Genomic DNA, 72,089 nt, shown 5'->3' on the forward strand with positions numbered 1-72,089 from the left:
GGGAAGGTAGCTATGAATTAGGTACCAACTCAAATGCAAATTCTTACTACCTGGCCCCACAGCCACTTGTATTGTAAGGTTCTTCAGAAGTAAATTTCCTTAGTCTGGGTTTATTGTTTCAGAATCTACCTGTATTGTAAGGTTCTTCAGATGTAAATTTCCTTAGTCTGGGCTTATTGTTTATTGTTTCAGAATCTACCAGCCCTGAAAGGAAATGACTAAAAAGCAAAAAAGAACCTGTGGCTAGAGTTCCTGGGATGCTTTTTCTACTGTAATAACATACATGGTTAGAGCAAAGTGTAGCAGAATATTTTGGCTACAAGATGTATTCTTACATATCTATAGTTGCTTGGTTATACTATGTCCCACCAACTAGGAAGAAAGAGGGTTTTCAGAATTGCCAAGTGAGATTTTCAGCTTCTGATTATACCAAGAGTGCCGCTTTTCCCAGGAGACATTTCTCGCCTCTGTCTGTAAAATATCATTTTTACAGGCTTCACTGGGCAACCATGGCACACTTCAAAGATGACCTTTGCTAAAGAGTTCAGGGGTTAGGGTTAGGCTTAGGGGTTAGGGTTAGGGGTTAGGGCTAGGGGTTAGGGTTAGGGGTTAGGGTTATGGTAGCTAGCATGCAAGCACAAGCATGTTCTCTTCCCCCATTGAGCTAACACTGGCATTGCCTTCACAGCAAAGGGATAGTTGCTGAACCTGTAAACACTCAGAATATCTACCAGGGCATAACATACACATGCTGAGACTTCTGTGTGTGATGCCTTAGCACTGAGACATCTGGAGGGCTATTGTGGAGTATTCCAATTTGACCTATCCATAACCAGAGCAAAAGGACACCAATGCCACCACTTCCTCAAGGCTTCATTTTGAAAAAAAAAATATTCACAGGGTATGTTGTGTGCTTAGAACTACTAAAGGGTGCATTAATTGATTTCTTCTGCCAAGTGATTCTATGGTCACTGTAGCTGTGACTCTAACTTGTAAAGTTACATCTCTGGAGTTGGTTGGTTTGGCATACAGAATATAAGAGCAGTAACGCCACAGGCTCTTCCACAAAGATTTCTGTGACCTGGAGACATAGAAGTAGGAGCACCTCAGAGAGCACCTCCCAAGAGTCTACAGGGTGAAAATGAGCCTGCGGTGCAGATCAGGGTAGTGGTTCTGGCAATATCATGTGCCATCTGTTGAGCAAAGCTGCACACAATGTACAAAACATGCACAGATGCCTGAGAGACTGTGAGATTGCCAAAACCTTTGTGAACCTATGGCCTGGGCAAGCACTCCTTACTGGTTTCCCCAGTTCTCTTGTTATAAATAAGTATGTCTGTTTATATATGTCCAATCATTTTATCTTAGAAGCTGGAGTGGTTTGAATGTTTGGCCCCCATAGCCTCATGTGTTTGAATTCTTGGCCCACAGGAAATGATTCTATTAGAAGGTGTGGCCTTGTTGGGCAAAGTGTGTCACTGTGGGGGTGAGCTTTGAGGTCCTATGCTCAAGCTCTGCACAGTGTGGAAGAGGGAGTCTTTCTTCCTGGTTGCCTTTAGATGAAGATGTAGAACTCTCAGCCTCTCCAGTGCCATGCCCGCCTGGACGCTGCCATACTTCCCACCATGATGATGATTGACTGAACCTCTGAAACTGCTAGCCAGCCCCAATTAAATGCCCTTTATAAGAGTTGCCTTGGTCACAGTGTCTCTTCACAGCAATAAAACCCTAACTAACACAGGATCATCATATACAACTCTTCTTTAAAAAATTGCAAGATGTCACAGTTGGGTTTGTTGTAGGTATCAGGGAAGATATGGTCTTACATGTTTCAAGAGTGCTGGGCAGATGTTTGAGGCTGCTGGGGATGAAATACAATTTTTCCATTGTATGATCATCGTGAACCTTTAGGTACTATTGTATAGAGGCACTTACAGATGCTTAATTTCCTCCAAAGTTCAGATTCATGTGCTTAAAGCCTTATCCCATGATGCTGTTTGGTTTGGAGGTGTTAGGTCTACTGAGACAGAGTTCCAGGAGGTGGGAGGAGGTCATTGGGTCCTTACAAGTGGAGGAGCCTCTAAGGAATGGTGTCTTGTGGGAGGTCCTTAGGGGGACCTTAACTGTGGTGATGCTGTGGCACTTCTGCCGCCATCCTCTGCTCATTTTCTTCCTGGCCATTTGGTTGTCTATGCTACATTTTCTATGCCACAAATGTCCATCACTATTTTCTATGCTACCCTAGACTGTGACCTGCAGTACCAATCCTTCACAGACTAGAAATGAGGAACAGCAATTCTCTCCTCATTGTATCTGATGTGCTTTCTTTTAGTGACCAAAAGCTGTCAGACATGGTAACGAACAGCAATAAATATCTGTGTCTTCCACATTCTCCAAAGCAACTAACATCTCTGATGTTCCTTACATAAGACCTCCTGGTGTTGCTTCTGAAACTGGCCTTCACCCACTATGTATCCTTGTTGTCCTAGTGGAGACTATAAACTTATTATTCTTATTATTTGATTCTACCCCTGGTTCTGATAAGAGTTCTTACTCAAAGCCAATATGAGTCTTTAGAAATAGAAAACTAGACAGAGAAAATGAGAGTTGCTTGTACTAGAACCTGTGAGGCATGAACCTATGATCAGTTTGTGACTGTGCCTCACTGTGCAGGTGTACCTATTTGAATTGCAAAAATGAAGTTAATAGAAAGACACTGTAAAGCTGAGGGTTGTATCAGAGTCCTGGAAGCACCTAGATATATGGTCACCTGTCTCTCACATCCAGTAATGTGACCTGACTTTTCTAGGGATGGGAACAAACGAAATCTTGGGTGTTGGAATTTAATTTTCATTATTTGTAACTCCCAAATATTGCAAAGATTTAAAAATAATCATCATTGTACCTTACCTTTTGCATGTCAAGGGAATGCAATGTCTAAATTTTATATTTGAAATGCCTATCTTGAATTTAGTGCAATGACTTACATACTTGTGTGACAACTTTTATGTATCTATGTAACAGTTTAGTTCTTAAATTTGGAGGGACATATATACATAGGATGCAAACATATATATATTTGCATATGTATAACACATATGTATGGGACACACATGTAGGGAATAATAACACAGACACATAAAACAATATATAGGCATGTATATATGTATACAAACATATACATATATGTTGAGAGAGAGAGAGATCACTAGCATATTTTATTATATTCCAATGTTCTGAATTTAGATACAGTATTTTAAGGCAGATTTTAAAGCACCCAGAAGATGTTCTCCTTTTTCATAAGGTCAGCAGAAAACTCACAAGTGAGTTAGAGCCTGTAGGTACAGTAAGACCGCTGATTATTGTTCTGCACATAAAGAGTAATAGTTTACCAAGTTGTAGGTAAAATATTTCCTCCTCTTTTCATAAGGCTGCCGGTATGAAGAAGTGTTTGGCTGTGAGTTTAGCACAGGAAGCAATGGCCAGTTTTTCATAGCCAGGGAACACCAGGCTGCTGATTACAAACACAGTGCTTTAAGGAGTGTCCCCTTACTTCATTTGATCCCAATACCTCAGCCTTTAGAAATGAATAGCCACGAGGCTGCACGTTAGGCCAGTGGCTCTTGAGTTTTCTTCCTCTTTCCATTTGGTAGTTCATCCTCTTATTTCATTTAAAAATAGCAAGCAACAGATGTGTGTTTTGTGCCAAAACAGCCACATTGTTCATGTGTTTATTCCTCTGTGCTCTCTTAGACTGCTTTCATATCTTCCAAATAATTCATTATCGCCATGATAAAATTAAATTTCCTTAGGAGAGTGTAAATGGAATATACAAGGTAGTCCCTGGACAAAACACCCAAACTTAATACTTTTAGAAAAAAAAATTGAGCCTAAAAAGTCTAAATTTATGATGACTTTGCAATTTGAAACTTAAGTCAACATATTCCTATTTTGCTTCTGGCCCCAAAAAACCAAACCAAACAAGACAAAAACAAAAACAAAACAAAAAACAAAACAAAACAAAGAACCATGAAAGTGATTGGCTACCAATATATAAATGATTTTAGATCCAGTATAGTAGCAGGACCAATTTTGTTATTTGATGGAAGAAATGCCTGTCTGTAATGGATACACCTCTGTGTTAAGAAGAGGCAACCCTCTCTCTCGGGCCAGTTGGTTGCTGCAAGTTGCTTTGCGATACTTGTGCCTACTTATCAAAACTTTGGTAGGATAAACTATGCAATTCCTGCTTAATGTTGGCTTCTTGAACAATGTTAGGAAGGAAAACACCCTGGAGTACGGTAAATGTAACATGCTCATTTTTATTCATTGAACATGTCTGTGATGTTTGGTTGGTTAGTGGACTAGTCAGATTGGTTGCATGATGGGTTTGACCTTGTCTTAGGACACATACTATGCTGCTGTTTTTTTAGGGTCTAAACTGTCTTATCAGGTGAAATGAACTTACCCTTGCATGGTCACAAACAAGAGGGAACAAACTAGAGAGGTGAGTGAAGTCACTCACTCTACTGTTCTGCTCAGGAAAGAAAATTTCAGCCACACCCGTGATTTCTTTAACTCCAGCAGTTGGAACCTAGAAGTCAAACTGCACAGTGAGAAGCTTAGCATAGCTGTCCTCTGAGAGGCTTCTCCAAGCCGCTGACCAAAACAGATGCAGAGACCCAGAGTCAAACATTAGACTGAGCTTCGGAATTCTTGTGGAAGAGTTGGGGGAAGGACTGAGAAACCAGAGGGGACAGGGACTCCACAAAAAGACCAACAGGTGTCAACTAACCTGGATGCTTCGGGAGTCCCAGAGACTGAATCATCAAACAAAGAGCATGCATGGGCTGGACCAAGGCCCCTGCATACATATAGCAGATGTGCAGCTTGGTCTTCATGAGGGTCCCCTAACAACTGATGCAGGGACTGTCCCTGATTCTGTTGCCTGCCTGTCCTGTTCTCCTAACTGGGCTGCCTTGTCTGGTTTCAGTGGGTGAGGATGTGCCTAGTCCTATAGTGACTTGAAGTGCCAGGGCAGGTTGGTGCCCAGGGGAGGACCTCCCCATTCTCAGAGGTGAAGGGGATAAGGAGAGGGACCATTTGAGGGGGGGGGGGACTAGCAGGAGGAGGACTGCTATTGGGATGTAAAGAATAAATAATTAAATTAATGGAAAAACAAAGCATTCAATAAAAAGTAAAATAATACTAATTTAACTGTTATAGGCAGTGGGAGAAGAGCCCACTCACAGATACAGGGAGTATGTAATAACTTATAGCTTTCCTGTGCTGCTGGCACCCACTTATCTACTCCTGAGATAAAGAGGACTATGGCAGAATGCACTCAGCAGACAAAAGAAATCAATTCACGAATGTAATGAAGCCAACAGAAAGAAAGCAAAGCAATTGAGGGTTCCAGGAGAGAGAGAGAGAGTTTCTTAGGTCTTTGGGTCCAAGTAATCAAGAAAAAAGGAGCTTAGCTGCAGTAGTTAACCCAGACTGAACTGTATGGTCAATAGAAAATGCAGTAAGCAAAGAGGAAAGTCATGTACTTACTTGTTAAGTTTTACATGAAAAGCAGTATATATTCTTAACACAAACAAGGACACAATCACATCTAGACTCCTAAAATCCTTTACCCCTGAATAATGAACTCTGAGAAAACCTAGAACCAAACTTGCCTGTATGCTTAGACAGTTCTATGTCCTGACTAAATATCACTCCTCATAACCACTGTCATCAACAATTCTAATCACAACTGTTTTAGGTTTTGTTGTTGTTTATGGTTTATGATCAGAACGCCAACAGTTTCTAGGTAACTATATATATACATAAATACATATATATATACACACATATCTACATACACATATATACATAAACAGACACACACATATATATGACTTGTCCATTATATATATTATAATTATATATAATATATAATATAAATGATATATAATATATATTATAAATATGATAACTCATGGGTAAAGAAAAGAGGTTACTTTTAAAGAAGTGTTAGCAGCTTTAGACAGGTAAGAAAATCACTTTTGGTAAATGTTATTTATTGACTAATGGATTTTTTTTTATTTTCTATATTCTTTGTTTACATTCCAAATGCCTTCCCCTTTCCCGGTTCCCCCCTCCCCATAAGTCCCATAAGCCCTCTTCCCTCTGCCCATTCCCCCTTCCCATTTCTCTGTCCTGGTACTCCCCTACAATGCTGGATCAAGTTTTTCCAGGACCAGGGCCCTGGCCTTTCTTCTTCTTGGGAATCATTTGATATGTTAATTGTGTCTTGAGTATTCAGAGCTTCTGGGCTAATTAATATCAGTGACTACATTCCATGTGTATTCTTTTGTGATTGGGTTACCTCACTTAGGATGATATTTTCCAGTTCCAACTATTTGCCTAAAGACTAATGGATTGTTTTGCATGCCTTCTATAAGTAAAACAAATCCCTCCCCCACAGTTCATTGCTTTATTGAAAGACGAGAGTAGGAACCTGAGATTTAAGGAGAATTTCACAAATAACTGGCTTCACTCTGTGTGTGTCTACCAGAGAGACTGGATTGCCAGGACAATTCCTTAATCACAGAGACCATTGCCTTCCTGGAGGACGAGGAAACATTGACAGTTACTCTGCAAATGCACCCAGCTGTGTCACTTAGGGAGGGAAGCAGACTTTGCTGTGGGATGGAGAGCCACCTGCAGGCTTCCCCTTTGGAAGTGGCTTCTCCTTTCATGCCTTCTCCTTCCCTCATTCTGTCTGACCATGGAAGCCTGGATTGAGTCTGTGCGCCTGACATTGTTATCTCTCATGGGGCTTCAGCACCCTCACATTAAAGTCTTTATTGTAACAATGACTTCATCTCACCACTTGGTTCTTATTCAGTTTTGACAGCGGTATGGAGAAATGAAACCCATCCTTCCGGCTACCCCATGGATTTGTCTACTATGTAAGTGTTGCTTAATAACCAGAGCATCCTTAACAAAGACTATTTACTCCTACTCTGAAGCAATCCATCACTGAGGACTGCATCTCTCAGAGTAAATGGGACAGCGGCCCTTTGGTTACAATGGTGGTTCAATAAAAGATTCAACTAAGGCAGAACAAAGGCATGGAGGCCTTTGAAGGAGCAAAGAGTGAACATAATTGAGTAGATTATTATTAAAAAATTCAGTGTTGAGGGTCCTGGCCTCAAATCAATAAATGCAATTGTTTATGGAGTGATAATTCACTTTCAAATTGCAGTTTCCTTTTCCTGTTTTATTTGATCTTTAAACAAGAGGCAGAATATTAAGATATATATTGGCAGGAAAAAATTAGTTTTCTTACAAAGTAAATGGTATAGAAATAGTAAAGAAGGGAGTGCTTTATTTAGGGGTAATTACACACTAACTCAAGAAATATATAGATTATAAATGTAATAAATATATCTGGTAGAGATTATATGATAATAAAATGTCAAATACAAAGAGTTGGGGAATGATAAGTGCTCATGTAGACTATGTGGCATGTGACTGGGGTGGTCACCAAACTGGTGTCAGATATAAGCTAAAGGTATTTCTTCTGTTCTCTCCATTGACTGAGTTTCTGTCTCAATATCCGAATCAACTGGAGCTGGCAGGAGAATCCAGGAAGCACTAAACCAAGATGGGACTAGAATCAAATAAAGCTTCCACAATGTAGAAAAATAGTTTATTTGCAAGGATCTGAGTAGCTTGGAGAGTAAAGCGTCTATCAATATGCCTAAAAGCAACAGGAGACCGCGATTGACATCTTTGAGTATATGCTGCATTTATCCTTCATAAAGTACAGACAGGTCATGGGAATCAATGCATGGAATGAAAGTGGAGAGGGCGTTTTCAGAACTTATGAGTAGTTAAGGACATTGTAGTGAAGATACTCAAAGGGTAGGTTCTAATGGGAAGTGGAGGTAAATAACCTCGTGAGTTACAAGTGCCTCCGAGGAGTGGGCTGGGTAGTGTGTTAGAGGATTGCACAGATGTTATGTTATTAAAACCAAGGTATGACGAACAGAATGGCCTAACACAAATTAAAACATAGATATTGAAATGTAAAACGAGGCATCTGAAAATCATACAGCTAATGAAGTCATTCACTTCAGCAGGGATTAGTCAGAAAGGTGCAAAGCTATTTATACACAAAGGTATTTATTATTGATGAAAATGGGAATAGTAGAATAGGGTTGCTAAAACTGCTCAGTGCTGGCCTATCTATATTCTCCACATGGGGAAAAAAACAAACTGTAAACTTTGGTATGACCTAGGGTGTAAATTGAGCTGTCTCTACTTATCATTTGTACTTTATACAAGTACAAATGTGTTAGAATGAGTGATGTTGTCTGAACAAAAATGGGCCCTGCAGGCTCATACATTTGAATGCTTTCAAGGGAGAGGAACCCCTTGAAAGGATTAGAAGTATTAGGAGGTGTGGCCTCACTGGGAAAAGTGTGTCATTGGGACAGAACTTTGAGACATTAAAAACCCATTCCAGGACCAGACATAATCTCTCCCCTTTCCCTCTCCCCCTTCCCCTCTTCCTCTCTGTCTCCCTCCCCTTCCCCTCCCCCTTCTCTCTGTCTCTCTACCTGGTTCTAAAGTATGGCTCCAGCACCATGTATACTGGCATACTTCTTGTCATAATGGTCTAAATATCTAAAACTATAAGCAAGCTCCCGATTAATCCTTTCTTTTACAAGAGTTACCTCAGTCATGGTGTCTCTTCATAGTAATAAAAACAGTTTCTAAGACAATCATCTTTTGCAGAATTATCAAACATATCATTGAAAAGTAAATGCTAAGTCAAAGGAAGTTAAATATTCCTAGGGAATCAATTTGATCTTTAAATATTATGCTACTAGACTCACTCAGCATTGCAGATAGAACCCAGAAAAATTTAGGAGCAAAGGTACTTCTGTTTATCTATAAATATTTTAAGTGTTTCTATTTTTAATAATCTATTGCGAGCATGAAGACACAATTAACATTTAATTGCTGCCTAATATAGAATATGTGCTTTCTACATAAAATGCTCTGACATTGTTTACGAGTTTTTAAAGTTTAGAACATTGAAGGGCACCACTTACTCACTGTCCTTGAGTGCTTAGGTATCTTCAAAAAAATTTCCCATTTTTTAAGATAATTTAAAATTTTGAAGCTAGATCAGTCGTTTAAAGGCAAGATGCACATCTATTTATCATTTATTCTCTTCAATTTTCCACTAAGAACATGTACATTTACTTTAATATCTTCTTCATGACATCATAAAGTAAGAAAAGCATGTTTGCCTGAAGAATACCAAGCAGAGTAGAGTCACAGCACAGGATTTATTGCCTTTAATGAATGCACTGATGACCCTAATAGAATCACATCATCGTGGATTTAATGCATCTTGTGAGTCTCAACGAAGATACCTTACACCCAGAAGAGCACTTGGTTTACCTAAAGCATAGAAAAAGATATTAAAAACAAAACAAAACCCAAAAATGTCTTTTGAAAAGACATCTGTATAAGGATCAAAAAGGGTGATTGCTTAAACTTTTTGAATTTCTATCTCCGTTTAAAAAATATGGTGCTTTTTCAAATCAAGTGTATAGAAATTTAGTAAATACATGGCCATACGAAGTCGAAGATAAAGGGAGTAATATTTACCATCACACCTAATAACTACTTAAGGGTTTAAATGCTAGATAAAAGAATGGACATTTGCTTGAAATTTTCTTTTTGCTCAGAACTTTGTAAAACACTCAAGATAACCAAGTATCAGACATGGTTGTTTAATTCGGTTTATTGGTGTGAGAAACAGGTGCTAAGAGATGGTGCAGTGGGTGAATCACTTGCCATACACCTATTAGAACTGGGACGCTGATAGATAGCCATATCCTCTGGGAAAGCTGGGTGGGTGTGGTGGTCACTTGTAATCCAGAGTGAGGGGCTTGTAGATGGAGAACCAGGGGACGCTGGCTACTTATACCAGCTGGATAGGCAAGTTTGAGGCTCATCTAAAGACCCCACTTCATTATATAAAGTGGAAAGTGATTATGGAAAACGCCTAATGTAAACATCAATCTTTCACACCTACATATATGCACACATATGCACATGAATCCCATATACACATCATCCCCACACGTATACAACAGCAGCCAAAAGCAACCAAACAAAAATTTTCCAATAAATCTCAATGAATCTTACCTTTCATATCTTCTAAATTCAAGTCAAGGCCAGTCTGCTAAAGTGGCTATTTTGATGAAAAGAAGATTGCAAATTTTCACTTGGGAGAAAATTACAGGTATTTTCTTTATTCTTTGAGACGTAGTTTTCTAAATCTTTAGGAAAAGCATCATTGGTGAATAAATTTTTTTGCAGGGCAAATTAAAGTGGACCTTGGAAAATGGGATTCTACTTCCTGTTTTGAGCGTTGCAAGAGATTTTCCTCTGCCTCATGTCAAGCTCTTGAGACTAAACTACCAACCAAATAGTACACATGGAGGGTCCCATGGCTCCAGCGACATATGGAGCAGAAGATGGCCATTTCAGACATCAATGAGAAGAGAAGCCATTGGTCCTGTAAAGGCTCAATTCCCCAGAATAGGGGAATGCAAGTCAGGAAATTGGGCGGGTAGGGGCGGTGGTGGTGAGGAAGGGGCTGGGGGATGGGATGGGGTTTTCAGTGGGGTAACATGGAAAGAGGTTAACATTTGAAATGTAAATAAAGCAAATATCTAAAGCCATTCTGAAGCCTATAAGAAGCATACAGATAGAGGCTGAGTTTGTTTTTAATCCATCAGTCCTCAACTGCTGTTTCTGACTCTGCTATTCTCTTCCACAAATTGCGGAGAAAAATCACCATTAGCCCTTTCCAGAATCATCTCTTTTCTCTGCATGCAAGTGTGGGAAAACTTTGCTAATTAAGGCTAAAGTCTACTATTGACTGGATAGCCTTCTCGGGCTCGGGAGTAATGGGAGATTCCCTTCCTTAGCAGAGTTTCTATTTCTCAGAACTTTGTCTGGGGAGTTCTAAGCCCCCCCATACTGGCCTCTACCTGAGGAATGTCACCTAGCCTCAGTTTATAGGAGCGATTTCCTTTCTTCTGACACAACCTGTTCAGCCAGAACCTGAGATTCCTGAAATGCTTCTTTATGCTAATGCGGCATTCCAGGTACCCCAAAGCCCCCAGCAAATGATTTCTGCCCATCCTGGATGTCCCTGCCATTGGTCCCCCAAAACTTTTATTTATTTATTTATTTATTTACATTTATTTACATTTATTTACATTTCAAGTGTTATACCTTTACCCAGTTTCCCCTCCCAGAAAACCCCTGTCCCATCCCCCTATCCCCCTGCTTCTATAGGGTGTTCCTTCACCCACCTACTTACCCACTCCCACCTCCCCGCCCTCAATTCCCCTACACTAGGGCATCTATCAAACCTTCATAGGACCAAGGACCTCTCCTCCCATCCCCCAAAACTTTATAAGCCTTCAATCACCCTAAGTAAAGTTGATCTGCCAACGGACTGCAGGTCCAGTGTAGTTTACTCACAGAGCTTCTGAACCTCCTGTTAGATGTCTCTGCTCCTGCGGCCCTTGTGAACTGTATGAGATGATGATCCACGAGATTCAAGTTTTCCTACTGGATCCGACTCTCAGGTTATATGTCAGTAAACCTGCAATGTAAACAAGGGTCTGCAAACTCAGGAAAGCATGGTCACTGGATGGCCTTGAGGGGGTCACCCCAAAGCACAAAAGGAGAATTCACCGAGGAAGATAATGGAAGCTGGAAGGGATAGCTTATTATTCTCTCACGAGAGCCAGAGTGGAAACGAACCCGGCTCAGGCATAAAGTACATACTTTAGTTCAACTTTCTGGGATATACAGAATAATAGAATCCATATGTAAGAGGATTTGTTTAGGGGGAATTTCATACCGATATTTGCAAGACGAAAGTTTCTGCTGCACAGGTCCGTTCTTGGGGTCTTTACTTTGTGGAGAACTCAACATTACCTTTTATTTTTCCCAAGCTATCTATAGAGTCAGTCTTACTGGTAAACATACATCATGATTCTAGAACTGCTCAAGACCAAACATGCCATTGGCAACGAAGTTTTGGTGTTTATATGTGTGCTGTTTTTGATAGGAACCTCATTTTATTATGATTTCATTTTCAAAGTTGGATATTCTTATCCCCGTAGCCGGGGCACATGAGATTACTTTCAAATTCTCAATGTACTTTGAATACTTTAGAGAGAATTTCCCCCATGATGTCTGGACCAGGATGGATTCTTGGAAGAGTCTCTAGCCTTGAATTTTGATCTCAAAACTATTTAATAGCATAAACCTATACTTTCTGTATTGTTATTTCCATAAATGAACATAGAGATAGTAAAACTTTCTGCTGCCATGTGCAGTTATGAAGACCGTGTGACAGCATTATCAAAGACCTTGACACCCTTGCCAATTACCTACTGAAGGATGTAGAAGAGCTGATGAATGCAGTTTCAAACAACTGATTTACAATCACCAGTCATTCACTAATGTTTGATGGCTCAGAACCGGTGGATAAATATAAAAGCTAAAGAAAACTATCTCAACAATTTCATGTAAGAAACATTCTTTCTCTCTAACTGATAATACTCAGAAAAGGCATGATTTCTAATGCAGATATATTTCTGGAGACCTTTGAATGCAAATAAAAACTGCACTGTTGCTGAGGTAACAGTGACAATTCACTGTGTATTTCACTGGATTCAATATTAGCATGGGAACAGGGTTAGTTAAATGTATGTCTGTATTTTCATAATGATCTAATGGAAGAGAGATAGCTCAACTTGATTGTACTGTGTCCAGGACTGGATACACAGGAGAAAGTGAATTGAATGCCAGCATTTATATCTTTCTGTTTTCTGACCACGGAGTCAACATGACCAGCTGCTTCCTGTTGCTGCCATGTACCCTCAATTTGTGAACCAAACTAAATTCTTCCTTATATTGCTTCATAGGTATCATGTCACCGCAAGGAGAAAAGTCACTCACTCTAGAAAAGAAATCAATGATCTAACTTTGCTTGCTAACACATTTGAGATGACCTGGTGTCCACATACTCCTCCTCCTCCTCCTCCTCCTCCTCCTCATCATCATCATCATCATCATCATCATCAATAGTTCCTGAAGATAGATCACTATTGTTTGAGGAGAATAGGTTAAATAATATTAAAGTTATAAACTTAATTTTGTATCATCTTTAAATATCACATCTTCTACATTGCCACCTGAACTCTAAATCAGAGAAGATAATGGCATACAGGGAGACAATATAATTGTAAACAATCTCTCTTCTCATACCCTACTCGCCATGAGAATAACACCTCTGAAATCCATAGCCAGGACTTGCTTGTGACTCAGTGTCCTTGCTGACCTCACCAATCAGGATTCTAGAATTTAAATTTATTTTCCAGTACTGTGCTTCAGAAGGCCCAGCTACCTATTATCCACCCAAAGGAAGAAGCACAAAGAAAAAACAACTTCTTTATTAAGAAGTTTCATATGAAACACTGTATGTATGAATGTGCCTCATTGTGTATATGGAATAGAAAAAGATATTCTCAGAAGTCCATCATGAAATTATGTCAGTTAATTTGCAATCAAATACAAGTTGCAGATTTTTCTCCATTGTTTTATTATATTCCTATCATCTCCAGGTCTGAAGCAGACTGAGATATTTCCACTCCTTCAGAGCAGTGGGTTCACAAACAGATTTCTGTCTTACTAATGGAGCACAAAACATGTCAATACATTTAAATAATACAGATGATGAATATCTGGTTGATAATAACATTTCATATCCTAAAATAATAGTGTATACTTAAGGAAGAAAGGTTATTTTGACTAAATGTTTTAATAAAGAAGATAGAACTGATATAGATTTCTTTTGGCTTTGGTTCATGTGGTAATTAAAAACTGTATACCTAAAATTTGCTTTTATGTTTGAGAAATTGATGGAGACCTGCTGAGCAAAAATGATTGGAAATACTGCAGTGGAAAGCTCTCTCTCTCTCTCTCTCTCTCTCTCTCTCTCTCTCTCTCTCTCTCCCTCTCTCTGTCTCTGTCTCTCTGTCTCTCTGATTCTCTGTCTCTTTCTTACACACACACACTTTTAGAACTTGGGGGTTACAAAACAGGCTGCATGAGTTCTGGTTTTATAACTTACTGTGTCTATGACTTGTACGAGTTACCTCATCTGTTTCTGTCACAGTTTCCTTACATGACAAATGGGATTTTTTAAAAAAATAAACAATACAAAAGATAATACATAAATATGAAATATCTTGGAAATTCTGAACCATTTTGTACCACTCAAGAAATGTTATCCATTTTTATGTATGTATTCCATTTTCATAGCAAACCAGAAATGCTTCTAGGAAGCAAAAAATTTAGTCACTAGTCTTAGCATGACTACATTTATACAGGACTGGCTTTTCTCAAAGTTCTATGAACTCATTTTGGAGGATGAAATATTTATAATTCTTATTCCAATCACTGTCAGCCTTCTGGCAGTATCCATTCTGACAGAGGCAGAATTGGGTTATGCATTTTTGATATGTTGTGATACCATACAGAATGAACTCAGTTCCTGTGGACCATTTCCATGAGCATATACTTCCGTGACTATGATTTCATTATTTCCTAATGTACTTTCGCTTTGAGGAGATTTCCTATCTAGGGTACCTGATCTTTGATGAGCTGAGAAGTGGGACCAGTAGGGGGACTAAAAGCTTGGTAGGGGCCAAGTCGGTGGCGATACCATCACTCAAGGATTTATTTTTCATTCAAGCACCATTGAGGAGTTAATTAAATGCTTCACATAATGCAGAGCACACATCAATTTCAGGCTTTGTACAAGTGTACACACACACACACACATACACACAACACACAAATAACACTCATACACATACACACATAAAAATAAACACACAAATAAACACACTAGGCAGCACAGACTTTGTAATAATCCTGTAGAGAAAGTCTTACCGCATTAAAATATTGTTTAAAAAAGACAATTTACAGTGTCTTCTTCCTATGCCTTCCCTCTGTTTAAATGGTGGGCATTATTTTATGGGCATAACAGACAACTGATGAAGTAGAATAAACATATCAAATAGGGCCAACTTTAAAGGCGAGTTACCTTTCAGTAGCCCACCTTAAAATATGCAATGAAGAACCGCCTTTCTAATTCATTAAACCATGCCCACAAATTCCATTATTAATTTTTACAAATTCCTAGCAATAATAATTGTGGCCTAGAACAGTATACAAGAGCATAGTTGTTGGTTTGTGTGGAGATCTGTATCACAAAACCTTTGATACCAAAAGAGCAAGCTGGGTACCCACAAGATACAAGGGCAGACATTTTTTTGGAATTGATTTGTCACAAAAGTTAAGGTCTTCCACATCAAAAGTAGAAAGAAGGTAATTTCACAAGACATGCTATGAGGTACACTAGGATCTACAACCGATGGAGGAAGAGCTTGAAGAAGGAATGCCAACAAATGCTGGTTGACAGGAGCCTGATATAGCTGGCTCCTGAGAGGACCTGCCAGTACCTGACAAATACAGAGGGGGGATGCTTTTAGCCAACCATTGGACTGAGCATAGGGTACCCAATGGAGGAGCTAGAGAAAGAACCCAAGGAGCTGAAGGGGTTTGCAGCCCCATAGAAGGAACAACAATATGAACCAGCCAGTATCCCCAGAGCTCTCAGGGACTAAATCACCGGCCAAAGAGTACATATGGAGGGACCCATGGCTTCAGCCACATGTTAGCAGAGGATGGCCTGGTCAGACGTCAATGAAAGAAGAGGCTCTTGGACCTGTGAAGGATTGATGCGATGCCCCAGTGTAGGGGAATGCCAGGTCAGGAAAGTGGGAGTGGGTGGGTTAAGGAGCAGGGGGAGGGGAGATGGGATAGGGGGGTTTTCAGAGGGGAAAAGTGGAAAGGGGATAACAGTTGAAATGTAAATAAAGACAAAAAGAAAGACAATTCTAGAAAAGGTGGGAAAACAGTGTCCACCATTTACCTTTAGTGTCTACATTGTTTTCCTTTGTCATATAGATCCTTGCCCTTAAATTGAGTTTATCTACATGCTAGCCATGCACACAGGAGGTAGACATCACCTCTATCCTTTCAGCAATCGTATAGTGAGACGGGAGATCCCTGACCATGCAGTAGAGTAACTTTAGAAGGTCAATTATTGCTGTCATTATAATAAAGCACCACTCCTGCAGTCACCCTGAAGGAGAAAACAGCTTGAACAGATGCCATTACTCTGTCCTTAAAGGTTATTTCAAGTTCCCCTAGGACCATTTGAAGTGTCAATTAAGACAAGGGATGTCTGTGTTGGGAGCTAAGGGACCTACAAGCAAGTTTTCTTAATGAGAACCCAAGTCTCTTTAGTTTCAGACAAGTTACTGGGGCTTCAGCAAACACAGGCACATTCAGTAATAATGATGATGATTTTAGATTAATTATTTTCTGCTTCCTTTCCCTTCCTTCTTGCTGCTCCAGTCCACTCACATAGGAATCAAGACTAGAGTTAGGGAGGCTTTATTTCCTAGGCAGGATGAAAAAGAAAGCTAAAGAGAAATGAAAATTAAGGCTAAAAAAACCAAAGCATAGACTATAACCAAAGGGAATCAATTATTATTTCCATAGATAAGCTATGAAAGATTTCTACTTAGGTCATATAAGATTTACATTAAAATAGATGTTTTCTTTTCAACATTCTAATTAGTTATTTGAGAAATTCATACAATGTAGTGTGATTGCAATTTTTTCCCAACTCTTCCCACATATTTTCCCCATACACTCAACCTCACATCCTTTCCCCAAAGGTTTGAGCCCAATGAGTCCAATTTTGCCAACTACATTCGTGTGTGTGTGTGTGTGTGTGTGTGTGTGTGTGTTTATCCACTGAGGTATAATCAACCTACAAACCCTTAAAAAACTGATTCTCTCTCTTGTACTAGCTATCAAATTGTCAAGAGCTCCTCAGTTAGGGTTGGAAATTTTCACTCAATTCCTATGTGGCATAAGCTTTTGTAGGTATTTTGCACCCCCTAACAATTGCTGTGAGCTCATATATGCAACTGTTCCGCCATGTCTGGAAAATTCTGTTTCTTTGTGGTCATCCACTGCCTATGGCTCTTTTAGCAAGGAGACGAGTATGATACAAATGTCTCACTTAAAGTTGAACATTCTACGCTCTTGGATTCTCTGCATTTTGACCAGTTGTAGGCATCTGTGTTAACTGCCATCTACTGCTAAAAGAAGTGTTTGTTTGTCTGTTTGTTTGTTTTTTATGAGGATTGGGAGATGAGCCAATGTACAGGTATAATGACAAGTCTTTAGGAGCCATTTAAAAACTTTTCATTTAGTAGAAAAATAATGTAGGTTCTCCTCTAGGCCTATGGCCTGTCTAACCACAGGTGATTGGCTCTGCCAGATATGGGTTCATCGTGTGAAGTAGGCATCAAATCCAGTCACTATGTAATTACCACACTAACATTAATATTACTATTGCACCAATGGACATATCTTGGCAGCCATTATAGTAGCTTGTATTATTTATAGCTATGTAACACTGATGGTTACCTCTTTCCTTCTGTAGGATGGGTACCATTTCTTAGCACTGTAAAAGCTAGCTAGAAGTGATGAAACTTCCAAGTTAGTACAGACAAGTTCTGGAAGGAAACTAAGAGCATTGGAAATAGCCTATGATGCTTGAGATCTCACTGGCCAATGACTTCCATTGAGGTAACTCATTCTCAGTACTGGACTTTTTACTTGCCAGCCAGCTATGTCTAGAAGGGGCATTGCTGTCCAACTATAGAATAATTCTATTAATATACATACATACATATATATATATATATATATATATATATATATACACTTATGTGTGTATATGTGTGTACATAGTATAGTGAATGTATATGTATATATTACATATTTTAGGAAGCTTCTATAGTAGTAGGTTTCTATATGACTTTTTTGAAAAATCTAGAATGTCTGCTATTCCTTCCTGGATGTCCTCCTCTGTCCTGTCTGTCTATCCCTCATATCATTTAATGATTCTTATTCCATTATCCTCTTTTATACCACTAATAGATTCTATCTCCCCATCCCTGAAAGCACCCCTCCCTCATCCGTGATCTCTTGATAATTTCCCAATCCCTATGTGTATTCAAAATGAAAGGCATATATCTGAACATATAAGCTAACATACAGAAATTAAAAAATTTCTGAAACTTTTTGAAAACTAACATACAGAAATTAAAAAAAGCAAGATTTGTCTTCCTGAGTCTAAGTTTCCTCAGAATGGTTGTTTCTAACTCTATCCAAATGGATTTTGTAATTCCACTCTTCTTAATAGCTGAACAATATTCCATTTAAAAAATTTATCCATTTCAATATTTATGTATCAGTCTTTGAAAATACAGTACCTATTGCCTCATGATGCAAAGATTAGTTTGCTCTTTACAACTACAAATTTGAGTAAGGACTCTGAAAGCCAACCCAAATGCTCATGATTGAAGTAGTTTATCAAATGGTATTACCTCATATTTGGTCTTTCTCATACATCTTTATTGGAATGAAGGCATTCGACATTTATTATGGTATGTGCTCTGTTATTTGGATTTTATTGATTTAAAGTTAATAGATGTACGAGTCCAATACTTTTCAGGACATTGGATTACACAAATCATATTAGAAATCCCCTCTTATTTTTTCTGCCAGCTTTTAGCTTATGATCTCTCAAAATAAGAGAGCTCAACCTTCTGTATTGAAGCAGTTGTCTGGCAGAGGGGTGACTTATCTCACACTTGGCATCCTGGGAAACCATCAAAAGAAAAGAGAAAATGCCTTTTGAATGGTCTTAAAATAATGCTGTAAAATCTTCCAGGCTTCACCCAATGACAGGCTTCCTCCCTTCACTCTCCCAGGTTTAGAACATCAGCAGTCCTCCTGCATTGGCCTCTCTCTGTGTTGTTTAATGTGACTATTTAATTCATACAATGTTACTCATACACTTGAATCTCTCTAACACTTTTTGTTTTCTTTTCGGACAAAATTGAAACCCTTTTACTGTCAGTTTTTTCCAAAGGCCTGGCAAATCAAGGCTGTAGTGATAACGGAGGCATGCCCTAGTGGAGCGAGTCTTTTTCATTTGGAAGTTATCTTAGTCCTTAGTCTTTCTTTCTGTTTGCGGACCTTTGCCGTACCTTAAAAGCCACTGCTCTATAAATGCATAAACATGATTGAATCCCCTCCACTAACAGGAGCTATAAACTCATAAAAAAGAGATACAGTTCAGAGAAGGGAACAAAAGAGCATCCATATCATCCACTCAATGTCTTTTGTTGCTTTCTGAGTGTTCCCAATTCATCACTCAGAGAGTATGCCTCTCATTGTAAAAACGCATATATAGTAGCCATATCATAAATACCCAGAGTTGATGATTGGAGGTAGATTGCCATCCCCAGTCTCCATCAATATAAGAAGTAAACCTCAGTCATCCTTTTAATTCCTTTGTAGCTTTAGACTCTCTATAAGAATTCCCCCTACCATGAGGAAATGTCCCTAAAACATCTTTTTTTTTTAAATATTTTTATTTTCTATATTCTTTGTTTACATTCCAAATGATTTCTTCTTTCCCAGATCCCCCCTCCCCATATGTCCCATAAACCTTTCTTCTCTCCATCCATTCTCCAATCACCTCCCTCCTTTTTCTCTGTCCTTATATTCCCCTCCAATGCTAGATCAATCCTTTCCAGGATCAGGACCCTCTCCATACTTCTTCATGGGAGTCATTTGTTATGCGATTTGTGCCTTGGGTATTCAGAGCTTCTGAGCTAATTAATATCCACTTATCAGTGATTGCATTCCATGTGTATTCTTTTGTGATTGTGTTACCTCACTTAGGATGTTATTTTCCAGATCAAACAATTTGCCTAAAAATTTTGTGAATTTATTGTTTCTAATTGCTGAGTAGTATTCCATTGTGTAAATATACCACATTTTCTGTATCCATTCCTCCTTTGAGGGACATCTGGGTTTTTTCTAGCTTCTGGCTATTATAAATAAGGCTGCTATGAACATAATGTAGCATGTGTCTTTATTGCACGCCGGGGAATCCTTTGGGTATATGCTCAGGAGAGGTATAGCAGGGTCCTCCGGAAGTGTCATGTCCAGTTTTCTGAGGAACCACCAGACTGATTTCCAAAGTGGTTGTACCATCTTACAGCCCCACCAGCAGTGGAGGAGTGTTCCTCTTTCTCCACATCCTCACCAACACCTGCTGTCTCCTGAGTTTTTGACCTTAGCCATTCTGACTGGTGTGAGGTGAAATCTCAGGGTTGTTTTGATTTGCATTTCCCTAATGACTATTGATGTTGAGCACTTCTTAAGGTGCCTCTGGGCCATCCGAATTTCTTCAGGTGAAAATTCTTTGTTAAGATCTGTACCAGTCATAAGTCTAAGGAGACGGTTGTACTACATGTATCAACCAGTGTATTTATCCAGTCAAAGCCCTTAAAGGAAATTGGTTACATAGAGTATTAAGAGCATATGAAAAGGCTCAAACAGAGAAAGTCACTGGAAAGTGATTCATCTCTCTTTTCAGTTTTTAAAATCTAGAAACTCTTGCCTATTGAGTTAATAATCACAAAATGTTCAGGAACCTATCCTAAAATTTCAGAAGGAAAACTCATGTGTTAGACACTTTAAGAAGAGAACTGAGGGAGTTTTATCCCAAATACTTTATGGATACAATATGAATATTGTATGGATCTCAACTTTCATGTTTTCTAGTTGTACTCTTAAGATAGAATTGGTTAAGGCATAGATATTTATAAGGGGAGCCTCCAGTATATGTTGTTTGTGAAGTTTCCCTCACAATTTTTTGAACAGTTCTGCAGTAAACACATCTTAGTGGATTTAGTGTGAGTAGTTTTCTGTCCTTGGCATCAACCTTTCTCCCCCAAAAATAGTCATCCTAAAAGTTAGTCAGGAACAAGTCAGTGACCTCATTTCTTCTTATTCTACACATCGAGAAACACTCCAAATATCAGTGAAAGTCAGTGATTGATTGTCAAATAGTTCTCATGCACTACTTATTCCTGGAAATGGCATGTGTCATCAAGATAAAAGGCAAAATTTTTTCTGTGACTCTATAAGAATGATAAAAAGCCATCAACATGGAGGGTAAAAGTACTTGCTGCTATGTCCTACAACTTGTGTTCAACCTCTGAAATTCACATGGTAGAAAAAAAGAACAGACTCCCACAAGTTTTCCTCTGATGGCTCCCTACACTGAAGATGAAACACAAGCGTACATGTGCACACATATGCACACACTCACATGTATGCTTACACACACATGCACAATCATACACACGTAGTGAATGTAGTAATTTTAAAGAAAAGAATAATAGAGTTATCAAACAGCCAAAAGGAAATACATTGAATCAGATGCTGAGGGCTTTGAATGTCTACCCACAATTCTAAACTGAGTGTTGTAAAAAATTATACCCACTTTGTCATTGCCATATCCTTTATCCATTTTCAGACATTGAAGATATTCTCATTTAAGAATCAAAACATTCAATGCATGATGGAAAGTTGGTAGATGTCATAGTTTTGATGAGCATTAAAAGAAAATAGCATGGGAAACTAGGTGGGAAAGTACAAGTAAATAAGTGATAAGGAGAAAGCAAATAGGATAATTTATTATAAAATTAAAATTATTTCATAGTAAAAATTAATATAATAGCATTATAATATCAATTCTATGTTTAGTAGGTAGCATTTTAAAATAAGGAATAAAAACACTTTAAGAGTTTTCTATTTTAAAATATTTGTGAAAATAGTGGTACATCTGTCAAAAATAGCATGATTAAAGTGAAACACTGTTAAAAACACAGTACAATGTAACAACTTAGAAAACAATGTACAGTCTGACAAACTAGAAGCCAGAAAAACAATGTATAATGTGACGACTTAGAAGACTCAGAAGTAAGTTGCTAACATAATCAATCATTCCTTCTTTGAGTCAAAAAAAAAAAAAAGGTAAATGGTATCCACCAAAAGGAAATTACATATGTAATAGGAAACAGTATAAGTCAAGGAAACTGATTTAAAAATTAATCCTACATTCAGTACCTAACTTAATTTGTATATATATTGTGGAAATTTGTTTCCTCAGAGATTCAAATATTTTAAATACATTATAACCTTAGCTATAGTTCATTCTTCCTGTGCTATAAAATTATTTTATGAATATATGTTATAAGCCAATATTTAATTGCACTATGTTTTAATTTTGGTTGCTAGTGTCACTTGATAGTTGTCTTAGGGTTTCTCTTGCTGTGATAAAATACCATGATCAAAAGTCATTTGGGAAGGAAAGGGTTTATCTCAGTCTAAAACTTTCAAGTTACACACCATCATTGGAGGAAGTCAGAGCAGGAACTCAAGGCAGGAACCTGGAAGCAGGAACTGATGCAGAGGCCTCAGAACAATGCTCATCACTGACTTGCTTTTCATGGCTTCTCAGCCAACCTTCATATAGCTCCCAACACCACATCACCAGGGTTGGCAGTGTACGAAGTAGTTAAGCTCTTCCACATTAATCATCAGTAATGATGAGGCAGTTTTTAAGTGAGAGTCCCTCTCCCAGAATGACTTTTGATTGTCTCAAGTCGATATAAAACTAGCTAGCCAGCAAAATAGCTCTCAGCGGATTGGAACAAACTTTTTTCTTTCTTTGTTTCTTTCTTTGTTTCTTTCTTTGTTTCTTTCTTTGTTTCTTTGTTTCTTTGTTTCTTTCTTTGTTTCTTTGTTTCTTTGTTTCTTTGTTTCTTTCTTTCCTTCCTTCCTTCCTTCCTTCCTTCCTTCCTTCCTTCCTTCCTTCCTTCCTTTCTTCTTTCTTTCTTTCTTTCTTTCTTTCTTTCTTTCTTTCTTTCTTTCTTTCTTTCTTTCTTTCTTTCTTTCTTTCTCTCTTTCTCTCTTTCAGGAAAAGATTTTTTTTTCCTTATTATACACCTTTAGATTGTGATCAAGATCACCAGATCATTCTTTTGTGACAGGTTCGTGAGAGAATGGACCAGATGATGAGAAAATAAAGAAGATAGGAAATTTTGGGATCATGAGGTCTTACACATGCTAATGGTTCATGCCAAAAGTGTTTATTGGGAAGTGCAACATATCACATACAGTATGTAGAGAACAAAAGAGGGTGACATACCTAGCAGAAATCTATCCCTCAATAGCACAAAGTCAGCCAAGAGCTAATCAAACTGTTAGACAAAGAGAACACTAGATATTTCAAGTGGGCCACAGATGGAGCAGACAATGGGTCTCTTTGGGGGGGAAAGTCAGGCCACCATGAACAGAAATCTAAACTTCTCTGAGGCCCTAGCCCCAGACCAAGACTGGACTTTGCCAAGTCTTCCCATGAAAAAGGACAAAGACTTAGCATTACCTTTGTCATTTTCATAAGAAATCCCTTTATCAGCCTAGATCCTGACAGAAAGAGGCAATGATTAAAAATATTGGCAGGGCAGTGGTGGTGCATACCTTTAATTCCAGCATTTGGGAGGCAGAGGCAGATTTCAGAGTTCGAGGCCAGACTGCTCTACAAACTGAGTTCCAGGACATCCAGGGGCTATACAGAGAAACCCTGTCTCAAGAAAAAAAAAAAAGACATATTCTGTGTAGTTTAATTTGTTATAAAGTTAAAGTACCCATTTTAAAGTGACTGTAGCTTCCAAGCAGTTGAAATAAGTTAAACATAAAAATTACATGCCTCTTTTCTAGAAATTATTAAAGACATAATGTATTTGAAAAAATATCATCACCAAGATGCTGGTGTGGACAGGCAAGGTGCAGAAGGTTTCTTTTAGAAATTCTTAAGGCCATTTTATGGTATTATTCACTTCTCTCCACAAGTCTCAAAACACTGCTGCTCCTTCTATGATTTTATCATGAATGATGCATAATTCAACATTCAATCCATTGATAAAGGTTTATTTCAATGATTATTAAAGTAGCTTTCTGGGAGCCGTGTGCCTCAATAGTTTATGTTTTGATATCTCAAGAGTGCTCTGCACTCTAGATGGTTTAAGCACCTTTCATGTAAAGCACACATAGGTGGATTCCACTTTGGTTTACTATAATGAAATATTGGCATTAATATTAAAGTTGAAACTATTAGCTACTTTTCATTGCTATGATGAACCATACTTTTTAGTTTTGTTTTTTGATTTATTATAGAGTTAAACAAGCCATTTTGAAACAATTATAGCTTCCAAGCAGTTGTAGATATGTAGCCATATATATATATATATATATATATAATATTGTATGTATATATGTATGTATATATATATTATATTGTATGTGTATATGTATATACAATTAAAGAATTCTTTGTAGACATTGCCAGTTTGCTTCAAGCTTGACACACAAGGCAGCAAGCATCATGTGTGGTAAGCCAAGCCCCAGCCACATGTGTACACTGATTTATTTTCTGTCACTGGTCCCGAGTATCAAGGTCAAGTAACCATGGACTGAAACTTAGGAAGCCAGAAGTGAAAATTACAACCTTTCCTCTAAACCGATATTCTCTGGTACTGTGCTGAACATAGTAGAGGTAATCTATTAATGCTCTCATTGGCAGCTACCAATAAAATGTTGATGTTTTAATACAAGGAAAACACATTTTAAACACTTGCTTATCTGAGAGCACACAGCAGGACAATGGCAAGCCCAGGAATGAAAGTTCTGTCAGACATCTGCCAAGTCTAAGCCTTCACGATTTGACAGCAGCACAAGGTTTCTGACTGTCCGCTTCTCCTCTGAACAGTGGTATAGAATTAAAAAAGAAAAGAAAAAAAGAAAACCACATCATGGCAGTGTGCCATATAAGAGTTCAATGGAAAAGCTGAACATTTTTTTTTTAAAGTAAGACTTTAAAAAAATACCAGGATGAAAGAAACAATTGTTAAACTTATTGCACACTGTCAGACCTTTGAGAAACATGTTGTATGAGAGATGGAGTTTGCGTGGCTCCTCTAACAAGCATGGGGTGTAAAAGTTTGCAACTTCTTAGAGCCAAGAACTTGACTTGTCAGTTCCCGGAGATATTGCTAGTCCTTTATATTTTTAATGCCATCGTAATTTCTTCTCTCTCTCTCTCTCTCTCTCTCTCTCTCTCTCTCTCCCTCTCTCCTACTTCTCTTTCTCTCTCTTCAGAAAATTATCTGATCCAAAAGAAAAAGAAAGGAAAATAAAAAGGAAAACTGAAGCAACTCTTTTTCTAATTTCTTTATTCCAATAGTACTTTTATTTCCAAGTATAAAGGATGGATGGCACCATTGGAAGACAACCTTCAGTCTCATCCAGTATCAGATCAGGTACATCACATAAAATGATGTTTTCATGAATGTGTAGAAGGAATGATTGTAGCAGCTATAACTGAAGCACCTTTTTTATCTTTAAGATTATAACTGTAATATTTTACTCTTTCCTTTCCTTCTTCCAAGACCTCCCACATACTCCTTCCTACCCTCTATCAAATTCATGGTCTCATTTTTATTATTTTGCCACTATTTTGCCAGGAATATATATATATATATATTCCTAAATATAACCTGCTCAGTCTATATAATGATCCTTGTTATGCATATTTCCAGGGCTGATCATTTGTCAATGGAAAACCAACTAGTGTGTTCTTTCCTGGGGAAGACTACTTCTCCTACTTGACACCAAATAGACATGCCAAAGTAAATAGGTAAACTCATGACTCTCCAATCCTGCACAAAGAACTATAGATGTCTTTTGAGAATAATTCCAGCTATGTTGGGCAGACCTGGAAGCATGCCCTTTGACCTGATGAAATACAGCATCATGTGTTGCTTCACACACATATCTGGCTTGCTGTCTGTGCAGACTCTGTGTATGCTCATGTTATTACTGCCTGGTCATTCATACTGCCTGGTCAACTGTCTGTTGTATATGTGGATACCTTCCATAGACATAGCTCCCCCTCTTCTTTGATAGGCTACATCTCCAGAACCTCCTATTTGCTCCTCAAATTTTGATCCAATAGGAAGACCAACCACCAAAAATCGTGATGTTACTGGAAAACCTGTTGAATAAAAGTAGCTTTATTCTTTAATTTTAACAGCATCGCTACGCTTGAATGTCAAATCTAGTCCACAGATAGGTTTATATTTTAAGTATAATCATCTCTTTTGTACATATCTGTAACCTTGAGACAAATTTACTTTTGTGTCAGGAGCCATAATGGGACAAGCTAATATACTAGCAGGTGATTATCTTGAAATGCCTGCCTTGGATTATTATATAATCTGCGACAGGTGTCACATACAGCAAGGCTGTGGGGGACTAATTTTAGGAAAGATTCTAGCTATTTATATGCTTTTCCTGTTATTATCATACATTTATAATAATCAATAAGTAATAGCATACCCCTTTGGAGCAGATTTCTGAAGATCCATGAAGATGTACTGTCTTATAGTAATGCTATGTAGACAAATAGATGACTTAAGTTTTAATGACGATCCTATAAGAATTCCTAAAATTATATTTATGATTATTAAGCTCTTTTATAATGGGGCTGCTACTAGGTCCTTTTCTATAGTCAAACTGCACTGAGAACTCTGCAGTCTCCCAAGTGTCACAAGTTAATTGCTCTTAGACGGCAACCAGACTTTCTCCTACTCAGAGCACATACCAAGAGGTTGTAAAACAATTAACCAAAGGTCATAAAAAGGGAACTAACAATTTATTATAGGTGTTAGGACAGAACATAAAATATTGACTGGGTTTATCTATATAAAACTTCACTTATAACTTAGTTATGGTTTTAAACTTTCTATGAACCTGTAGAGAAGACAAATGATAGCTAGATAATTAGTCCTAATGGATATGCATGTAAACATTCTCTGTTGTAAACTTCTGTTTCAATTTATGACTTGGTATTTTGTGTGAACTTATGATGAACTTTGTAACATGTGATCATGTATCCTGAAAGATGTTAAAGGGCTGAGGACAAGAGAAGTCAGACCAGAAGAACTGAGTGAGAGAAACAGAGCTGAGAGAAGAACTGAACTGAGAAGAAGTTTTTAGTCAGAAGAGATCAAGATTAGAAGGAGAATGCAGAGTGGAATAACTTAGAAACTATAGGTAACATAAAATAACTAAGAGAACAAATGTGCAGGAGGCAGAGGGAAAGAGGAAAAAAGAAGATGTTGCAGAGAGCAGAAGGAGCAGGTAGGCTTCTTACCATGGGACAGGACAGGTCCCATGGTAAGGACAAGGCAGGCTTAGTCTTATTAAGAGAAACAAAGCCTTTTTCTTACAAACATGGATTTAACTCATTTAGCATTGAAAGGGTGGAAGCTTTTTCTTTTTCGATGCAATAAATATTGGAGTCCATCTTTCATCCAGAATGAGTTCTTTCTGCACCTGTGCTTGGTCTTTTGCTCCATATTCATATGTAAGTATTGATGTGTGTGTAAGTATGTAATCGTGAGAATGTATGCATGTGTGTATGTATGATATTGTGAGAATGCATGTAAGCAGGGCCCAGTTGACTGCATGAAAATATGTATGAAACTGTATGAATTTATGTGAGATTATGCACATTCACTTATGTAGAAGTTTTTCTTTCTGGAAGTGTTATTCTCTTCTCCTGATTCAATAGAAATTTATTGCTCCTAACTTCCCTCTAGACTGACAAGCAAGAGGCATCTGGACAATAGGGAAAAGGCCCTAGCAACAAATCCTTTTACTTAATCTCCTGCTGTTTTAGGGTGAGGTGTTAAATTCCTGAGATTGCAGTCTCTGGCTTCAGAGGAAAGAAGGCAAGTCAGCTACATTAGCCTATTGACTTAGATTTACATAAGTAAACTTTTTCTTATACAACAACCCTAAATTTTCCATAAGACAAAGTCTTGTCTTCCCCCCTCTGCTGCCTCAAGAAGAACCAAGAAGAAAAGAACATCTCTGCTGGGGTTGGCTCCTGGCACTTTTGTTAATTTTTAAGTAACTATTTGACAATGTGATTAAATATGCAAATTAGACGTCCTGCTAAATTCTAGATATACCAACATAGAAATAGGCTGGTAGAGAAGAAGGGAGTGGGCTGGACCCTCAGTGTCTTTAAGTTTGAATGCTCTTACTTCTGAGTTTTTCTTCTACAGTGTCTCCAACCAAATGCTGATGAAACCCTACTGTGAATAGGTCTTCCTCTGGCTGGCAGCTGCTGTTTTCTGAGAGATTTGGTGGATGTTGGGTACTTTGGGGCCATGGATCCTTTCTTGGTGCTGTCTATGGAAAGTTGAAAGAAATCAATCCTTTAAAACATTGCCACAGCAATCTGCATCCATGCCCAGGTCTACAGGACCTCTGTGGGGGTGACTCTTCATACTCTTCCTTACAGGCAATCTCATTCACACCCAAGATTTCCATGAGACCGCTCCTGTTCATTTTCATTCCACTGTACCCCACTTCTTCATTGTCTTTTCCTCAAAATCGAATTTAGCAATTGTTAATGCGCATGCAAGTTCGACTATTGAGATTTTCATCCCCTCGTTTTATGGGAATTGAAAACGTTATCAGGGGAAAACAAACTTCCTCTCCTGTAGAAGTTGGTAGGAACCTTCAAGTTTCAATGCCTACAACTGAAAAAAAAATCCAGAAGTTATTCCTGCAGTACTTTTCTAAGAACCGATTATCCCAGTGGCTAAATTGCCGAAAGAACACTTTTCTGAATGAACTATTGTGGCTGGTCCCCTGGACTACTAGCTGCCCATTCCTACCTGCCCTTGGAGGTTGGAGGTGAGGTGGCTTGAGTACATGACCCAGAGAGGTGAGAAACCGCAGCAAGCTCTCTGAACACTGCTGCTGCAAGCTCCGTCAATAGCCTCCACCGTGCCCTCATTGGTCCCAAGAAAGCATCTCTTCTAAACAGCCGTTCCTGATTGGCTGGCAGCAATCAGTCTGTGTCAGCAATCCTTGGTCTCTTTGGCTGTCTTCAGGTAGGTCCTCCTGGAGATGCCTTTGCAGCTACGCTCCTCCCCCAGCGTTTACACAGAGTTGGCCTGGCTGTTCTGCTACAAACTATCTTTGCCTTTCCTTCAAGTAAAAACTTTCCTCTGTTCTTGAGTTATACTAGATTCAGTCTGGGGCTGTGGTAGGTGGTTTGAAAAGAAAATCTTTAACCTTTTTAAAGCTTTTTTCCCCCCTCTAAGGTGTAAGATAGACAACCGAACTGAAAAGTTTTTAGAGACCTCAAAAAGCTGTTAAAACCATACGGTCTAACTTGGCTTGCTGTAAATTTTATAAGGGACTGAAGAAACGTGTCCATTTAACTAATTGTCGTCTCGGCAGGAGTGTCTCCAGGTGTGCTGAACATGGTGAAGTGGAGTTGACAAATTAAACTCAGTAGAGCTGCAGCTGTAGGGAAGGGTGCTGCAAGAATGAGAGAATGGTCCGGGGGTGGAGCGGGAGGGTGGTGGCTAAAAGGAGCCATGGTGGAGCCTGAAGAAAATCAGAATTTCACCATTACAACTACCTTCCTCTCGAACTTGCTCGTACTCTTCACAGAGTCTTATTTTACTGGTAACAAGCATAAGATGTATGATGAGATAATTTCTACAAAGACCCAGGGCAGGCATATTTATTCATTTTTCTTGGTCTTCCCCCTCCCATTAATTCCCTTAGGATAGATAGATAGATAGATGATGGATAGATAGATAGATAGATAGATAGATAGATAGATAGATAGATAGATAGATAGGGTTTAAAATGTATTCTGATATGGTACAGACATGGTGATATGTAGCTATGTACAATCTTAGAACCATAAAAGGTAGAAAACAGTTGTCTTTCTATGGCTGGCTTAATTAGCTTCAGATGATGGTCTCCTGTGGCTTCAGTTTTTTCGCAGAGGCCATGACTTCATTATTTTCTAGGGCTAAAAAACCACTCCACTGTGTATATACCATGTCTTCTTTATCCATCCCCTGCTAATGGTTAAATCCATACCTTGTCTGCTGAGAAGACTTGCTGCAATTCACATGGCTATGAAAGGCCCCTTTGGAGTCCCTCATGTAGACACCAAGAGTGCTACAGCTGTGTCCTACGTGATACATTTTTTTTTTATTTTATTTATTTTAAAGACACCTCCATCCTGATTTCCATAGAGAAGAGATGCTGTCATGATCCCAAGCTAGAGTGGATGAGTTCAGTGATTAATTCAGTTACGGCACAATGGACAATCACTATCCATTCTGAAGTGGTCCACATAGAGATGGGAGAGTAGATGTTTCAAGATGGCTCCTAGTGTCCTTGCTGTGTACTAGGTGTTAGAAAACTTGCTTTCGTTGTACCATTCAGATCTAGTGCAGATGCTGACAATTCCTTAACATGCCTGAACATTTCGGCTGCCATCCCTGTTGCCTGCAGTTCTGACCAGCCAGATACAAATGTAGAATCTCTTATCATCTCGCCAATTCACTAATTAATTAAAATGAGTGTCAACAAAGTGCTGTACGTATAACCAGAGTTTTATTGCGCGCACGCTTGCACACACACACACACACACACACACAAATACAAGTTAAGACTACCTCAAGGAAAAGCAGGGAGGGTCTAGAGGGAAATGCTAAGGTTCCCTCCAAATTATACTTCACAACCCAGAACATTTTTTGATTTCATTGCAGGGTTGATTGAAAGACGACATGATAGGCCACTTGACTCGGCATTTTCTTCTCCTCCTTCTACTTTTTGTGTGATGAGCTGGCTTAAGTTTCCAAACGTCCAGTCATGTGGTTGGTCTTTCTGGTGAACAATCCCGGCCATGAAACTACCCAGGGATTCCAGCGTGAACCACTAGGTTAGTATCAACATGGCTTCAACATGCCAGTCACCTGGGAAACACTGAGGATTCAGGAGTTCAGAAGTTCTGTGTAAGAAACACTGATCACAGACCCGGAACCTGCTGCATGACAGCTCACATTTACTGTCACGTGGCATATGTTTATTTTGTCACCTAAGTCATCTTTCTGCATTCTTTCTAGGTCTTTATTGTCCTGAATAATTGGACAGAAATTAGAAGCGTTTGGGAATCATACTAGGAGATTTGCAATGTGTGCCAGACATCCTCATTAGTGCTCGTCTATAATATAGGTGTTTTATTCTGGTTTTCAAGAACAATCTCTGCTGGAGGCCAACGTGGCTTGGCTTTAATCCTAGGCAGAGCAAAGAATAATATCAGTGTGTTCCATTGCACCCAGAAACTTATATGCAACATTGTATGAGGATTTACCTCCAACAAAAAACAATTTTATTGTTTTTTTAAAATTGGTTTTCAAAATTCTTTTTACTGTTTTTGTAAAAATTGCTGAAACTCATATCAGTTGGAGATACAATTTCTGTTCTATCTATCTATCCATCTATCTATGTATCGATCTGTCTATCTATCATATATGTATATAAGTAAGTAAGTATGTATGTATCTGTCTATCTATCTATCTATCTATCTATCTATCTATCTATCTATCTATCCTGTATATATCTATGTATCTAGGCATCTATCAATCATGTATGTATGTATCACTCTTTCTATATGTAACTATGTATCATATATGTATCTATGTATCAACTACGTATCATCTATGTATCTATCATCTATCTATCATCTATCTATCTATATCTATCTATCTATCTATCTATCTATTTATCTATCTATCTATCTATCTATGTCTTTGTGTATACTGGTGTGTGTATGTGTGTGTGTGTGTCTGTGTGTGTGTGTGTATGTGTGTGTAGACTAGCTTGCCTTTGCCTGCAAGAGAGACCATAAATGGACATCAAATGTTCTGTATCATTTGAGACAGGGTTCTGCACTGAACCTTATGCTTGCCAAATTTTTACTAGACTAGAAGCCAGCAAGCCGCAGTGACCCTCATGACATCTTCACCGGTACCACGATGGGGTTAAAGACAAGCATTTCCATGTGGGTGCTGGGGAAAGAACTTTAATGCTCATTCTTGCCCAGCAAATGCTCTTGCTTGTGGAGGCTCGCCTCCAGTGTCCTATCTGCTTCGTCACAGCATCTCCATATCCAGAACTTCCAATGTGCCCTCCAAGTTGCTGGCAAATGCTTCCTGTAGCCAGAGGCACATCCTGCAGTAAAGATGGGCTGTGTCCAAGCACTTCATTTTCTTAGGAAACATGCAATTATCTAATGGATGGGGCTCTTCATGTGATGAGGAAGCTGCTCAAGACCTAGAAAATGTTCCTCCCTGTCTCGTGTTGCCAGCGAACAGTGAAAGGTAGGTAGTGACTAATGCTGCAGTCTTCGGTGTAGAGCACAATGCCCAGAAAGAAAAGCACTTATGTAATTTAAATCTGTGCCAAGAAGCTGGCAGACTTCCAGACAAGCACATTTAAAACATATGTTATTTTCTGATATTTTCCCAGGCATTTCTAAAATGAGCTTCTATTAAAACTTTCAATTTTCTTCACTTGTTAAATGTCTGCATGTCTTACGATTGCCACCGACTTTTCAAGACAATAATCTGAAATGTCAGGCAAGTGCCTTACGTGTGGAGTCAGGAAAACATATTCTAACCTTGGTGTTTCAGTTTAAGGTTATTATCAAATGCTTTCTACTCTGTTAGTAACCTATGCCCATCAAAGGGAAATTATTTGTGACTTGTGTTGTTGCCTGTCTCAGGCATATATATATATAAATATTTATATATATATATATAAATATAAAAATTATTTATATATATATAAATAATTGGTAATTTTATTATTTTATTTATTGACATTTCAAATCTTATCCCCCTTCACAAATCCATTATCCCTCCCCCTTTCGCTACCTCTATGAGGATGCTCCCCCATCCACCCACCCACTCCTTCCTCTGCACCCTAGTATCCCTCTACCCCAGGTCATTGAGCCTCCTCAGGACCAAGGGGCTCCCCTCCCAGTGATGCCTGATTGGGCAATCCTCTGTTCCATATGCAGCTGGAGCCATGGGTGACTCCATGTTTAATCTTTGGTTGGTGGTTTAGTTCCTGGGCACTCAGCTTGGGGAGGGGGTTCTGGTTAGTTGATGCTGTTCTTCCTATGGGGTGGCAAATCCCTTCAGCTCCTTCAGCCTTCCCTCTAATTCCTCCATTGGAGTCCCCATGCTCAGTCTGATGGTTGACTGTGAACAACCACATCTGTATTGATCAGGCTCTAACAGAGCCTCTCAGGGGAACAGTTATATCAGAATCCTATCAGCAAGTACTTCTTGGCATCAGCAATAGTGTCTGAGTTTGCTGTCTGCAGATGGAATGGTTCCCTAGGTGGGGCAGTCCCTGGATGACCTTTCCTTCAGTCTCTGCTCCACTCTTTGTACCTGCGTTTCCTTTTGACAGGAGGAATTCTTGATAAATATTTTTGAGGTGGGTGGGTGGCACCATCCCTCAACCAGGGGCCATGCTTATTCACTGGATTTGTTCTCCACAGATTCTCTCTCCCCTTTGTTGGGTATTTCAGCAAATGGCCTCCCTGTTGGGTCCTGGGAGCCTCTTGGGTCCCTGGCATCTGGGACTTTCTAGTGGCTACCCGCAGTTCTCCCTCCCCCACTGCTACATACCTACTTTCAGATTCCTGACCCTCTGTACTTCTCCCCAATCTCCTGTATCTGAACCAACTCCGTTTTCCCTCCCTCTCCTTTCTCCCTCCCAGATCCCCCTCTTCCTCTACCTCCCAGGATTATTTTCTTCTCCCGTCTGAGTAGGACTGTAGCATCCATGCTTTGGTGTGATCTTCTTTCTTCTTGGGTTTCATATGGTCTGTGAGTTGTATCATGGATATCCCAGGCTTTTTTTTTTTGGCTAATATCTACTTATCAGTGAGTGTATACCATGTGTGATTTTTTTTGACTGGGTTACCTCATTCAGGATGATATTTTCAAGTTCCATCCATTTGCCTGTGAGTTTCATGAAGTCATTGTTTCTAACAGCTGAGTAGGAAGGACCAGTTTTCACTCTCCCAGAATTCCCTACTCACTGTAGCTTTGTTTACTATTGAAGCACTGTGAGCTCCCCCATGTCCATGTTACATCCATAAACATTGAAGTTTTAGTTGTTCAGGTCATATAATTTTGTATTTGTGAGTGTGTGTTTGTGGGGTGTGTGTGTGTGTGTGCACGCGCTAACAATGACAGAAAAGAGGCCATAAATCTGAGAAAGCAAAAAAGGATGGTTTTGGGGTAGAGGGGAGGAAAGGGGGGATGGTGTAATTATATTAGATTTTTTTTTTTTTTTTGGTTTTTTGGATTTGGTTTTTTTTGAGACAGGGTTTCTCTGTATAGCCCTGGCTATCCTGGAATTCACTCTGTAGACCAGGCTGGCCTCGAACTCAGAAATCCGCCTGCCTCTGCCACCACCACCCAGCTATATTAGAATTTTAAACCTCAAAATGATTAAAAGTCATAATAAAGAAACTAAAAAGAAAATATAGGGCTAATGAGATGGCTCAGCTGTATTGATCTGCGTTCAATCCCTGGAATCTGTGCAAAGGTGGAAAGAAAGAAGCAACTCCACAAGGTTCTCCTTGTTCTTCCACAAGCATACTGTGGTATGCATACTCCCTCAAATAATTTTATATTATTAACAATTATTATAGTAATAATTATCATTATGATAATAACAGATAAAAAATATAAAAGAAGCACAACTGCTCCATCCACATGTGATGGTCCATTCAGCCTCAGTTTCTCATCTCCTCCACTAATGGCCACTGTAATTTGCTCTCTTCTAAATACCACTGCCTGGGGCTCCTCTCTAAGGTATAATTTGTTAAATCCAAAAGGTACGTCCAATCATTGACTTTGAATGTCTCCACAACTTTGGGGTTTAGTCAGCTTCCAACTTCTTTACTTGTTTTATTTTCCCTAGTTTACATTCTCCTCTGGGTACATGATAGCTCCATTATAGATGTTATATGAATATATATTCTTAAATTTTTCATCAAAGATACATTTATATACATAACACACACATATTCTACCCATAGATGCCTAAGCTTCTCGGTATTTTCTTTACTTATTAGTTTGCCATAACTTGAATGAATTCACATCTTCTTCAGTTACAGTTGGTGTCATCTGGTGCCTCCAGCCCAAACCTGGGTAAGCAGCTTGATGCCTGTCTATCTGGTCTATCCAATGGTACACTTGAAAAGTCTGGCTTCTCAAGAATCATAACTCCCCACACCCCCTAATTATCTTTGTGTGTGTGTTCTGTTTATACAATCAAGAAATATGGGAGCCTTAGTAGATCCTTCCCATTGTGAAACATTTTTTTTTTATCTTTTATTTTATTTTTTTTCTGAAAGTCCTGAAACAAAAAGAAGCCAATTCACCCAGGAGTAGTAGAAGACAGGAAATCATCAAACTCAGGGCTGAAATCAATCAATTGGAAACAAAGAGAACCGTACAAAGAATCAACGAATCCAGGAGCTGGTTCTTTGAGAAAATCAACAAGATAGATAAACCCTTAGCCAGACTGACCAAAGGGCACAGAGAAAGTATCCAAATTAACAAACTTAGAAATGAAAAGGGGGATATAACAACAGAAACTGAGGAAATCCAAAAAATCATCAGATCCTACTACAAGAGCCTATACTCAACACAACTGGGGAATCTGGAGGAAATGGACAATTTCCTTGACAGATACCAAATCCCAAAATTAAATCAGGATCAAATAGATCATCTAAACAGTGAAACATTTTAAATACAGTGTGAGATTGTGAAATTACATGTTTCAGTTTAGCATATTCCATTACAAACACACCCACTAATTCTTTGTGTGTTTCTGGGTTCCCATCACAAACAACTGTTAATTTGTTGTTTTATGATAAATGTTGGTAAACATATTATCATATTCTTCCCCAGCTTAATTTCTGCAGTGCTTGTTATTAAGCCTCAACTAGACATATGGATATTTTCAAGATTCAGGATTTGCTTATATTCTCTGTTCCTATCTTCTTCCATTCTTTTTGAAATATGCCACATAGTGGTTATAGCTTCCTTTGGTGTTTTTATACATGATGGTATTTCTTACAAATGACAGCTGAGTCTACCATCTTTTCTTCTTTCTTTCTTTCTTTCTTTCTTTCTTTCTTTCTTTCTTTCTTTCTTTCTTTCTTTCTTTCTTTCTTTCTTTCTTTGTTTCTTTCTTGCCCTATTAGTCTAACTCCACTTTAAATTGGAGCTAAAGTCACACAGGAAAGTATGCTTTGTGGTTGTTGGTTTCTGATAAGAGTTATTTATTTTCCTCTTGAAGATGGAATCATGTTCTTAATTTTTGTATTAATCTTTCCCACTTGTTCCAAAAATAACCAATAAATGCATTACCTTAAAATGGACATTTAATAGTTAAGAGAAGAACAATGTGATGCAATCAAATTAATTTTTACATTTGGACAGCGATCCTAAGAACCTATAAGCAATTTAGTAGTCAACTTCAGTAGTTTTGTTGCACACCAATGTTTTTGTTGGAGATGACTTCTAATTTGTGAGGTCAGACAGGTATATTTATTTGAAAATAAAATCACGATAACACTAATCTTTGCAAACCAACAAAGATGAATGATGAATAAATATTTAAAAAAGTTGAATTTAACAATCAAGTTGATATCAAATCAAAGTGGAGATTTTGCCCAAGCCACTGTTTCTGCCTTACTGATATCAAAGGAATGAGGGAGGAGAGTTTCTATCAATCTTATTTTTCATGTTCTTCCTGGGTGTTCTGCTTTGTGTTGTCTTTTCAAATAAATGTTGGGAAACGTTCTAGAATTCACAGCAATGATTCATATTGACTGAAATTGTTGACCTCAGTACCGTTTTCTTATTTTTATTTATTTCATTCTGTATTTTTAGAATTTAAAGGTAGTATTTCACTTAATATGTGTGAACCAGAGAGAAAACCATCCAAAACTGAGTATTCAGATAAAAAATAAGATGTCATCTGAGAGTGTGGACTCATGGGATGATCCTTCATCCCCATTGATGGGCTTCTAATAAGCAAAGTACATCTCTTTATGAGCACAGAGCTTCTTGTGATTTAGTCAATAATTCTAATCTACCAAACCTTCCTTCCACATTCCATTTTTGTGAACTTGCATGAAATATTGATTACTGTAGATATTTCCCATCATGCCTGGAACTCTCTCATATATTAGTTCCTAAAGACAATAGTAGAATGAAGCATTCAGTGTTATCAAATCCTTTTTCATACATTTACTATCCTTTATGTTTATATTTAGGATATTTTTTCATATCACTATTTCTATGTGTACAACTATGGTTTGGAACCATTTCCTATTAAAATGATTATCAATGAAATGCTCAAAGTGAGAAGAGAGAGTGAAAAAATGTGATCAAAAATTTCAACATTAAAAAGTCATGATTTTTAATTGCCTAGTACATTTTATTTCATTAAAACTTAATTGGAAAATATTCTGAACTCAAATTTCTAAGGGTGTTAATGGTCTGAGTGAGGTGTTTCCAAGTGATTAAAATGTAATTTTCCCACTAAATATATTTACCACTATATTTGCAGATTGGATTCAAAATAAAAGGCAGATTCAAGGTTAAAATAAGAGGTATCCTGGGTATTAAAAAAGAGATAACGATATTTCTCAGTGTTTGTGAATCTGTGAAAGCCATACTGAGACAAGACAGGCGAGATGTTAGCTCTAAGGTAAGTAAGGCGCAATGCAACTGTATCCCCTGTTTAAAAAAGGTAGTTAGAGACTAGAATGAAATCTTTCTTTTTAAAAAAGATTTGTTTACTCTTATTATGTGTGCATGAATGTCTGCATTTGTGCATGTGTGTGTGTGTGTGTGTGTGTGTGTGTGTACACATGCACGCACTGCCTGCAGAGGTCAGATGAAGGCATCAGATCCCCTGGAACTGGAGTTACAGATTGTTGTGACTCCAGTCCTCTGGAAGAGCACTGAGTGAAAGTCTATCTGTCACCAGAGGAAATCTACAAACCATAGAACCACACCATAATATCTGTGCTTCTTGGTGATTTGAAGGGCCCTACATAGGTAAGCATTCTTAAAGCTGCAGTTAACTTTTTTCCATTATGTCAGAATCTGAGGCACTGAGGTGCCTCCACAGATGCCACACTGTGTACTAATATGCGAAATGCATCTTCAAGACACCCCAGTTCCATTAGATTTGTCTTGTAGCATTGGACCCTTCTTCTGGTTTTTAAAAGTGTCTTCCGGAAGAAGCACCTTAAAGAAATATCCAATTTACCATGATCTGGATGGGTACAAGAGTTGCTTATTTCTATAAACACACAAACACAACTCAAAATATCACAAGAACTTAAAATCCACAAAAGAGAAAACAGTGGACTTCCGTACTCTTCTTTGGAACAACTAGCTTCAAACTCTCCACAGTGTTCTTTGGATATATTCTACATGGAATATGAGTATGTTTGTGATTCATTAAACATTTACACAAATGCCCAAAGAGAATTATATATAGAGTTCTTTGTGAACATTGAATGGTTAAATAAATTAGCCATATCAGCAGATATGATAGCATGTTCAATCACAACACCGAATTCTAATTTGTCTTCTACAATCTTTTAATAGAAAATGTAGTAAGGGAAAATGCTCACCGAGCCGAGACCCAAACTATCTATCTTTTTCAATAATAATAAAAGCTCTGAGAGTGTGAAGAGGTAGGAAATTGGTGATAGGAGGAAGGAGTCAAATCTAATATACTAACAGTAAAATTAACTCAGTCCTAAAAGCTTAAATTGAAGAGAAAAATTACATATGTTGCTGACAGAAAAGAGAAGCAAACAAAAGTTTGAATCGATGGAATATTTGATTCCTCCAACATGCAAGACACTACCTTCATACACATCTACACACACACCATCTCATTTTAAAAGTTAGAGACATACTGAGAGAAAATTATTGCCACTATTTTATGTTGAAAGACCTAAACCTTAGAAACATTACCTTTTCTAAACTACAACACAGAATGAATGAAAGGTCATTTCCCAAGCGTTTATATAGTGTTCAAATCAAACATGTGCCTGCATAAAATGCACAGTCAGATTGGCCTCTAGCCATGTCTGTAAAAGATTTCCTCAATTGATTTATCAGAGGCAGGAGCAGGGCAGGGATCCCCGCCTGATGTGGGCAGCACCATTACACTGGTGGCCTTAGGATATGTAAGAAAGCAAGCTGGACATGAGCCAAACAGGAGGACAATAGGCAGCATCCCTCCATGGCTTCTGTATCTGTTCTTGCTTTGAGTTCTAGCCCTGACTTTCCTCAGCAATAGACTATTACCTGCAAGTTTAAGATGAGATTAAATTCTTTCCCACAAAAGTTAATTTTAGTCAGTGAAGTGGAAACTTTAAGGGTTCTTTGTAAACTCAGTTGGATGGTGTTTTGGTGGGGCAGATACGAGAAGGAATATTTTGTTATAGTGGACACACGTGTGAAAGGCTACAGCAGGCTGGTGAAGCAGACACAGGAGAAAAGAGGCGCTGCTAAAGCAAGCACGTGAAAGGACACGTGATGAAAGAGTCTTTGCTAACCACACGCACGTATTGGTCCACCTTACATGCGTAGTTGAGCTGCATTTGTTAGGATGCCATAGAGAGAAATGCACCAAAAAAAAAAAAAATCTTCTGTTGGTGAGCTGCAGTTTGTTGCCATGGTCAAGGACACAGGTTGATTGGATGCACCTGCTGAGGTGAGGCACGTGGAGGACACGTGATGTTTGGAGGGTGTAAAGAGGACTCCGCGGAGTGACGGGACAGAGCTTGGTTTGCTGATACAGCTGGCTGTGCAATGCTTGTGGGTCTCAAGTTTTCACTGATCTTCATTCCCCTGAGAGAGGCACAGAGAACTTCTGGTGTTTCTCCTGGTCCCTCCTGCTGTCTTGAGCCAAGGCTGAAGCCTGGCTGTCTCTGTCTCTGCTAGGTGGTCAGAATGGTTCCTCACAGCAACAGAAATGCAAAGGATACAGTGCACGCACAGTCTTTTGTGTTCTACATGGTTACAGTTCTATGTAAGTTTTCTTACACACTCTTGTAAAATGTGCTATTCCTTCCTTTTCAGAAAGCAGAATGGTTCTGGAAACAAGCAAGGATGAAGCCAGGGGAGCCAGGTGAAAACTAGTTATTTTTGAACAGCAGCTCCAGAGTCATCATTAGAATACAAATGTGATATGTTTACAAATATGCTCTGAACTTCTGTTTCTCTTCAACTATCTACAAAACTGATATGGTATCAGAGAAGCAACAGTCCTGATTTATCATATTGTGTTTAAATTAATGTGAAGGCTAACACATATAATTTTTATATACTACTGAAAAATGCAAATATCACGTTTCCTCTCCTTTATAGGTCATAAATATATATATATATTGTGTTAAAATATGTACATATATGTGTGTGTGAATGTTGTGTATGTATAAACATAGATAGATATAGATGGATAATCTAGCATATATAATCTAATATATAAAATATAAAATGGATATATATATATATATATATATATATCCAAAGAACAGGACAATATGTATGATTATATATAATCATCTGGAAATAAATGATAATTCTGGGAGATAAGAGACAAGAGGGCAATGGAATGAATATTATTAAAGTGCATAATATATTTGTATGAAAATATCTTTATGAAATCCCTCATAATGTAGGATCATGATGCTAGTGGAATACTTAGAAAGAAGAGCAAAGAGTCACAAAAAGCCAAAGAGAATTAAAAACAAGTGATCAAATTATGATGTAACCTACTTTGATCACCGAAAAGGCACATTTAGAATTTCAGGTGTGTTAAAATATGAATAGCATCACTTCTTATAAATAATGAAATGCAGAATCTGAGCAGTAATATCTTGAAAGACTTTTGTCGTTGTTACCAATTCAATTCATCTGTGTCCTAGTAATTCCAGATAATGCAATTCAAGGCCACCGAAGGAGATGAAAGGGATACAAATTGCAGAGAAAAAGCTGAGATTGTCTTTGTTCATAGGTGACAGGAATATCTGTGTAGAAATTACAGAAACTCGAAAAACATTGGTTATTAAGTCCCCAGAACAGAAATTGCCAGCAAGACTGTACAGGGGCTACATAGTTACTCTAAAGTCAGCTACTTTCACCGTGCAATACGTAAAGAACTATGGCTCAGAGTGTAAGAACACACAGCCACTTACAGTAGCCCCTTGCCAAAGGAAGTTTGCTGCATGGCAGAATGCCTGGCAGTAGCAAAAGAGGAAACCCAGGGCTGAGTTCACAGTTTGAGAAGTTTCACTCTAGAAACTGTTATTTCTATAATTTGCAGCTTCCTCTCCCAGTGCCCTTGCTTCTTGCTTTGACTTCCCGGAATTTTCATTGTCCCTAAAAGCTATTTAGGTGTTCTCTATCCTCCAGGCTGCTTCATCATAGTGTTCTATGAATAGACATTTAGAACAGGAAGTAATACAGCTGAAAATAATCCTGGCTGAGAATGGAACCAACCTCTGTATTTTGTAGACAATTATAGACAATCATGACTAGTGATTTGTAGACTGTAGCTACAGAATAAAATCTTAAGGAATATCTGCTCGCTTGCTGACTCGTATTAAAATGGAAACTTAAAACACATTCAGGAACTTTCCCCCTGTACCGATGTCCTCAAGGGTCTTCCCCAGTTTCTTTTCTATTAGCTTCAGAGTGTCTGGCTTTATGTGGAGGTCCTTGATCCATTTGGAGTTGAGCTTAGTACAAGGAGACAAGGATGGATCAATTCCCATTCTTCTGCATGCTGACCTCCAGTTGAACCAGAACCATTTGTTGAAAAGGCTTTTTTCCATTGGATGTTTTCCGCCCCTTTGTCGAGGATCAAGTGGCCATAGGTGTGTGGGTTCATTTCTGGATCTTCAATCCTGTTCCTGTCGTTAAGCTGCTAGTGTATGCTCTCTCCATTTTCTTTTTGGAGGCACTCAGGGCTATGAGTTTTCCTCTTAGCACTGCTTTCATTGTGTCCCAAAGATTTGGGTATGTTGTGCCTTCATTTTCATTAAATTCTAAACAGAATACCAACAACTTATGCTCTAAGATCAAGAATTGACAAATGGGACCTCATAAAATTACAAAGTTTCTGTAAGGCAAAGGATACCATCAAAAGGGCAAATCGGCAACTAACAAACTGGGAAAAGATCTTCACCAACCCTACATCAGATAGAGGTCTAATATCCAATATCTATAAAGAACTCAAGAAGTTAGACTCCAGAAAACCAAATAACCCTATTAAAAAATGGAGTACAGAGTTAAACAAAGAATTTTCACCTGAAGAACTTCGGATGGCAGAGAAGCATCTTAAAAAATGCTCAACTTCATTAGTCATTAGGGAAATGCAAATCAAAACAACCCTGAGATTTCACCTTACTCCAGTCAGAATGGCTAAGATTAAAAATTCAGGAGACAGCAGATGTTGGCGAGGATGTGGAGAAAGAGGAACACTCCTCCACTGCTGGTGGGGTTGGAAATTGGTACAGCCACTCTGGAAATCAGTCTGGCAGTTCCTCCGAAAACTGGGCACCTCACTTCCAGAAGATCCTGCTATACCACTCCTGGGCATATACCCAGAAGATTCTCCAGCATGTAATAAGGATACATGTTCCACTATGTTCATAGCAGCCCTATTTATAATTGCCAGAAGCTGGAAAGAGTCCAGATATCCCTCAACAGAAGAGTGGATACAAAAAATGTGGTATATCTATACAATGGAGTACTATTCAGCCATTAGAAACAATGAATTCATGAAATTCTTAGGCAAATGGATGGAGCTAGAAAACATCATACTAAGTGAGGTAACCCAGACTCAAAAGATGAATCATGGTATGCACTCACTAATAAGTGGGTGTTAACCTAGAAAACTGGAATACCCAAAACATAATCCACACATCAAATGAGGTACAAGAAGAACAGAGGAGTGGCCTCTTGTTCTGGAAAGACTCAGTGAAGCAGTATAGGGCAAAACCAGAACAGGGAAGTGGGAAGGGTTGGGTGGGAAAATAGGGGGACGGAAGGGGGCTGATGGGACTTTCAGGGAGTGGGGGTCTAGAAAAGGGGAAATCATTTGCAATGTAAATAAAAAAATTATCGAATAAAAAAAAACACATTCAGTTTGTTTCATTAAGCTGAACTCAAGAACTTTCCTTGATAAGGGGTTAGGATTATATTTACCTGTGAATATAAGGGCACATATTTAGAAAGTAATCAGAGATTATGCTGGTTCAGTAAAATGGTGGTTGTGCTTTTTTCCAAGATCCATGGTTTCAATAGTCCTGGGTATTTGGCTAAACTCACAGTACCAGGCATGACTTCTCTTCTGTAGAATGATTCTTAAATCCAACTAGAGAACTGTTGGTTACTGCCAAGGTATGTGTTACACTAGCACTTTCAAGAGTTATTTTGCTTAAGAGTAATTTTAATGAGACTTATAAGCAAACTTATCTTCAGTTTATCATACTCAGGTTAAGTTCTACACACCAAGATAACAAAGATTAAGCCAAAAATAGTGAAAACATGGAACACTGAAGAGCAAGAACAGACAGATCATCTTATTTGCTTCAGGATAGGTGGTATAATCAAAATTTTGTTTTTCACATGCCTTAAAATGGCTTTAGAAGGAAATGTGGAATTGGTCTCTGACGGGAGCGAAATGAGTAATCTTTACACAGCGGAAGAGAAATGGTTTTCTGAGCACTTTCAAGCCCATTTTCCAAACAATCCCATTGTTGTTCTTTGATGCTGGCTTGTTATCTCTGGTGGAAGGATGCCATTTGTGATTTGTATCATCTTTGAAGATGAAAGATTCAAACGACAGAGCATTATTTAAGATATATCATGACTCTATGAGCTGGAAGCTAGACTCTAACTGTGAATGTTTCTAATTATAATTTTGCAATACAACAATTTTGGAAACAGATAATCAAATTCTGTACCTCTCCTTCAGTGGATCAGATTTATTACAAGAAGTGACCTCCTTCACTATATATTTATATAAAATACAACATGTGTTTATATATTCCATTGACACATACATAAATCTCTTTTGGTGAGAGTATTCATTAACTTAAAGGAACAGGGTAAGACAAAAAAACCAGCATTTCTCTCCACATTGAGAACCCATCAATGTCTTTTAAACATATTGATGAACCGTTATTTTTAGCTGATTGTATTGTGTTAGTGGATACTAAGATTTTTATTCTACATTCATTACTTACATGATTTTCCAAATGATGAAAGTAGATTCATAAAATATTAGGATCTGGAAAACTTGTATCTTTGAGGATAAGCAGTTCATGGAATTGTGACCTGTTAATTTCAATTTTGAATTTTCTCTTATGCTGATAAAAAAGTCTTCCTGAAAACTTTGCACTACTTGTGCTCAAAGAAAACACAATGATATGGAATCTGAAAGAAGGACAACCTTAGTCCAGCTCACATGTGCTATGGGAATTAGACAAGGTCATTTATTTTGGACTTTTTTCTTTCCTGTTTTAACACTAGAAACTGCTTTCCCAATGGTCAGTTGACTGAGCATTCCCGCTGACTGCAGCACCTGATGGTTGGCAAGAATAACTATACGCAGTGTGGTGTTCAAGGTGTGTACTTTTACTTTTTTCATGGTGGCCTCTAATCAGCATGCTGTGCCCAAAATCAAATGTACATATATGCTTGGACTCAGGCAGCTCACAGCCATGGAGTTTGGGGAATAAAATTCAGAGATGGGAGTGTGTCCATTTTTTATCACTATTGAGTGAAGGTCTTTCTACATTTAAAGTTTGTTGAGTAGACAACCTGTGACTTAGAATTAGGTTGTGATATTTAAACTTCAGAAGAAATGGAGAAGTAGCTTGTAAAGTTACTACATGTAGACATACAAAGTTCAGGGAAAGTGAGAGATGAAGATATTCCACTGAAAATTCAAGTAAATACAGAGGAAATGCATCATGGGGACTTTTTAATAATAAGTCTCTCAGCTGTCTCCCTTTCTCACATAATTATACCGCATATGCTTCTCTGTGGATTTGCACACATCAGTGGTTTGAATAAGAATTGCCTCCATAGGCTCAATATCTGGATACCTTCTTGATAGAATTGTTTGGGAAGGATGAGCAGGTGCGGTCTTGTTGGAGGAGGTGCATAACTGGGGTGGGGGTGAGTGAGCTTTGAGGTTTTAAGAGGTCATGTTATTCCCAGTTAACTGTCTCTTTGCCTCCTGTTTATGATTCAGATGTGAGCTCTCAATGACTGCTACAGAGTTATGCCTGTGCTTGCCTTTCTGCTTTCATGCTCACACCATAAAGATCACGAACTTACCCTCTGAAATCATATGAAAGGCTCCAATTTAAGGCATTTCAAATATATTTTTCTTTGTTATAGTGGTTCTTGGCAGCAATAAAAAAGTAATCAAGTTACACATCATAGTGGGTAAACTGTTGCTCTTAAATGCTGGCATTTTCTTGTATATAAACATCTTTAAATTTTCATCCTATACTAGGATGGTCCAGAGCACCAGGTGAAACCAACTTTATATTTGGAACATTAAACAGTCCATTCAACATGGCTAGTTTTTATTGTTATGGGTATGGGGACTTACCATTTGAAAAAGTATTTAATCCTATTATTTATAATATGATGTTAAAATGATTTTCTGGTCTATTCCCTTCAAAAGCCACATTGGAACCCAATCCCTAAAGTCATATGTAAAAGGTTTGTGAATGAGATTTTGGGAAAGCAGCTAGCATTAGATGAATGTTGGGGCCTTCTCTTAGCAGCTATATTGGAGGAGAGATGCTAAAGCTTTCAGACTCACTGTGTCTCTCTAAGTAGTATCCTCTGTTGCCTAGAGATCCTGCCCAGAGTCTTCAATAGTAAGAAACACCAGACCAGTATGTCCAAGCTGATCTTGAGCTTCATAGATGACATGAGCCTGATCCATGAATTTACCCTTAATTCTTTATAAATTACTCATTTATAAGAACAGAGTGAGGACTAGGAATATATATGATCCCTGATATATAATCTATTAACACAATTTCAGGCGTGGAGAGATGGCTCAGTTAAAAGCACTCACTACTGCTGAAAAGGAGCCAGATTTGATTTCAACCATCTACATGGCCCAAAACAACTGTCTATAACTCCAGTCCAAGAGGAATTCCATTCCCTCTTCCAGCCTCTGCAGAATTGCATGATGTGATGCACATATAGACAAGGATGCATACACACTCAAATGCACATTTTAAAGGAGATAAGATCACTCTTTTTAGAAAAATATCATGCTTTTTTCTTGTGCATGTAGTATCATTTACACATTAACATACACTATAACACAGTGACTTGATATAATTTTCAAATAGAAGGAAAAGAAGAAACCAACATTTTCAGCATCTGGTCAGGCCAATTTCTATCACACTGATTGTCAATACATGGCCAACCCCATTTCTTCTTCACAGAGACAACAATTTAGGGCAGTGTTTGCTACTCCTCATGTGACTCATAGGCTGACAAACAGATCATCAAATTATCATGACCCTCCATGACACATTGTGCTCAGAAATGGTTGGGAAAGGTCACTATGATTTTTAACAGATCCTGTGATAAGAGGTCAATATTTATTCTGAAAAAGCAAAACAAACCAAGACAACAGCAAAAAAATAAATAAATTAATTCACCTTACAATAAACTCTTTTGTTCTTTAGTTATCTATTTTCTAACATTTTGGAAAAGGTTTATTTTTGGCATTAAAAAAAAACAGACCATCTCCTTGTGTTAACAAAGAATGGACATGACAAATTATGAAAACAATGCTTGGTTACAGAGTTCTGCCCTCCCTGTATTAAAATCATTCGGATGGCTGTTTGATAGCAGTGACTCCCATTTCCACCTGTAATTCCCAGCTTCCTCTGTGTTTTGGAACCTAGTTGTTCTTGCACTCTGTGTGAGATTTTTCAATGATGCAGTATTTCCTGTCTCTGATACTTGTACACTTTTGCAGAAATTCTTACACTAATGGTCATATTATTTGCTAAGCAGAGTGATTGCATGTCATTTTAACATTATTTATGAAGGGAAAGAACATTAGAACCAAATAATTATTGGGTGTTTCTTAAGCAGTTGAACCCTGAACCAGTTTTCTCCTGTGACGTCGAATATAAAGGGATTTCTCCCTCCCTTTGTCCTTTTTTAGGGTCACAGCCTTAAAAGATAAATGTTCTTACATTGAATTGTGTGTACTCAGAAATCGCCATCATGTCCTTATGGAATGTTGGTCAAAGTTGGGGCTTTCATTGACACCATGCATCATTCTGGATAAATACAAAGAAATGTAACTGTCTAGCAGCCATGGTTGAACTGGGTTACTTTAAAGGAGGTTGAAAATGAAAAAGGACTGGGGGGGAACAAGAGAAGGATGAAGCCAAGAGGAAAGTTTCTGATCAAGGCTCAAAGTTTAATATTCAGCTCTGTATTTATATAGGGAGAGTCCACAGACCCCATCCTTTGTTTCTGCTGAATTATGTTGCTTTGTTTTAGCTGGATTATGCTGCAAAGCAAGCTCAGTGAGCAGTCTGTTCCTGTAGGAAACTGCAGGTGGGGCATCCTAAAGCAGTGTTAATTATAATAGTTTTGAATGGGCACAAAATACATATGTAAGCAAGCATTGCTTGGGAAGAAGAAGAAGAAAGAAGAAGAAGAAGAAGAAGAAGAAGAAGAAGAAGAAGAAGAAGAAGAAGAAGAAGAAGAAGAAGAAGAAGAAGAAGAAGAAGAAGGAAAGATAGAAAGAAAGAAAGAAAGAAAGAAAGAAAGAAAGAAAGAAAGAAAGAAAGAAAGAAAGAAAGAAAGAAAGAAAGAAAGAAAGAAAGAAAGAAAGGGAAAGAAAGAAAAAGCATTCAGCATTTGAGCCGAGGAAGCAAAATTCCACCACCCCTTGGGAACATCCTTGGGACAAAATGTCGGAAGAAGCCAAGGACAGCTGCTGAGGTCTGCAGAGGTAAACAGCAGAAGATATTTATTTCAAAGATGAACTTTATGGACACAGGTTCTGTGTGGAGAGGCACAGATGAATGTTTGATCTGATCTTTTTGGCTTTCTTCTGTTTCAAAAACAGACTACTAAAATTTCATAAAATTCCTTCAGCCAAAGCATGCATGGGGGAATGGGACTAAGAAGGTGTCTCTCTCTCTCTCTCTCTCTCTCTCTCTCTCTCTCTCTCTCTCTCTGTGTGTGTGTGCATGTGTGCACTCATAGGAGGAATGTTGAAACCTGTTTACTCAGCTCATTGTTAAATCTAGCAAAGGGAAAGAAAATGGGTGAATGATCCATCTGATAACTAAAATACAAGTAAGGATGTTTGCTTGCTGTGTCTAAGATTCCATCCCTGGATTCTAGGCATGTGCCAGTATGCCTGGCATTTTTATGTGGGTGTTGGGGATCCCAATCCTGGTTCTTATACTTGCAAGGCAAGTGCTTTATCCATGAAACAATGTCCCTAACCTTTTCTAAACTATTTTGTCTGTAATCAATATCTGGTACAAGAGGCAAGGAGGCTGAGTCAATAGAGAAAAATAATACATTCTTGTGAACTTCAGTTTCATAAGTAAGTTTCTTGCAAGCTCATGAGAAAACACTTTCGACAGTGTCTAGCCTAACCTGTATATTTAACCAATCAAGACACGTGGACCTTGTGTGATGCACATGCTGGACTTGGGCAGGGCAGACTCAGAACTCAAATCCATTTTTTTTTTTTTTGGCTTCCTAGCCATTTCTTTTCTATATCTCTTTGCCCGACTGTCACCGGAAAAGCATCATTCATAGATTCATTTTGTATTTGACTGTTGAGCAACCAAGGATGCTTTTCTTGCCTTTAGTGGTTGCTCAAAAGTTGTGGTACCTAAAGGGGGAAAAAGCTCACCATGTACTTGGCTTTAGTGGAGTCACACAAAGTCCATTTCCATTATTAACAAAACAAGGCAAATTATTCCTTTAGAAATCCATTTGAATATTTTATTTTCAACCTGTTCATTATGTATTAAAATCAAGTAGGAAAAGTGAACCATGGATTTCAATTTAAATTTGTGTGAACTTCACACCGACTTTTAAGTTTGTTTTCTGTAGTTGCCATTCTATGATATGAATACGCTACAATTAGCGATTTTACAATACCTACTGTTCTTTCATTTCAATACACCCTTTAGAAAGTAGACTTCAAAGCTCAACTCTGAATCCAACTGCTTCAGGCCAAAGGGCTTAAAAGTCATTTTTTTTCTTGTGATTCTGTTACTACTTTGTCTTCTCTGTGATGTTCAGACTACCTCTGAGCTCTGCTTTTTGTTTTTTCTTTGAACTCAATGCCATTCTAATTTTGGCAATGCTCCCGAAGCGCTCATTTTGTGATACTGTGTGTTTGTAAGTTCGCACACTACTTCCAGCCTTTCTTTCTGAAGCTTCCTTTGTCCATTGGAGAAAAAAAATGATAAAAAATGTGATGGATATATTTGAACACAGGTATGTTAAGTATATGTTGTTTTGGCTTTAAGTAGCAAATCCTGGATTGGTTTCAAGTCCATATGTACAGAATAGAAATACAATATAGATACACATATATAATACATAATATAATACACATACATTATATATAAAATGATGTATATATTATGTGTGTGTATACATATATACTCACATACACAAAGATACACACACACACACACACACACACACACACACACATAAGCACACACACGGAAATAAAAATTAAAATTCCAACCAAACAAGCAAAGTATCCAGAGGTGATGTGTTTTGTTAGAGCTGATAGACAGAAGAGAAATTTGCAATGTGGAATGGATAGAGATGGGACAGAACCAGCAGATGCAGATGAATATGTTTGCCATATGTAGAAAGGCCATTTTGATGCCCAGTCATGTTTTAGCCGCTCCTTTGCAGCAGTTAAGTGGTTCTACCCTGTGTTTGAAGCATAGGCAGCTACTGTCCAGATTAATCTGTGATGATATTGAAATGCCTTTATCAGCAAGGATTGTGCTGGCTTAGCTTTGTGAAGAACAACTATATAGAGAGATGGTTTGACTGTGTTCCCATGGAAACTCTCTGAGGGTTTTTACTAATATGCTTTTAATTTACATTAAAAGCACATTCTTAGAGGGTGTTCTTAAACATACAGTACATGCTTGCAGTTGACAGTATGTGCAGTGGTTGAAATATGACTTTAAACTTTTTAAAATTAAATTATGTGAACTTTTAAAAACAAATTACGAAAAGTAAACATAACAAAAGTAAGTGTGGTATTAAAGAAACTCTAGGAAAAGTTGGTTTATGTAGCAAACACTTCCAGCTGTCAAAATCACATGTACCAAAGCAGAGAATATAAAGAAAAAAACCATCTCAGCTCAGTTATAACAAAGCAATTTTAATATTGCAACTTGTAAAGAGTATTACAGGAAAATAAGGTTAGAAGATACTACCCCTTATTGAATAGATTCAAATGAAAACACACACACACACACACACACACATACTGGCATATACATACATACATGCATGCATGCATATATATGTGTATAAAATCCATTATGATCTTGTAGTTAAATCCAGGAGTATAATATTCATATTTGAAAGTTCTTATTTTTAAAATGGCACTAATTCCATAAAAGACAAATCAAAAGATGCACGGAATGATTGCTTTGGTTGACACATCTTGCAATTGAAATCCTGACAATGTATATACATCACTTCTGTTTAGTAAGTGGGGTCACCAAAGGGGAAAGAATAGAGGATCCCACCTTGTCAAGAAATGAACTTAGAATGCTACAATGACCCACATACTGAATTTAATACCAGAGGCCCCAGAATTCACAGAATAAAACCTAAGGGAAATACTGCAAGACATTTAAATAGACAGATTTCAAGGAACAGAGGCAAAACTATAACAATCATAAGATATCAAACTAAGAATGTTTTGTACACAAGGACATAAATGCGTAATTGGACAGTCGGGAAGGGACAAGAACATTTCTAAACAGTTCAACATATTTGAAGTGTTTTCATGTGTTTTGTGAACACATCAAAACTCAGGAGTAAAAATCCATGTAAACTGACTCAAAGTGGGTTGTGGACATGAGCAGATATACTAGAAGAAAAGTGTCCCGCATCAGTGTCAGGGAAGATGCAAAGCAAAGAAAGCCACAAGATACACAAATCACCCTAGGTAAAATGATGTCTAATTGCAAAATTAAAAGACAAAGATGGTAGTGTGATGGATGGTGGGGACTTATGTTCTTCTGCTGAAAGTATAGTTATTATAGAAGATGATATGGAAAGATCTCACAAACGAGAACTAAAGTTTTTCCCTCATCCATCTGTGGCCTACTTTTGTGAAGATAGCCTTTGAAAATGGGATCAGAATATCCAAGAAACACTTGAACTTGCATAGCTATTGCTACACTATTCACAGCAGCCAGCACATGGAATCTTCTGTAATGTCCACAGATGGACGACTCTTTAAAGATGATGTGTGTACAGAGTGGGACAATTTGTAGGCACACAGATCAGATCCTGCCATCTGCAGTAGCATGGAAGAAACTAAAGGACATTTAATTAATTACAGTGACAGAATCAAATGCTTTGCTCACATGTTAATCCCAAACAGTTGATTTCAGAGCAGTAGAGGGTTGAATAGAGGTTGTTAGAAGGTAGTATGATCATGGACATCTCAAGTTAGGGGCTGAGAAATATGTATGAAAATACTGCTAACTGTAGGAGTAACATATTCTGTACTTCAGGGTGATCTCAGTTCATATCACTTTAGAATATACTTTAAAAAGCTACAAGATCAGACTTTGACAACTTGAAAAGAAAGAACTTTTTCTTATTAAGGAGGTGGAAATGTTCTTCATCTTACTACTAGCTTTGCATATTGCATGTATCATACCCCATAACTATGTACAGATTTTTATACGCCAAAGTTGTGTACAGTCAGTTATCTGATTTTCTATATTTTATTTCAAACAATTTTTATTTATATAGATCCTTGGTCTTCTTATCTATCTTAATAATTGGAAGACTACAGGCAATGAGCCTATAATTCATAGAGAAAGTCTAGGTAAGTTATTTGAATCTTTCAGTCACATCTTTAAATCTATTTAGATTTTTTTATTACCCCAGTGACATTTGCTAGCCTTGTGTTTTATTAGCTCTATCTTAGGTAGCTCAAGTTATTTATGGCCAGTTAGAAAGGTATTATAACATGCTTTAGGGCATGATGTATTCAGGGTAAGTTTTATTTTCATAATTCTCTTCCAACATATTTCCATATTTGTGCTGTATATATAGACTATGTTTGATTTTCACAAAGTAAACCATCTTTATTTTCTTTGAATAAACTTAATGGCATTGTATAAAGGATTGTCTTTGTAGCTTGTTTTTAGTTATGGCTGGATTTCACTTTCTTGGATAGTAAAAGGATTTTTGTATCTATATTTGACAGAAATATCAATTTGGAATTTTATTTAGTTACATTCTCCTGATTTTTGTTATAAGAATAATGTAGTTCTCATAAACCCTGGTAGACACTGCCTAATTTGCATTCAGCCTGGTACTTTATGTTTGCTATTTGCTGGTACTGTTGCATATAAAGATTTTTCTTTATGCATTTTCCATTAAAAAGTAACTCATTGATGAATATTTTTTTCAGTCACAACTGCTTTCCAAATGAGACCATGACAGCACCCTCCTCTGCAGTCCTCTCTAAGCCCATGTGCTTCATCCTGTTTTGACTGATAATTCCCTTATATGTGTATAAAAACATTTCCATTATCCTAATGTTTCATCTTGGAGCAGGTAGGTCATGCATTTGGTTAATAAATATGCTGACCATTCTGATCTAAGTCATTTGGCCAATTGTACTGGCTGGTTTTGTGTGTCAACTTGACACAGGCTGGAATTATCACAGAGAAAGGAGCTTCAGGTGAGGAAATGCCTCCATGAAATCCAGCTGTAAGGCATTTCCTCAATTAGTGATCAAAGGGTGAGGGCCCATTGTGGGTGGTGCCAACCTGGGGTGGTAGGCTTGGGTTCTATAAGAGAGCATGATAAGCAAGTCAGGGGAAGCAAGCCAGTAAGTAACATCCCTCCATGGCTTCTGCATCAGCTCCTGCTTCCTGACCTGCTTCAGTTCTAGTCCTGACTTCCTTTGGTGATCAACATCAGTGTGGAAAGTGTAAGCCGAATTAACTTTTTCCTCCCCAACTTGTTTCTTGGTCATGATGTTTGTGCAGGAAGAGAAACCCCGACTAAGACAGCCAACTGACCTTCAAGTAGTTAACACCAGTGAAAATTTTAATTATGACATACTTTTTCAGAATTAAAAAATGTCAAGCACACCTCTTCTGTGAATTCCTGCTCATTAGACAAACTCGGCACGGTTTCAGGCTGCAGAATCACCTCAGGCAAATCCATGCAAATCTTACATTTTATAGGACTGGCATTGGTGTTAGCAGTTGGCTGTAGTGTTCTACTCTGCGAATCAGTACCTAGAGGCAGAGCCAGGAGCATGTCCAGATCCAGGTGAGTCTGAAGATAGTAAAAGCCTATTTCAAAAATGAAATAAGCAAAAACAAACAAACCAATACTCCCCTGGGAGTGCTCCCTGGGTACCTCATGCTGTCCAGCCTGGAAGAAAAAGCTTCATCAGAGTAAAAACAGAACCCTTACTAGTCCTGAGTTCTGGATCTAATGTATTGGGGTAAATTTAGTATGGTTCTCACTCTGTCTGCTATCACAAGAGGGGTAAGCTGCCTCAACATAGCATGGACGTTTAACTCTACTAAAACAGCAAGTGCTTTTATATCAACATTGACAAATATTATAGGAATCGATCATAGACGTCAGGCCCTTGAAATTTGTTATTGCTGATAGGGAATCATTTACTTAAAAAAAATTGGTCTGGAAAGACTCAGTGAAGCAGTATAGAGCAAAATCAGAACAGGGAAGTGGGAAGGGTTGGGTGGGAAAACAGGGGGAGGGAAAGGGACTGATGGGACTTTCTGGGAGTGGGGGTACAGAAAAGGGGAAATCATTTGAAATGTAAATAAATATATCAATAAATTTAAAAAAATCACAATGAGTAACTATTTAGTTCGAATCACTATTATCTTGGATTAATAAAAATGGCAAGATATATGCCTTTAATAATGACAGTAAACCAGCACCATTTGTTGAAAAGACTATCTTTTTTCCACTGGATGCTTCTAGCCCCTTTGTCGAAGACCAAGTGACCATAGGTGTGTTGGTTCATTTCTGGGTCTTCAATCCTATTCCATTAATCCGATTGCCTGATATTGTACCAATACCATGCAGTTTTTATCACTATTGCTCTGTAGTAGAGTTTAAAGTCTGGGATATTGAATCCCCCTGAAGCTCTTTTACTGTTGAGAATAGTTTTAGCTATCCTGGGTTTTTTGTTATTCCAGATGAATTTGGGAATTGCTCTTTCTAGCTCTATGAAGAACTGGGTTGGGATTTTGATGGGAATAGCATTGAATCTGTAGATTGCCTTTGGCAAGATGGACATTTTAACTATATTAATCCTGCCAATCCACAAGCATGGAAGGTTTTTCCATTTTCTGAGATCTTCGATTTCCTTTTTCAGAGATCTGAAGTTCTTGTCATATAGGTCTTTCACTTGTTTGGTTAGAGTCACCCCAAGATACTTTATGCTGTTTGTAGCTATTGTGAAGGGGGTCATTTCCCTAATTTCTTTCTCACTCTGCTTATCCTTTGAATATATAAAGGCTACTGATTTGCTTGCATTGATTTTGTAGCCAGCCACTTTGCTGAAGTTGTTTATCAGCTGTAGGAGTTCTCTAGTAGAGTTTTTAGGGTCACTTAAGTATACTATCATATCATCTGCAAATAGTGATAGTTTGACTTCTTCCTTTCCAAATTGTATCCCTTTGACCTCCTGATGCTGTTTAATTGCTCTAGATAGGACTTCAAGAACTATATTGAAAAGATATGGAGAGAGGGGGCAGCCTTGTGTAGTCCCTGATTTTAGTGGGATTGCTTCAAGTTTCTCTCCACTTAGTTTGATGTTGGCTACTGGTTTGCTGTATATTGATTTTACTATGTTTAGATATGGGCCTTGAATTCCTGTCCTTTCCAATACTTTTAGCATGAAAGGATGCTGAATTTTGTCAAATACTTTTTCAGCATCTAGTGAAATGATCATGTGGTTTTTTTCTTTGAGTTTGTTTATGTAGTGGATAGCATTTATGGATTTCCTTATATTGAACCATCCCTGCATCCCTGGGATGAAGCCTACTTGATCATGGTGGATGATCGTTTTGATGTGTTCTTGGATTCGGTGGGCAAGAATTTTATTTAGTATTTTTGCATCGATATTCATAAGGGAAATTGGCCTGAAATTCTCTTTCTTAGTTGGATCTTTGTGTGGTTTTGGTATCAGCATAATAGTGGCTTCGAAGAAGGAGTTGGGTAGTGTTCCTTCTGTTTCTATTTGGTGGAAGAGTTTGAAGAGTATTTGTGTTAAGTCTTCTTTGAAGGTCTGATAGAATTCTGCACTGAAACCATCTGGTCCTGTGCTTTTTTTGGTTAGAAGCCTATCTATGACCCCTTCTATTTCTTTAAGGGTTATGTGTCTGTTTAGATGGTCTATTTGATCCTGGTTGAAAAGCCCTACAGTGGGGAGAGGGAACTTGTAGAGTCCACCTCCAGTAGAAAGACAGGGCATCAAGTGAGGGATGGGGTTGCCATCCCACAGTCAAAAACTCTGACCCAGAACTTCAAGTCTAAAAGAACTTCAGGGACAACACTGGAGAAGAAACTGAGGGAAAGGAGGTCCAGTGACTGACCCAAATTGGGATCTAACTTAAGAGGAGGCTCCAAGGCCTGACACTGTTACTGTGTGCTTACAGACAGGAGCCTAGCATGACTGCCCTCTGAGAGGCCCAACAAGCAGCTGAAAGAGTCAGATGTAGATACTTACACCCAACCAATGGACAGAAGCTGCTGACTCCTGTGGCTGAAATAGGGAAAAACTGAAAGAAACTGAGGAGAAGGGTGACCCTGTAGGGGGACCAACAGTCTCAATTAACCTGGACCCCTGAGATCTCTCTGACACTGAGCCACCAACCAGGCAGCACACACCAGCTGATATGAGGCCCCCAACACATACACAGCAGAAGACTGCTGGGCCTGGCCTTAGTGAGAGAAGATGCGCTAACCCTTGAGAGACTAAACAGAATTCTTAAAAAAGAAACACAAATGGCCGAGAAGCACTTGAAATGTTCAATATCCTAAGTCATCAGGGAAATGCAAATCAAAACTACTTTGAGATTTCATGTTACACCAGCCAAAAATGGCCAAGATCAATAAAAGAAGTGACAGCTTGTGCTGACAGGAACTTGGGGGTGCCGGAAATGACGTCCACTTGGGTGAGGTGCTGACTTGTACAGCCACGTCTTCTGCTTTTGCCTTATGGTTTCTGATTTTATGTTTTTAAAGGATTTCTCTGTGTGTGGATGTGTGTGTCTCCGCATTTGTATGTGTTCCTTGGTCTTTTTCTTTGGCTCCTTTTCTCTGTTTGTATATTTGCTTTGTCCTATTCTGGTTTGTTTGTTTGTTTTTATCTTATTTTATTTTTAGATAATTTTTTTTTCTAATGAGAGAGAAAGGAAGGGTCTGGATTGAGGTGGAAAGGGAAGTGGGGGGAGGGGAGATAGGGAGGATCTGGGTGGAGTTGGGTGAGGGGGAAACCCTGATAAGAATATATTATATGGAAAAAAAAATCTATTTTCAATTAAAAAATAAAAAGGTAAAAAAAAATAATGACAGTAAACACTACTCCAAACTAGCCTCTAACTTAGCTATACCCTGTTTTTATGAAGTTATGTTGTTTAAAGTTTTTTTTTTTCTTTCTTTCTTTTTTTTTTTTCCGAGACAGGGTTTCTCTGTGTAGCCCTGGCTGTCCTGGAACTCACTCTGTAGACCAGGCTGGCCTCGAACTCAGAAATTTGCCTGCCTCTGCCTCCCAGAGTGTTGGGATTACAGGCATGTGCCACCACTGCCTGGCTTGTTTAAAGTTTTTAACTCTATGTTTTCTTGTTTTTAGACGAGGATATATCAATTGCCCGTAAATGCCATGAAAAGGTGCCAAATCCTTTGGAACTGGAGAAACAGGTGGATGGTTGCTAGCTGCCAGGTGGAGGCTGAGAATTGAACCCAGGGACTCTGGGAAAATAGCAGGTACTTTCAACCATTGAACCATCCCTCAGGCCCTCTATGCACAGGTTGTAACTTTAATAATGAGCCACTATGTAAAAAAGAATGTGTAATCTGCTTGCATTAGGATAATGATAACTGCTTCCCAGAGCTGCCTCATACACAGTGTTTCGTGTTGTGGAATATCTTGTCAACTACAATGTCTAGTTTTGGTAACAAGAATTAGATTTTAAATGCTACTTGTAGAATAAAAACTGTGACGGCTTCCACTGGTAAATCATAGTAAGGATTCTAGAACATAAAAGCTCATGCTGGAAACAAACAGAAGGTATTGTGTGGGTTACACAATACCCAAAACCACAGTTCTAAAGAAGGTTAAATGTTAATACTATGAGGTTTCATCTGTAAAGGCTCATTAAACTCCACTTTCTTTCATGTTATACTATTTTGGTAAGTAAAAATTCTGTGTAAACACACATTGCATTGGTAAATCCACTCCTGTTTAGTAGCCACAGAACAATTCTTTCTGTGATCATTTGACTTCATTTTCATCTCAGAGCATCATTTATATTGAAAATGCAGTCTCACTTAGAACAATTGTCACATGCATTATATCATGGCTTTTCTGTGCTTGTGAATCCCAAGCCCAGGAATATTCTCTTGAAGGCCAAGGATCTTGATCTGGTTTCCTAAGCATGCTAACCAGGGAACAGTGCTCATGAGAAATGGTCACCCCACAACTTAGGAAATCACTCCCATCATAACTCAAGTATGAAGGGCTACAAGTATATATTATGCATTAAGTACTACTTAATTAGGAAAAAAAGGTTAAAATTTAAAATCAAAGTTCACTAGCATTCAAGCTGTCTTAGTTGATAGTATCTGATAATTTATAGTGATACTTAAAATTGGCTAGTTTTCTATTTTGAGACAGAGTCCTACCCTTTAAGCCAGGCTGAAATAGGCTATACAGATCATACTGGCCTGAAACCTATGTAGATCTTCCTGTCTCTGCCTCCTGGGTCACCGTATTATAGATTTCACCATCGTGTATGGCATTAAAAGTTAGTATTGAATAGAATATATTTTAAATATTGTCTTGCTCTTAAACTTATATTCTATCAAAACAGACTATATGTTCCCTAAACCTAATTCAACCAGTCAAAATTTTGATAAGACAATTCATACTAAGTTATGAAACACTGTTCAAGGTTCAATATGGTTATTTTTTCAAAGGGTTTGTAATTGACACAGACTTTCTTAAATCAAGAACAACCCATTGATAACCACAACATTTCTTCTAGATCAACCATGCTTCGACTCATAGGCTATATCTAACCTTTATCTGTACTTATAAACAGTTTATTGGAATATAGCATGATTTCTGTGGTGCTATGAAAGCCATATGGAAGCTTTGTGATCAAAATACTATGAGGTCTGAAATCCAAAAGATTTACAAATATTCACGAATATTCACAAGGAAGATAAGGTTTTCCAAGGTGTGCTTCATTATATAACATGATTCTTAAAAGTTTCTGTTGCAAGACTGTAGAATTATCAGATAATGTTTTTCACTATAGCATATAGACCATATCACAGAATGTGCAAGAACCAAACTTGATAGAAATATTGAGATTTCATGTTGTACTGAGTGTTACACTCAAGGGCAACAACAACTGACACTTCCAAGTATAAAAACCATAAGTTATTTATGTTGACTTTGCATCTGGATTTAAATGTAAAATAAATATATATCCCCATATCAGTTGATTTGCTGAGTCTATAAGATAAAATAGATAAACTGAAAGAAATGGATTTATGGGTTAATGAAAGAATATTTAGTATCAACCGTAGTCTGAGGCACTCATGAGACAGGTTGATTTTATTTATGTAACTTAATTAGTTGATGCTAAGAAAGTTTGCTCACTCTGTGTGCCATTCCCGAGAGGATTCTGGACAGACCACAGAGCTATCATCCATCGAGACCATCAGTGAGCATGACACTTAAAATGTAAGGTAATTCTCACCCATGAAGCAGAGTCACACCATAGAAAGACAGCTAAATTATTAAGGCTCAGTTATACACACTTCAAAACAGTCTCTTAAAAATAATTGCTATCATTACTGTGGTCATCACTGAAAGGCTTGACAAGACTGTTGATTTATCTTCTCTTTTGTAGAATTCCATCACTCATTTTCCTAAAGGGAGACAACTGTGCTGGCTTCAATCTCCAGAGATGAAGCACATTTTCATTATCTATGACTTTAATGCATCTTCTCTCTATTAATGGTTTTTCAAAAAAGCAAAAATTTTTAAATCATGTTAATGAAACCATTGATTAATCAGGGCCCCTGCAGAGTTTCACATTAGCAAAATGAATGGTACATATACAGGAAGTCTTACGGTTATACAAGATTTTGATATCAATTCTCAGATATTTTGTTAGTATTTATGACAAATTTCCACAAATATTTGAATTTATAGGCATTTTAATTTATATAGGAAACAGTTTAAAAACTCACCTTTATCTAATCTTTCAAATTTAATTTTTCAGATTTATCATTTTAAGAAGTCATTCAGAGTTTTTGATGATACCAAATGATTATTAATTTATTTGTCTGTATGTGTGGTTTATGTATGATTATAATCAACAAAAGTAGCATGCATGCTGTTTCAGAAACACTAGACATTCAGTGGAGTATTTATTCCATTAACACATGAGTAAAGAGATAAAAATACAAAACATTCAGTGTAGCTTGAATGATAGGTGAAATGGATATTTTCCAAAGACTACAGGTGATCCACTAACACTAAAAAAGCCAAAAAGATAAAAATGAAGGAATAAACATTTATATACAATTTAATCTGATTAATATTACTCCCTTTTAGCATAGATGTTTCAAGATTAGAGTCAAGGTGTTTGCAATCCTGAGTTCCCTGTGGGTGCTCTAAGGGAATCTATTTGCTTTCTTTTTATTTTTTATAAATTTATTTATTTATTATATGTAAGTGCACTGTAGCTGTCTTCAGACACACCAAAAGAGGGTTCTGGATTTTATTATGAATGGTTGTGAGCCACCATGTGGTTACTGGGATTTGAACTCAGGACTTTCTGGTGCTCTTAACCACTGAGCCATCTCTCCAGCCCCATCTATTTCCTTTCTTCTTCTACATTCTCCAAACCTTTCCTATCACAGCATCCTTTATCCTGAGGCATCCAGTTGGATTGCTTTGAGTGTCCTTTGAACTCATTCTTCCCTCTCACAGAACAACAAAACTTTCTGGCTTTTGAAGGCATAGTGGGTTTAAAAGCTTCTCATTCCATTTAAGTCCTCAGAAACTTCAGGTATCTCTTCCATTCTGTCACCCAACATCATTCGTAGAGGTAGAATCTTCTTACAATATAAGGGTCTATAGTAACAGATTGCTGGGATTGTATGGCTGTAGTTCACCAAAGCTTACAAAAGATCAATGCTCACTGAGGAGCCAGAAGACAATACTCAACGCTTTTAATTCTATAAGAGATTCAGAAAAGTGATGGCAGACCAGCATCATCTTGGACCAACAGAAGCAATACTATGAACTGCACATCTATCAGCAGCAGCTCTTGCAGGCTCATGTGAACTATACGTACGGTTAGTCTCAGTGGGCAGAACAGCAATTGCCAGGCAAGTGCTGTAAATTTGTGCCTCTCAGGCTACAGTGTAAAATTTTATCATGGCCTTTATTAAGATGTACGTTTGTATACTAAAAGATTTATTAACATTGTTCAGTGACTTTAAGAGTGATTTTAAAAGATTTGTCCAGACATCTTCACTTTCTAGTTCTAGGATATTTTTAAATATCCAAAGGAAGTTTTGTGCCACTTGGTTCACTGCCACGTAACCCTTTGCCACCAGTCCCTGAACACTATCATTGTAATCTCTGCCTTTATACATTTGCCACCTGTGGGCATTGGACTAACTTCTCTGCTATAGACATTGCCATATTCAATGTCAATCAGACATGTTAGTGATAAAAATTACAAAAAAATATTTAGAGCAAAGATTTATGAGTTATAGAGATTTCTCCATAGGCAAAGTGTTTATGATATTTGACTTTTGTCCATCAGAGAGAAAAAGTATTCCCCCAGCTACATTTTTTCTTTACCTTCTACATACTCACTTGAGACATACAATGTTTTATTAAAACTAACATACACATGCGTGTCTTCTATGTCTCAAATGGCATCACCAATTTCCTCACCAATTTTACTGGATACTTATTAGAGATATAAAGGTATCAAAACTCCAATGGCTTAAAGCAACACAAATGTGCTGCTTTGTTGTTTTGGAGGTCAGATGTGCAAAGCAAGGGTTATACAACTGAAATTAAAGTCCTGGTAGGGTGAATGTTATTCTGGAGGCTCTAAGGGAAGAAATTAGATTTTTTCCATTTTCCAATTTCTAGAAGCTGTTCATAATTTTAGGCTCCCAGCCCTTGTCAGCTATCAGAATATCACTAAGCTCTACTTTCTGTGACTTAACTTTTCTGGACCCTTTTGAACATGCCAGACCCAGGTAATACCCAGTTCAGGATAATACCCATTCTAAGAGTCTTAACCTACAAAATTCTCCCTTTTCATGTAAATACGTTGTGTTAGATTCTAATGGAAATGTATTTGGCATTTATTATTTTGTCCTCATGCCAATCAATCCAAAGCAAAAATGACAGACACTAAATACATGGAAAGAAAACAGCCCTCAAAGCTCCCAACTATGTCACTGTGGGAGAATTTTCCTAAGCTCTGATTTACTATTTGCTCATTGCTTTCATTTTGACTTACCCTAGATTTGCCGCTGCTGCTGCTGCTGGAGAAGCAGAGGGTAGAAGAACCCTAGTACTTTATTAGATAGGCCATAGATAAACAGCCACAGGCACACCCGCCTTCTTCTGGGATAATATTAAAGTTCACCTCTCTGTGACAGACTCTCGCTACTGGCCAATCACTTCAGCAGCAGGTCTGCAGAGGAGCTGGAATAGATTTATCGGTGTGATATCCTACATCATCCAATTATAATATGCGTATGTGTAAACACATGAGCTTGAAGCTCCATGCATTTCTGTCTCACACTCTCTCCCTGACCTTTAGCGGAGGGCTCTGTAGTCATCAGATCGCTCTCAGCTGGTAAGACTCAAGCTCATACATTTCACCTTTGGAGAAACTGCAACACATTTCAAAGTGGAGCGACAGCTTCTTTTGGTTACTAGCAGGTTCTGAAATACACCAGTGCGACATCTTATTGAATTTATTGGAGTGACTGCTACCTACAGCATGCAGATGGTTGATGCAACAGTCTCATCTAAAGTGCCAGGAGCACAGATGAAAATCGCAAAAGGAAACTCTCAGGACAAATCAGGCGTCCAGGCAGGCAGATCTATCCATCAACATTCTTTGTTTTATTCGATTCAAGCACAGAGGATCTTAATCCACACATATGTTTGATTTTATCTTTCTTATATACCAAGTTAAAAGGCTCTGCTGTTTCCTACTTAGCTGTAGCTATCAATATGATACAACATACAGTCTCCTGAAGGAGTCATGACTGAGAGATATCCCAGATTGAATTGGCCTGCGACCACTGATGTCTGTGAGAAATTGTCATGATTAATGACTGATGTGGGAGAGTCTGGTCCACTGGGGACTGCACCATCCCTATGCAGGTAGACCTTGACTATATATAAGGAAGTTAGCAGAGAACAGCATTCCTTCATGGTTTTCTTTTTCAGCTCCTGATTTGAGATTCTGACCTGACTTCCCCCAAACAGTATACATAAGCAGGAAGTATAAGCTGAAAGAAACTTTCCTCTTATAAGTTAGACACAGTGTGTTTTGTCACCAACATAGAAAGGAAACTAGAACAGCATTGCGTTGGTATTTTATCTCCCTTATGATTCTTTCCTACAATAAATATAACAGATAAGGATGCAGACAAGACAATAAACCTTATTTGGCCAGATACTGAGGCCTAGTAAGGGAGCCTGAGCTTTTGCCTGAGTTTAGAGACATGTCTTGGTCACTTCCATACTGGAGTGACTCAGTATGACCTGCTTAAGCCCACCTTTGCCTACCTAACACTGATGAAGAATAACTTCATTGTCCCTGTCAGTCACCTTTCCCCTCCCCCATATGTCATCTCACCTCAGCGAAAACAAAAAAATAACCCACCTCCTCTCTCAGCCCTTTGTAAACAAAGGACTGATACAACTAAAGAGTTTCTGCTTTGATAGACTCCAGGCTCAGGGTGATTATTCTCCAGGGGCAGGAGATCCAAGCCCAGATACTCACCTATTCACCATCCCTGTGCAGCCCTGGAGAGACTTCTCTCCTCTCAGCCTGGACCTGCCAGCAGAGAGCCTGCAAACCTCCTGAGAGAAGAGCCCTTTGATTTTGCCATTTGCTCACACTGGACAACATGGAAGTGGAGAGGTACAATGTATTGGTGTCTGAAGAGGATTCTGGGTAGTGTGCACACTAGTTTAGTTAAGATCAGGAAGTCCAGTCAGTCACACTGTGTGCTGTGGAGGACTTGGGCTTTTTTTTTTTTTTTCATTTTACCTACTTTATGTTCCCCCCCCCCCCTTTTTTAATGGCTACTGTTCCTTGTATACTAAGACATCTGAAATCTTACTGCTCTGTAACTACTGTGTGACCCCCTCAAAAAAATAAATTAAATTTTCCTTTTCCTGTGTTAATTCTTCTCAGTTGACAGATGTAGTGTTTGTGTGCTTGCGTGTATAAGTTTGTACAAGATTTTTAAACCACTTTATTGAAGTTAATTGACATGGAAAAAGCTGTTATTTATACTGAACACAACTTGATGTGTTTGGAAATGCTGAACACCTGTGAGTCCATCATCAAGTTCAGTATCTTTTCTGAAAGCATTCTCCCCCTTGGCTTTCACTTATATGGTGTTTGTTTCCATTTTTGTTTTTGTCTTACTTTTGTTGTCCCAGAACTTAATATATAATCTCCTGCCTCTCATACTGTAAGATAAGATGGGTGTTGGTGGTGCAGATATCTTTGAGTCATTAAACCACCACCCAGATTCCTGTAACTAACTCTAATAGAACTCATTGGTCTGGCAAGTAAGAATTTGAAGATAGTTTTACCTTGGTCTGTCATGAGTTCCATATTGGAAGTGAGAAGACATTTGCTCACATCTCCTCAAGAATAGCATCCCGTGACACTGTGTAAACATATAGTTTATTCACTCCTAAACACTAAATCTTCTCTTCTATGGACATTTAAAAACAATGGAACTTGGAACAGTCTTTTTTTTTTAATTTATATTTTATCTTGAGACACAGATGTGCCATTGTCTTGTGCCCGTTTTGGGGTAATAATTACTGATATTTAGCATTGGCTTTGAGCTAGCTTAAGTGTTATTTATATATTCTCAGTTGATCCATTCTGGATTAAGAATTTCAGTTATATTTGCCTCCTTTTCTGTCCTTCTTGACTTGTTTTCTTCTGCACTGAGCTTCTCATAAATAGAAAAGCATACTCTCAAAAGATGATTCTCAAAGTGGTCTTGAGTCCAAGTTGCAAATGCTGTAATTAATTATAAAAAAAAACACCAAGAAAGAAATTTACCTACCAAATTTCATTCAAGGGTACGTTTAGCTCAATCTTAAAGCTTCCCAACCATATCTTATAAATAACTTTGGAAATATTGAACAATTATTCCAAATTCTGCAGTTTAAACAATATAAATTTAATTTATATTGTCTCCCTGTCTCCCTCACTCCCTCTTACTACTTTCTCCTTCTTTCTCTGTGTATGTAACAAGCAAAGGAAAATTTTACCAAATGTACGTGCTATGCCATGCCATGCAAGGTCTCTACCCATCATCCCTAAGAAAACTTTGCCACTTCCCCTCAGAGCTACTATTTGTGTCTTTTGCTGTAGGCTGTTAAACAAAGTGCAAACAAAGTTTGATTCCTTTCTGAGCCAAACCCATGTGCCAAAATAGCTGAGATCTGGCAATTACTGAGACTTTTTTTTCTTTGTATGAATACATCCAAACAAGATCTCATGAGTGTTCAAATTGTTTGCACCTGTGTTTTGTAAAATATTCTTACATGTGGTTCAGGAAACAAACAGACAAAAAATATCTAATTGGGTAGAATTGAGAAGCCTGTGAACCTGGAAAATTAGGATAAGATAAAGCAGCATTTATTTTGCAGAAGGGTTTGTTTTAGGAATCATCTATAATTTACCCATTTGCTACAATGAAAACAGAAGGGACTAAAGCAGAGCCTTCATATTACTCTGTGATGTATCTGGTGTCTCACCCAGAGCTCTCCCTATGATGGGCACTGAGACCCACCTTTAGTCTTCTTTCTGAAGCAGTTTACCTGAAGTCCATATTAATTGATATCTAATTATGGACACAACTAGGAACCTAAACACAGTAAAATTAGGAAATCTAGATAGAATTTTGTTTTTCAATCAACTTACATATAAACCTAGATCCCAAAAGTGGTGGGTAGGGTAGCAATGACAGAGAATGTGATTGCTGAATTACTCCAAAATGAGAAATTCTTATAGAAGAGATGTTTGAGATAAGACATGTGTGCTTAAAGACAAGGAAAATTGACTATGGGGGGCAGCAGTGGCATGATCAAATCCACTAGAAAAACTTGACTATTACATATCCCTAGAAGCAATAAAAATAGATAACAATGTTTTCCCACATACCACCTCATTTATTCATCTCTATTACTCTGTGAGTATGTTTCCTCCTTTTCCTTTTAGTGATTGCACATTCTACAATCACCAATCTTTTAATTGGAAATAGCAACCAAAGCAAAAAGAGATATGGAAACTGAGTCAAAAAAGCCTATTTATCATTTCCTCTAGTTATGGTTTGTGCAGGCAACAGAAAATTGGCCGGTATCTATTCCTCACATTTTCTATATCTGTCCAGTGTTCTAAAATTACTAATAATACTAGGACAAAAAACCCAAACAAATTAAGAAGTGTATACATTTGTTCTTTGCACTGATTGAAGCAGTAAATACTACTTAAAATTTCAAAAGGTGAAATAACCACAAATCATCTTCATCACATGGAATAGCCTTTCAGTCATGAAGTGGGAGGTGGTCATTGTGGACCTCAGTGCCCTCCTGGAAGTACAGTAGTTATATATAATAACTATTAAGTGACCTAATCTTGCATTACTGTGTTTGTGTACTATATCTGAAAATATCTCAGTCAGGAATATGCTCTGTCTTGAGTGTAGAATGTTTATCACCTCTGGATTTGTTGTTTCTGCTGTGTTAGAATCTCTCATGACTTCATGATCCCTAATGTGGAAGTGGTCCCCACATTTATTTCATGCATTACTTGAAAGAACTACATTTTTTTTTAAGTAGGACAATATTTTTGGTAGAATAAACACTTAATACACATAACCTAGTGTTGAAGTTTGGTCTATTGCTATGTCTTATAATATATAATATTAAATGTATAATACTATACTCTAATGTATAATATAATACTATATATAATATGATATATGGAATATAAAATATTATAATGCTTAACACTAAATTCTATACAAGAATATCTTGGCCTACCAGTGACTACTCATGTTTACAAGCTTTTGTTGTGCAAACCTTGTTCCTTCATTTAAAACTATTGGCTAAATAAAATTGGCTACAGTCAACTATTAGAGCAATTAGAAGTAGATGGATTTAGAATGATCTATTTGGATGAGGAGAGACCAGGAAAAAGGAGGAACAAGAGAAAGGGAGAGAGGGAGGGAAGAAGCCTCCATGAGGAGAGAGGAGCCATGAACACATGACCAAGAAAACCAAAAAATATCAAGGGTACACCACTGGGGAGGTAGCTAGGCCTACAATTAAGAGAATAGATTAGGGTTGATCCCAATAATTGTCAAAGCCAAGCAAAATAACCATAGTCTAAGTCTTATTTATTCATATCTAGTCCGAGATAAGTTTAAATTATTTATACTCCAGGCTATTATTATAAGTTATTCCTTATTGTGGTGAACAAGCGTGACTTGTGAAACAAAGATTTTATTTTGTGCTTACGGTTCCATATGGTAAAGGATGGATGGAAGATAGCGCTTTAAACTGGGCGATCACATCTTGAGTTAAGGCCGTGACCTGGAGGAGGACTGAAGCCCCCGTGACTTACCTCCTCCAGCTTAACTCCACCTCCTAAAGATTCCTCCATCTTAACAAGCAGCACCCACTGGGACCAAGGGTTCAAATACCTGGAGGAATCTTTCTCATTCAAAGCACAACACGAATCAAAAAGTTTGTTCTCCAATTCAATCAAAATAATATAACACACTCTAGTATCCTTCTATTGCAACATCAAGCATTTCAAATATTGAGGTTGGTATATCCACAAAATACTTTCTTAGAAATAATTTTGCCATCATTTTTTTTAAACTTTTAAACAATTAAAGACAAAGAATGACAGGAGGAAAATAAGAAGCAATAGAGTCCAAATTAGTCTCAGCCAGCAATTCCAGTACTTTAGAACATAATTTCTCTTTTGTGTATGTTTATTTATTTTATTTCTTTGCAATCCTTTTAAGGCAAGTATGCTCTGGAACTTTTAGTAAAGCAGGTTTTATTTTCACCAAATGCATTGTCTTTTATCCATTGTGTAGAATTTCTCGAAGTGTTCTGGGTGTCATGATGTCTCCATCTGACCATTAAACACAGGGCACGTAAAAACAGCAGTTTCTTAAGACTGCTGAGACTTCTAAATTAACCAGAGTGAAGAGTTTCAGATGAAGCCAGCAAGGAAACACAACAGCAACAAAAGTCCGCTGATATGGAAACGTTGAGAAGAATGTAGACACCTGCCCACCATGCACGTTCACGGCCTTGGGCTCAGTATCTCAGGTCTACCTCTACATATGCATAATCTCAACCCCTCCTGTCTCTTTGGAGCAAAGCTATTCTCCATGATTCCTTTTGAAATGCCTTTTAAAAGGTCACACAAAGAGTGAAGGGAAATTTCAAATCAACCAAGTGTTTAAATATCTCTATGATTTAAATTTTCAGAAATGGTAAAAGCCACCATGTTTATTAAGACAGATGACTTTTAATTTCACGAAATTCCTTGAGAATCTTTTACCGTGAGCACAATTTCATTTGCTTGCTGAATAATTCTCTCTCTGCTGTTTAATTGGTGGCTAGTCTTATTTTCCCCACTGTCCTTTTAAAGCTGTGCTTAAGCTTTGCCATTCCACATTCATTCAGAGCCCCTGGGACAGAGGAAGCTATTTCTAGCTTATCAATCGATTCAATCACTTTGTCAAAAGTCAGTTCCCACCAGGTCCCATATCTCTTCCTCCTGTCTTTTCATACTTGGATTCTGTTTTGTTTTTGTTTTTAAAAGATTGTTTTATTTAGGAAAGAAAAGTCCATTTGGATGATTTTGAGAGTATTCCTGGAAATAACTACTCTGTGAAATAGGAAGGGAATAACAGGCAGTGAAATGTGTAGTAGACACAGCTAGCCTTGTACCTTAAGCACACATGAGAATTAAAGCCATTAAATAATTAAATGATCATGCATAATTGCATAATTTAGAACATATGTATATTTAGACTTTCAATGTTTTTGTCTTGTAATATACTTTTCCTTTTGTAGGAAACCTTGTTAAATTTTTTCTTAAAGATAGCAATATATTTTTAGGCTTGGCTTACCTCATTAACTTCAAGCTGTATCAATGTGCGCATATATGCACACACGTGTATGCATTTCATAAGTGACATCAGGGGATATAGTGACTTCTGTTATTAGTATAGGACATAAACAAACATATAATTGATTATAGATGTCATTTCTCAAGAACAGGAAGATGCTGACCCTTACCTAATGACATTAGCAATTTCCTATCTAGAGGTTGCTTTGTACTTATCATTGATCTAGTACCATGATCCACTTTTACAAAACACAAGCTTTGTTCCACAGATGGCACATTGAGGCCAACGGTTTTGCTCATTTGTTTGTACTTACGGATTTTACAGTTGCAAATCTGACAGCAAACTCTAGGCCATGATTCCAAAGGACACTTGAAAGTTTCAGGTTCACGTTACTTAGTTTCTTTCAATTTTAAGATTATATCTTTCCAGAACTATATATTGAAAAAAAATATCAACCACATTTTTTAAAATGATGTACAATGTAATGTTGTGATATTTGAATGTCATATGAATTGATTTAGTCAAGCTTAGAAACCTAGGCATCATTTAATAACTCAATATTTGTGATGAGAGGATTTGAGATTTTCTCTTTGAGTGATGCTAAAGCATCTTATACTCCTTGGTAGGTGTTGTAGTAAATACTTAATATTAATTTGGGTTTCTACCCCACCTTGGATCATTTAGATCCCAGATAAAAGACATAAATGCTTTACATTTATAATAAGCCTTAATAGCATTAGAGCTGGGCAGATATAAACCCTCTATGGATATTTTGTCTACTTCCCTACCAATAACCCCGAGTTATAATTTGCTATGTTTGGTCAGGGCTACTCTTACTCCAATTAGCCAGCCCCTATGGCCTTGTTTTCGTGATTTACTATCCCATGGTGTCTTCTCCTCTCTCTTCACCTTCCTCCCCTCATCTCTGTTCAGCCCCCAAGCCTGACAACAGAAGCCCCGCCTACCTCTCTTCTGTCCAGCTATAGGCTGTAGGCATCTTTATTGACCAATCAGGGATAACTTGGGGGCAAGGCTACATAGCATCACTCAGTGTACTTGAGGATATCCTTGTCCCTGAGGCAACCAGGACCGAAACCTCTCCAGCTAAATGTTTTCATCCTGCTTGCTAACAGAACTCAGAAAAAAAAAAATCCATCATTCTGAGACCTGGGTCATTGCCCGTGTTTTACCTCTTGTTTCTTTCAGCTGCCATTTTCCTATGCATACCTATGGGTCAGTTTCACATGCATGTCAAAACATGCAGTGCTTGACATCTAAGTCGTGAATGCTTTGGGAATTCTCAGCAGTGGAATTCTGTGGCAAGACAGAACCCTAATTTTAGGGATTTTGGAAATATTTAAACCTTTTGACTAGCAGTTATTAATTATGCCTATTGGGTTTAGTGTGACATCTAAACACACCCATTAGTTGACTATAGGTCTTCATTTAGTGGTGGGGCCTAACAATAATTGACCCAATCACATTGAGATGTACACTGGCCTCGTGGTGAAGATCATTCATATTGTTGAGATTTCATGAGTATAAAGAGGCTGCCTCTCAGCAGGTGATTTTATCCTCTGCCCCTTACTCTATGTTTCCTGAGACTCCGGTGTAGATGCTGTAGATGTCTCTCTTGGGGTTAGGTACCCCATGGCCATTTAGTTTCTGCATTTTTCCCCAGTTGTGAATCTCTATGTTTAATTGAAATATTGTTTAATTTTACCTTGAGTTTCTTACTTTTTTTTTTTTTGCTAACAATTATTTTGGATTTAATTTCTTACATATTTTTGCTATCAATCATTTAGGAATTATCTACTTCAATTATTATTTCTATGTGTGTAGACTGACTCTAAGAAAAGTATCTAAACACTGAAGTTATAAGAGGCTAATGAAACAAGCTGAAAAAGATCTAAATAGATAAGAAGATATTGTTTACAGCCTAGAAGAATTAAGATCGTTAAAACAATTATAACACAGAAAGTAAAATGGAGGTTCAATACAATTCCTATGTTATTTTATGATACATAGAGAAAACAAACACACAAGTACACAGAGAAAGAATGAGACAGTAAGAGAAGGGGAGGGAAGAGGGAAGGGGAGAGAGAGAGGAGGGAGGGAGAGAAAGAGAGAGAGAAAACAAAGAACAACAAACAAATAATTAAGGTAATTATGAACAACAGAGAAAAAAGCAGAAAACATCATAATTTCTGATGTGAAATTATAGTGATTTCAAGCGATAGTGATTAAAACAGAGTGACGAATGCTAGCACACATCACCTACAGAACAGAGAACCCAGATAGCAACTCCCGCACCATAAATTAATTTTAAATATAGCGTCCATAAACGTACAACAGAAACACAATCAGCAGTTTTGAGAAGAAGACATAGCTATAGGCAAAAGGATGGAATTGGCCCACACAATCAATTAAAGTGTCATAAAAATCTAAGCTACCATCTGGAATCTTAAATCCAGGAACAGAAAACACCCAGGGAGGAGGAAGTAGACACCATGAGACTGTGCAAGGATTCTGAAGGTCTACCCTCACAGGACAGGGACAGGGGTAGCATTGAACATGCTTGGCCACACAGTTTAGCACGTCCGCACTGCAGAGGGAGTGACTGGGTGACTGGCAGCTGTCAGTTCACGTCAGCCACTGACTAAGCTGTTGACAATTTAGTGCACTTTGCTTTTTTTCTTTTAAATGCATTGCTTTCCTATTCAAAGTGTGTTCTTCCAGAGTACTTTCCCTCAGCCCAGTAAAGAAATGTGTTAAGTAAAATATTGATATACATTTGTTGATGAAATATTGTTGAATTGAAATACTTCTTGGCATAAGATGACATGTTCATCCAATGATCTT

The sequence above is a fragment of the Apodemus sylvaticus genome, chromosome 19, assembly GCF_947179515.1.
Source record: "Apodemus sylvaticus chromosome 19, mApoSyl1.1, whole genome shotgun sequence".
NCBI classification, from domain to species: domain Eukaryota; kingdom Metazoa; phylum Chordata; class Mammalia; order Rodentia; family Muridae; genus Apodemus; species Apodemus sylvaticus.